The sequence below is a fragment of the Sarcophilus harrisii genome, chromosome 1 (assembly GCF_902635505.1).
Source record: "Sarcophilus harrisii chromosome 1, mSarHar1.11, whole genome shotgun sequence".
Taxonomy (NCBI): Eukaryota; Metazoa; Chordata; class Mammalia; order Dasyuromorphia; family Dasyuridae; genus Sarcophilus; species Sarcophilus harrisii.
This window is the reverse complement of record NC_045426.1, coordinates 550,908,042-550,980,130: the sequence shown is the minus strand read 5'-3', so window position 1 is coordinate 550,980,130 and position 72,089 is coordinate 550,908,042. Positions and strand designations below refer to the sequence as shown.

Below are 72,089 nucleotides of genomic sequence, written 5' to 3'. Positions count from 1 at the left end.
AATAATGGGGTGTCTACTTGTCAAGACAAACCCAGAAACTATATGAACACAAGTACAAAATAGTTTTTACACAAATCAAGCCAGATCTAAATAACTGGAAAATTATCAATTGCTCATGGGTAAGGCAAGCTAATATAATAAAAATGACAGTTTTATCTAAATTAGTCTACTTGTTCAGTGCTATACCAATCAAACTCCCAAAAACTATTTTGTAGAGCTAGAAAAAGCAATAACAAAATTTATCTGGAACAACAAAAGATTAAGAATATTAAGGGAATTAATAAAAAAAAATACAAAGATCAGTGGCTTAACATTACCAGACTTAAAACTCTATTATAAAGCAGTAGTCATCAAAGCTATATGGTGCTGGCTAAGAAATAGTGGTGGATCAGTGGAATAGATTATATACATATGACACAATGATTATAGTAATCTAGTGTTAAACCCCCAAACTCTAAGTTCACAAAAATTTCTGGAAAAACTGAAAAATAATATGTCAGAAAAAACTAGGTCTACATCTCGCATCTCGTACCAAAATAAGGTAAAATGTGCACATGATTTAGGTATAAGGGGTGAATTAGGAGCAAATTATGAGAGCAAGGAGTATCATCAGATCTTTGGAGAAGCGTGAAATTTATGGTCAATGAAGAACTAGAGAACACCATGAAATACAAAATGTACAACTTTGGACAGAATGGACAAATTTAAAATAATGCAAGTCATTTCCCAATTGATAAATGATCAAAGGATATGAACAAATTTTCAGATAAAGAAATTATGATTGATTTGAGAAATGAAAATTAAAATAACTCTGAGGTACTATCTCACACCTCTCAAATTGGATAAGATGACAAGAAAAGATAATGATAAATGTTGCAGGGGATGCAGGAAAACTGGGACACTAATGCATTGTTGGTGGAATTGTGAAGTAATCCAATCAATCTGAAGAGCAATTTGGAACTATGGTCAAAGGGATATACTCTTTGATTCAGCAGTACTGGGTCTGTATCCCAAATAAATAAATAAATAAGAGGGGAAATGACCCACATGTGCAAAAATGTAGCAGTTCTTTTTGTGGTGACAAAGAACTGGAAAATCAGTAGATATCCATTAAATGGGGAATGGCTAAATAAGTTATAGTATATGAAAATAATGGAATATTATTGTTCTATAAAAAATGAACAGCCTGATTTTGGAAAGGCTTGTAAAGATTTATATGAACTAATGTAGAGCAAAACAAGCAGAACCAGGAAAATATTCTACACAGTAACAACAAGAGTGGGAGATTGTCATCTATAATGGACTTGCTTCTACTGAGCAGTTCAGTGATATAAGGCAATCCCAAAAAACTTTGGATGGAGAATGCCAATTCCGGCTTTTTTTTTTTTTTTTTTTTTTTTTTACTAATTCCAACTCTAATATTCCATTGGTCTATGTAGGGGTAGGATTCTCCTCTTTATATTAATGGTAAACTAAATATTCTCATTGCTAGTTTTAGTTTCCCCATTGATTCATTATGATCATTTTAGAGTTTTATAATGCTTCTTTTAAATTTAAAACAAACATACATTTATTTCGTAAATTTTGTAAAATTTTGAGTTGCAAATTCTCTCTTTCCTTCTAGACTTTCCCCCATCCATTGAGAAGTTAAGAAAAATTATATCCATTGTAATATGAAATCATGCAAAACATACTTACATATTAACATGTTGCCAAAAAAAGAAAAATAGTGAAAAAAATGTACTTCAATTTCCACTTAGAGTTCATCAGTTCTCTCTCTATTAATGCCTTTTAACCTTCTACACAGAACTTTTAGATCTATCTAATCTTAAACTGGAGAAGTAATATACAGTGACAGAAAGAGGACCGGGCTTAAAATAGGAAGAGATCCTGGGTTCAAATTCTGTCTTCAACTTTAATAGTTGTTTATTAATTTCTAAAATGAAAATAATTATATCTGTAGCACTTAAATCAAATGGTTATTGTGAGGATCAAATGACATAACATATGAAAAATGCATGGCCAACCTTAATGTGCTATTTGAAATTATCAGGATAATGATATCTATTATCCTTACACTTTCTAATAATTCTATTGATTCTAGAGTCACACATCTATTAAGGGTCTTGAGGTCAGATCTGAACTTAGAAAGATAAGCCTTCCTGACTCCAGATCCAAAACTCTATTCTCCCTGATTATTTTTTTTTAATGTGCTTTGTAAAACTTTAAGCTACAGCTAACTATTATAATTTAAAGGCTTCCCAAGTGCTTTATATATATATTATTGCCTAGAGTTTGGAAGGCAGAGTCACTAGAAACCTTAAATATAGGAGTGAATATTACAACACAAAGGCATTTCAGATGGAACAATCCAGTCTTCATACCTAGGTCAACTGGCATTTTTTTTTTTCTTTTGACCGTTTTAAAATGTGCATCACAGATAATGAGTGTGATGCACCCTCTGCTGGACATGTAATATAACTTCATTCAAAGAAACGAATTTAGTGTTTTTCTGCATGACAATAAAGTTTGAGAGGAGAGCAGTGGGAAACACCAGGAAATTTTGAGACATTGCTGAGGAGACCACATCGGAACAGTTCTCTATCAACAAGCTTTCTGGCTATCTTTTTAAAAATTATATTTTATCATTTTTCTTAAATAAAGATCTATCTTCTCTCTTTTCCATCTCTCTTCCTCCTCCCCCCCCCCCCCCAACTGAAAAGGCAAGAAAAACAAAACTCCTCTTAAATTTGTATAGTCAAATAAAACTAATTCCCACATCGGTCATGTCCAAGAAATTACATCTCAATTTGCAAGCTGAGTCTATCACCTCTTTGTCAGGAGCTGGGTAACCCTGTTTCAACATAAGTTTTCTGGAAATTGTGTTTGATCATTGTGATTATCAGAGTTTCTAAATTTTAAAAGTTGAATGTCTTTACAATCTTGCTGTAATTGTATACATTTTTCTTCTTTCTGCTTATTTTATTTGACATCATTTCATACAAGTTTTTCAAGATTTCTCTGAAATCATCCCCTTTGTCATTTCTTACAGTACAATAATAGTACATTGCATTTACATACCAAAATTCTCTGAGGAGTACCACTTTCCCATGTTTTTGCTTCCACAAACAGAGCTACTATAAATATTTTTGTACGTGTATGTATGTGCATATATATATTATTTTTCTCTTTCTTTGATCTCCTTGGGGAAAAGATATAAAGCATGTACAATTTAATAGTTTTGGAGTTATGATTCCAAATGCTTTTCAGAATGGCTGGAGCAGTTCACAGTTCCACCAATCATGCATTAATATAATCATTTTTTCTATAGTCCCTTTAGCATTTGTCATTTTTCTTTTTTGTAAGTTTTGTAAGATGTCTGTTTGCCTAGACTCTTGCAAAAAAGTTAGCAATATTGAACCTTTCCTGGGTGCTTTTTTACCACTCCAATTTGAGAAATTACATATAATGTTAGAGCTATTAAGGATCTTAGGCATCTTCTAGTTTAGCACCTTCTTATGAAGAACCTGGTATCTAAAGAAATGAGTTGAATTATTCAAGCTGATAGAGATAAATAATGGAATAAAATTATCAATACTACCCAGCTACTGCCTTACTTACTTACAATACTACCCTTATTACTGCCCAAACACACACAGACACAGACATATAGAGTCACAACAGAAAGAATATCATAAAAGAAAACATTTTAGAATAGTCATTATATGAAAAAACTTAAGAATAAAGAGAATATCCCACTTTCTTTTCCTCACTTTTGTCTACTACTGTTCTCCCACTTCCAAACCTACATATTAAATTGTGTGTGCCTGGGATTTTCTTAAACTTGTGACAGAATCCTGTTCCTTAAATTCCCTAAGTCTATCTGCTACATTCCAACAGCCTGTAATACTATTTAAGTATTAATATTTGAACCTGCTTTATGAAACCACACTTGGGGAAAGATGTCTTTTAGCAAATGCTGGGAGAGCATTGTTGGGGTGTTGGGGAGAGTATTCTTAATCAGCTACAGGTCCGACTAAAGAATTTCTCAGGTGCTTTCCAATTCTGAGATATCTGAGATTTCTGAGAAATTACTACTATGCTCCTAATATATACCATGCTAGGGAATCCTCTAATCTGATTTTGTTTAGAGCAATATGGGAAACTGAGGCTCAAATGAGATTCTAGGTGAAAAACTTTTTTGGCCTACCATGACGACTACAAAATCAATCTATATGCCCAACACGGTGCACTAAATACCTAAACTTTCCATCCAAATATTTCTTCACTCTGTCACTTTATTTAATTGATGTTCTCTAGAGAACACCATATCCTTTGCCTCATTCCCCTGTACTAAAAGCAGGAGGAATAGTGGGCTCTTCTTGCTTTCTTCTCTCTCTTATAGGTCATACTTCTATTATTTCTCCTTGGATGAACTTTTCTGAAATCCGTGCTGCCTGCTTCTATCTACTGACTTTGACCTCAATTCTTCAAACACTTTAAAACTAATGTTGTTATTTATTCCACTGTAGTCTCAAACATGTTTTAAATTTTACTGTCTCTAAGAATTAATAAAAATATTAAAAAACTTGTAATAAACTCATTTCACCAATGACAGCAGCTGACACATTTGGAGTCAAAACATCATTGTGCTGGATATCCTGGAAGTATGACTAGCACTGAAGAAACTAGGATGGCAAAACCAGACTAAATCCAATATAGCAGGGATTGGATTAATATACCCCATGTGGTACGTGCCTGGTGCTGGGCCAAGCTAACCTAGCACCTTCTGGTGATAGGTGTTCTAGCTCAGTATTGAAAAACATGCACTTTGGGATGTTGAAAAATTTCCTTTACTGGTCCCTACTCTGCATCTGCTACTATTCTAGCAAGGTTTTTATTCATTTCAATACTTCTATCATGATAATGTATTTCAAAACTTTGTCATCCACTTCTTAAAAAACAAAAAAGATTGTTGCATATCTAAAATTTTCAACAAAACCAATAGTGCTTACTTGAGCAATAAACATCAATAGCACAATGTTCAAAACTGTATGCTCTTGATACATTGCAAATAAAATGTAAGCAAATATATAAATGGATATCAATACAACAACAAATTCAAATTTTGAACAATATCAATAATACTTTTTCCCCTGCACCAAAAAAGGCAACTTTTCAAACAGAGTGTAGTTAATAAAATTCTTGTTTATGTCCATAAGCATCTCATTTTAACATTTCAATAATATAGTACATCAATGAATAGAATAAAGCATAACATTTTGTATAAAAATATTTTATATGGCAATGCATTGATAGTGAGGGAGGAAGGAGGCAAGGATTGTCCCTATGAGACTGAGCCAAAATAAAATTGAACATAAAATTGAAAAAGTAGATCCTAAAATCAAAACTATAAAAATTAAAATAGTAACCAGAAAGCATAAAATAAATATGTCTAGGAAATGAAAACCAAAAATGAAAAATATATTTTTTAAAATAATCTAGAATAATAACCTTGTCAAAATAGAAAGAAAAAAATAAAATAAAAAGTCCAGAAAGATGTGGTAAAGAGACATAACAAAGTTAAAAGTAAAAGACTAAGACAAAATTTAAATATCAAAATTTAAAAAAAGATCAGTGAATAGGCACTGAAATATTCAAAGTAGTATAGCTGAGTTATAAAGGCAGAAGAAAAATGAATGCAACAAGTTTCTTCCAACCAGAGGCAATAAAAACTAGGCTAAAAATCAGCTCAAAATTCCAAAATATCTTTAACAATTCCAGTTGTAAGAGGATTAAAATAACTTTTCAAAAATGAACAAACCAAAAACTTACCAAAAGGAGAGAAAATAACAGAAACAATTGGAATAACACTTCTAAAAATTATCTATCATCCTATGAGTATCCTATCACTACTATCATGGGGACTGATAAAAGGATTTATTTCATCTTCTCAAAGTTAAAGTCCTTCAGTCATAAACTAGAGCATATTTGGCACAAAGTTGTTAGGGGAGCCTACACATTCTTCATGAGATAGTTAAACATGGTTGTATCTCCATGCATAATCCATGAAATATTCTATACTTCAAACCTTCCATTACACAAGGATATGGAGAAGAGATCTGTCCTAGAGGTAAAATGCTTTGTAGGGCATTGAAGGATAAATTCTTAAAGTATCTGGAAATAAGGAAGATGCCAAAAATGTGGCAGACATCTTAGGCTTTATTTCCATTTTTAAAAGATAATCAAGAGGCCAGAAATAACTATGAATACATATCTCCACTTTTTTCATCTTTACGAAATTTTAATGAGAGTAATCTATATGTCCATTAAATACATTGCTCTCTGGTATGACTGTTCCTTCTAAGGTTCCTTTACTATATTATTAACTATATCCAACCTCCAAGTATGAATACACCCAGAGATTGTTTTTGAGCCCTCTTCTCCTTTCTTGGTTATCTCATAAAGATTCATGGATTATCTAATTATCTAACACAAATTCTCGTCACAAAACTTCAGCTGCTCCCTCATTTATGCTCAATATTTCATTTACTCTACCCTTAGTATCTCTCTATCTTATTTTCCACAGTAACTTCTAAATCTTTTTTCTTTCCTCAAACCATGATATCTTTCCATATTCCATACTCACATACTCACAGCAAAAAATCTATATGAATCCTTCAGAACGTCTTCCTCATTTTCACTACAGTTATCCCTTCCATATTGTGATGTCATGGTTTTAATATATCGCAGGTCAGCATAAGAAATTAAATGGGAATTTTGGGGGAGTTTTGTGGAAGTTGCAGATAACAGATGAAGGCTGGTAGATGACACAGAAAAACTTTAGAAACTCAAAAGTGCATAAAAATATATAGAATATTAATATAATATCAACATATTTTATCTATTGATATCATAACAATTAAGACTTCTTCTCTGGTACAAAGGGGGGGGTCAAAATTTTTTATGTAGACTTTCCAGATCACAGGAGTGCTGAGTCCTATGGAATGTGGGAGGGCCATCTATATACTGTATACTTGAAAACAAGGGGACAACTCTTCTGAAGCCACTTCTGCAATATCTATTTCTATCTGTGAATTGGGTTCCCAAAGACTGAATACTATTCTCACAGTTCTAAAGATAGTTCTGAGGTACTGGGTTTCTAGTAATGTTGCTCATTAGAAGTCCTTTCCCAAGTCTGTCCCCCTTAATAACCAGCCAGCCATTTTCTTTTAGCAAAAATATTCTCTAAGATATAATACATTTAATACATATAAGACAGTTTCTTTTAGTGAAAATATTATCTAAGATATAATAAGAAGAGTAGTCACAAAAATGGTCCCTCTAAAATACACAGTCTTTGATGAGAGAGCAAAAATTTAAAGTACAAAAATAGTAAGGCACACACAGAGAACACATTTAACAAAGGTGTAACTTATAAATCTTGGTTACTGGAAGTCTTTGTCTCCTTTGTAAGAATGCATGTGAAATTCAGTAGCATGCAGAGTTGGCTACACTCTGATAAACTACTTTGGTAGATGGACTAAATCAGATTAAGAGTAGCCAATTGGCTTTAAACCCTTTGGTGAGTTAAGGGGATGTGTATTCCAAATATGTGAAGACTTCTCCTGGAAGAATGAGCAGTCAAGAACAGTTTGTTCTAATGGTTATCAAGGTGCTGAAGCAAGATTGTGGAGCACTTAAAGCAAGACACTGAAGATACTAAGATTATCCACTGCATCCTGGGCTGTCAAAATCAAGCCATTCTCCAATTGATAAATGGTCAAAGGATATGTACAGACAATTCTCAGACGAAGAAATTGAAACTATTTCTAGCCATATGAAAAGATGCTCCAAGTCATTATTAATCAGAGAAATGCAAATTAAGACAACTCTAAGGTACCACTACACACCTCTCAGATTGGCTAGAATGACAGGGAAAAATAATGCGGAATGTTGGAGGGGATGTGGGAAAAATGGGACACTGATACATTGTTGGTGGAATTGTGAACACATCCAGTCATTCTGGAGAGTGATTTGCATACCCTTTGATCCAGCAGTGTTACTACTGGGCTTATATTCCAACGAGATTTTAAAGAAGGGAAAGGGGCCTGTATGTTCAAGAATGTTTGTGGCAGCCCTGTTTGTAGTGGCCAGAAATTGGAAACTGAGTGAATTCCCATCAATTGGAGAATGGCTGAATAAATTGTAGTATATGAATGTTATGGAACATTATTGTTCTGAAAGAAATGACCAGCAGGATGATTTCAGAAAGGCCTGAAGAGAGTTACATGAACTGATGGTGAGTGAAATGAGCAGGACCAGGAGATCGTTATATACTACAACAACAATACTATATGATGATCAATTCTGATGGATGTGGCTCTCTTCAACAATGAGATGAACCAAATCAGTTCCAATAGAGCAGTAATGAACTGAACCAGCTACATCCAGCAAAAGAACTCTGGGAGATGACTGTGAACCACTACATAGAATTCCCAATCCCTCTATTTTCGCCCGCCTGCATTTCAGATTTCCTTCACAGGCTAATAGTACACTATTTCAAAGTCTGATTCTTTTTGTATAGCAAAATAACTGTTTGGATATGTATACATATGTTGTATTTAACTTATACTTCAACATATTTAACATGTATTGGTCAACCTGCCATCTGGGGGAAGGGGTGGGAGGGAAGGAGGGGAAAAGTTGGAACAAAAGGTTTTGCAATTGTCAATGCTGAAAAAATACCCATGCATATATATCTTGTAAATAAAAAGCTATAATATAATAACTCCCCTCCCCCCAAAAAACCATATTTGTGTCATAGAAGGAATTTGGAAGGATTTATTCTTTACCTATTTTTTCAAGCAATTTGTATTGTATTGGAATCAATTGTTCTTTAAATATCTGTTAGAATTTGTTTGTAAATCCATCTGGTAATGGATTTACATCTGTAGTGTTTTCTTTTTTTCTATAATATATGATGGTTCTCTGGGAGCAGGTTTCTTGGGGAGATTTCTGGAGGCAGCCTTAGTTTTGGTTCAGAGTAATAATCATTCCAAATGAAGCCAGGTGTTAAAAGTTCAAATCTTTTATTGTCTCCTCCAATATAGCCCAGTTAGTTTTCTTAGAGGCCTATCTCACTCTTTGGTTCCAAGAGCTTTTGCAGGTCTCCAGCTCCCATTGAATCTTGATTCTGCCCCATTGCAGATTAGCTTCTCAATCTTCTTAACTGACTCTCCCCTCTTGATCTTTTCAACTGAACTCTCCTGACTGAGTTCAGTTGTTTTTATGCTTTTTTAGAGGTGTAAACTCAAAGGTTGAATCCTCCTCTGAGAGTGGGATTATGGGAGGTGTGAATTTGGTTATCTCATACTGAACTCTGAAATCTCCCAAACATGTGAACTAATGTGTGAGCTAATGTGTGAACTTTCAAAGGTGTTAACTTAAGCATTGTTTCTATCAATTCCATTGAGTCATCACCTTGTTTCAAGTTCTGGCTCATAACATACATGCGATCTGATTTTTTTCCTACAGGGAGCTCATTAATGGCTTATTTTCAATTTCTTTTTCTAAAATAGAGTTATTTAAGTATTCTTTTTCTTTTTAATTAATCTAGGGAATTTATGGGTTGGTTAGGGTTTTTTTGGTGTGTTTTTTAAACTATTCATCTATTTCACTTAGATGGTTAAATTTACTGGCATATAGTTGGGCAAAATAGCTCTTAATAATTGTTTTAATTTTATCTTTATTGGATGTACATATTCTCATTTTATATTTGATACTGCCAATTTGTATTTTTTCTTTCTTTTAAAAAATCAAATTAGTAAATGGTTTATTTTTACTCCTATAAAATTGGTCCCTACTTTTATTTATAAGCTCAGTTTTTTGAAATTTCAATGTATTAATTTCTTCATTTATTTTCAGGATTTATATTTTGGTGTTTAACTGGAGATTTTTACTTTGTTTCTAGTTGCTCTTAGTTGCATTCCCAGTTTGTTAATTTGCTCCCCTTTTTTTCTATTGATGTCAGGGTTTAAAGAGAAAAATATTTCCCCAAATACTTATTTGACTGTGTTTTATAAATTATAGGTTTTCCTGTTGTTGCCATGGTCTTTAATGAAATTGTTGATTGCTTCTATGATTTGTTCTTGACCTATTCATTCTTTAGATTTTTGGGTTATTTACTTTCCAACTAATTTTTAATCTATGCTTCAAAGGACTTTTATTGAACATAATTTTTTGTATTATGATCTGAAAAAGATACAATGAATATTTATGGGTTTTTTTGGTTTGTGAGGTTTTTATACTCTAATATGTAATCAATTTTTGTGCATTTGCCATGTACAACTGAGAAAAGGTGTATTCCTTTTTATTGTTGTGTGTCTTACTATTTCAAGTGTGTCTTTTGTAAACAATATATATTAATTCTGCTATCCTATTCTATTCTATGGTTTAGTTCATCTCATTCCCATTCATAGTTATGATTACTGTGTATTTCCTTTCATCTTATTCTCTTCTATATATCCTTCTCTTCTTTTAACTCAAAAGTCTGTTTTACTTTTGATTGCTGCCTCCCTTAATCTTGTTTTACTCTTCCTCATTTCACCTTCTCCCCTTCTCTTATGTGCACTTGTGTTCCAAAATTCACTCTATTTTCTTTTCCATTATTAAAAAACTCTTACATGTATGGTTCTTTTTATGTGAAATAATCTCCCCCATTCTTCTTGTTCCTTATCCCTTCTCCTACTGCATCCCTCTTTCTCACCCTTTCATTTTGTCCTCTGTCTAAGTAAACTCCTAACTGCCCTGATAATTCTTAGGGATTTCAAACCCTATATTACTTTAAGATGGTAGCTGCAAAATCTTCTGTAATTCTTATTGTGTCTGTGATATGTAAATTATTTCTTTCTGGCTACTTGCAATAATATTTCTGGGTGTATTTATATGAGGTTTTCTTTCAGGAAATGGTTAGTATAATCTTTCACTTTTTGCTTTGCCATCTAGTTCCAAGATATCTACAGTTTTTCTTTGTGATTTCTTGAAATATAATGTGCAGGCTGTCTTTTTTTTATCATGACTTTTAAATAATCTGCTAATTCTTAAACTATTTCTCCTTAATTCATTTTTCTAGGTCAGTTGTTTTCCTTAGGATATATTTTATATTTTCTTTTGACTTTTGTTTCTGGATGTCTCATGGAATCACTGGCTTCTAACTGAATAATTCTAATTTTTAAGAAGTTATTCTTTTTTTTTTCAAGAAGTTTTAAATACCTTTTTTGCCATTTGACCAATTCTGATTTAAGGGATTATTCTATTTAGCTTTTTTCCCCCTATTTTTACCAAGTTGGTAATTCTTTCTTCATACTTTTTTGAATTGCTTTCATTTCTTTTCCATTTTTTCCTGTACTCTCATTTTATTTGTTTATTTTATCATTTCAAGGCAATTGGGGTAATGTAATTTGGCCAAGGTCACATAGCTAGTGAGTACTAAGTATCTGAGGTCAAATATGAACTCAGGTCCTCTTGACTCCAGGGCCAATGCTCTATCCACTGTGCGATCTAGCTACCCCACCTCTTATTTAAAAAAAAAAAAAAAAAAAAAAAAAGTAACTTGTTTTGCTCCCTTTAAAAATCTTTTTTCCTAGGAATTTTTGTTAGGCTTGTCTAATATGCACCTTTTTGAGGCTTTGCTTTTAGATATTTTCAAGGCAAGTCTTCAAGTCATCATTTTCTTCTGAGGTTGTGTCTTGAGCTTCCCTGTCAACATAGTGGATTTTTATGGTCAGGTTTTGTCGTTTGCTCATTTTTTCCAGACTACTTTTTGACTTGAGGGTTTGTATGAGAGCTGATTTCTGCTCACCTCTAGGGGATAGGGATGGGCTGCTTTCTTTTATGAACTTTTGCTATTTATAAACTTTGGTGCTTCCAAAATGGTGTGATTTAGGGGAATATCTGGTCATTTCCCTCCTGTTCTGTTGTCTGGTCCTTGCCAGATAGGGTCCTGTTCTATTAAGATTGTGACCACTCCTCTCCACCTTGAAACTGTGACTTGAAATTGGGTTAAGATGACAGAGCTGCCAAATGGCAGCTTGTGCCTTAGGATCTTTTCTGTTTTTGACCAGATGTTCAATTTCCATATTTGTTTCTAGGGCACTACTACTGCCCCACAGCTGGTATCACTTCTGCTCAGCTACACTTTACTCTCAGCCAACCCCCACACTAGTTTCTGCAGACCTCACTTTCTCCCTTCCTAAACTATCTTGGGCCAGAAAAAAGAATGCAATCATGACTTTTTGTTCATTTTCCTGCTAAGAATTTGGTATGACACACTTTTTAAAGTTGTTGTAGAAGGATATGTTGGGAGTGCTTGGCAAAAATGCTGACTTGAGATGCCATCTTGGCTCTGCTTATCCAAGATAGTCTTCTAAGTTACTTTCTAATTTTAGAATTCTATTAGTTTATCAGTATTTGTTTTAATTAATTTGTAATAGTACCATGAGCAAATGGACTCTTAGATGATGTTAATAACAGCTCCTGCATCATACTAATGGATTCAGAGAACCCAAGCAGTAGTTTTAAGCAGATTATTATTATCAGAAATTATGCATGGCACTATGCCAAACTCTATAGATATAGATGCATAATCCCCCTTCCCAATTTTCAGCTTCCTACCCCTAAATTCCAAAGACTGCATGAAAACCAAATAAAATAATTAACAACAAAAGACAGAATATTTAAATTTTCTCACTTTGCCACCTGTCATATTTCTTTTAAATTTTATACATATGGCCCAGTAGCTAATTTAATTTCTTTTATTAGAGACATCATATCATTTTTTCCATCCTCACTGATAATACCTAAATTCAAATCAATCAGAATTCCTTATTTAGTTTTGAACTAAACAAGATTGTGTAGAATTCAGAGGTGGGGAGATGCCTATTTTGTGTGCAGATATTTATGGAGGAAGTAGTATTATGATTGAAGATACAGGAGATAGAAGTCCAATAAATCACAAATATGCCTACATGAAACTTCAATTCCTACAATAAGGATATGTCAACATAACAAAAGGAATAAGATAAAGATGGAACACATTTGTAGATCTGTAAGCAATTCCCCTCTTTTCTATCTGAAACCAACATTTCATCTAGCCTGGAAAGGAAATCACTAACTCATTCATGATTGATCTTTCAACTTGGTAACTTGTTACCTACTAGGAAGATGGAAATTTTGCAAATTTTTTTACCTGAGAATTTTCAAATTATTAAATCTCTATCATTAGCAATCAAAAAAGATTATCTTTTCTTTTGTAACTATTTTAAGCAATTTCCATTTTCTCTTTACTCAAAGAATACAAATTCTCATAATCTCACTCTTATAAAATTTCTTTGTAGAAAGTATATTTTCAGTAAAATGAAATTTTATTTTCTCTCTTTACTTCACTGTAATCTCTTGATTGAGGAATATGCTTAAAAATATATATATATATGTATGCATGTATATATATATATATATATATATATTTAAGATCTCTATAGGAATGAAAGGTACTTGTGAGATTTTTCTTCTATTTCTAACATTTGTCCTACTTGAATTTGTTTTTATTCTAGAGAAACAGCTGGCATAACATTTGTTTTTGTGGATTTTTTAAAAATTATGTACCTGTGTGATGGCAAAAACAAAAAAACAGGAATTGGTAAATGAAGTTTTTTTTTTTTTTTATCTTGAAGTTTTTAAAGACAGGAGAATAATATTAAGAAGTTGAGTTCTATACTTGGATGTTTGCTTCCACAAGAGTCTCTTTCATTAAGTATTATTTTTAGCATGTTGAATGTGACAAGTTATAATATTGGCCTTTTTCTTTTAGAAATACTTTTAATTTTCTTCCTCTTTCCAAATAGGTGAAGACTACTTCCATACTGCACATAGTTCCTTCTCCCTCAACTTCTCTTCTTTCTTTGGAAAAGAAGACTTATTCAAATTCTTTTTTTCCCCTCAGGCCATAGATTTACAATGCCAGAGTATTCTAGCACTACTGATTATGTAAGTCCATCCATGTAGTCTTCAATTTATATAAGGGAGGTAAACCATGAAAACATTTTAAGTTAGTTGTTTAAAAGTTGGAATGAATACATTTCCAACAACAATTCATATTTCCATAGCATTTTGGGGGTTTATAAAATATATTCTTCAAGATAAGTCTATAAGGTAGATAATAAAACATTATGGCAATTTTTCATGAGGAAACTAAAGTATAGACTGTTAATCCCTAATATACATGAATATTTCTGTTAGATACTATAGTCAGGTTCTCTAGATGTTCTTGTTGATAAATGACATTGTTCTAATCACACATGCTACATGGAACCACAAAGGGTTACCCTTTTTTAAAGACCAATATTCTTCCAGTAATGTTATGTGATTATAAAGTTTAAAATACCAGGATCTCAGTATAATTAAAAAGTGTAAATAACTCAAAAGGCAAAGGAAAATATATATGATGGCCATAAACAGGTTGTAATATATTAACAATGATGACTTGCATTCAATAAATTTCACAAAATAGATTGTCATGACTGGAAAAGGAGTTGGGCTAAGTATGTAAGAAGAGCAAAAGATTATAAATAAGTGGACAGATGAATGATGCTCTAATATTCATGAAATTCATTAAGAGAATAAGAGGAAGGTCTCCAAGGAACTGGGTAGATAATCTATCTGGAATTTATTGGAAAAGATGGGCAAGAATTACACAGGTGAAGATGTGAAACTATCTTCACTGAAAGAGGGATGTTTTCATTGATGATAATGCTAAAATATTGAAGCCATTAGCATCACCAAAATGAAAGGGACCTCAAAGGCCCTTGCATCTAATTCACACCAGAGCAACAGCCTCTTATACAACATTCTTAGCAGGCATGTACAGTATTTTCTTTCACACTTTTAGAATGGTGGGACACACTCTATTCTGATGCTGTCACATTACTTTATGTGAAGCTAAAGACCCGGAATGTCTCATTTAAAAAAACTGAGACTTACAGAGACTTTAAGACTTCTATGATGCAGACTGCAAGAGAGGAATATGAGATTGGGAGTAAAAAGAAGTTTGACCAGGATTTGCCTGAAATTAGTGGGACAGTTGAGGCACTCACCATTCAAGGGAAGGGGAGAGTAAGACTGACATTTAAATTCTATAAATATGCTAGGATGTGTTAGCCAAAGAGAAATTTATACTAAATGCCTTAAATGCTTTAGCTTTTTAAGGGAACTCGTAATTAAATCTTTGATGCTGTCAACTCCTAATTTAAATTTGGTAAATGTAGATCTGGCTCTAATACTGCTTTCATGACTTTGAGAAAATCAATTAAGTTTTCATAGCCCCGGGTCTTCCATCAGTAAAATCAGCTTTCTATCCCTTTTATTACTAAAATTCTATTAATGGCATTCATTGAAATCTCAAAGTATTAAATATATATATATATATATATACACTATATAAAATATGTTAACATATTGGCTTATATGGAATAAAGAAGATGGTAAAATAAGTTTGGCAGATGTTGGATTAATAAATGCATCCTTTAGGGTTGGAGCCATCCTTGTGAGTAGTTTATGATGCAGAGACAAATAAAATATAATGAGAGATGCCATGTTTATACAGTGCACCCTTGAAAAGAATGGATAGAGTAGGAAATAGATTTGAAAATTATGCTTGTTTTGATAGCATAGTGTTCTCTGTGCATTAATTAGTTTTAAAAGCTTTTCTAGTGAGCTTATTGTAGTAAATTAGCAAGAATAATACTTAATAATATGTGTTTTTCCACTTACATGCAAGTATATTTGGAAGGGGTTGTATATTATTGGCTAGATAATATATGAGATCACAGGGCTGAAACAATCCTAGAGAAATCACTTGGTCTCTCAGTTACTTCCTCACATGAATATGTCAAAGCCACCTACATTGAAAGGATCTGTACTATTCCAAAGAAAGAAATTCCAAGGTTTTCATTTATAGGGATAGATTTTAAGAAGGGATACCGAGATGTAGATTTGAAGTCCAGAGCAACTCATTTTACTTTCTTGTGCTTCTCTCATTTTCTCAATCAATATAATTAGGGAGTTGGACTAAATGATGTCTAAGATTTCTTTGACCTCTGACAATTTCTAATCCAATGAAAGGATTTTTTTTGGCATCTCATAATCCTTGCTTTTGAGGACAATTATAATTAACTTGAGATGAGATAGTTTTTCATGATGTTGTCTTTAAAATGGTTATGTTAAAAGATTTCTAGACATAAATAAAATGCCATTAATGCATTTATTAAATATAGGACTGTCTTATTTCTAGAGAGAAATGATGAGTTGCCAGAAAGCATTTATTGTTCTGATATCTTCTTTCACGTTCAGATTTTAAGATTTAAGTGCTATTTCTTAGTGTTTTTTAAAAATACTTGTGAACAATTTTAAAAGTGTGAAGCAAGTAAAATCTTGCTGTTTTGGGTTTTTTTAAGTACACAAGTACACCCTCTAGACTATGTGTTTTGAATGAGAATGAGCTATAATGAAAATTTCAAACAAACTGCTAAAAAAAATAATCCTTGACATAAATGAGAAAGCAAATGAAATCTGTCAGAAAATCTTGCTGGGTTTTCTGTACTATATGTAATCCTGAGTTCTTAGTGTCTTCTACCCCAGATCAGTTTGTATTTATTTTATGTATATCCTGTATTTATTGACTGAGAACCTTTGCATTGTTTCTCTTCCCTACCTCAACTCCTATAGAATGTAAAATTTTCAGCCAGGATCATCTATATCCCCACTGCCTAGAATACTATCTGTCACACAGAGGAACTTGGGATGCTTCTTAATTTATTGATACAGTGCTATAAAATCATTAATCATATGGATATAAAGGCACCATGGAGTAATTGTAAAAGGCTTGTCTTGGAGGTAGGAAGATTTTTTCTCTTTCTGACAAATTTTAGCTATTAGACCCTAGGTAAATACCCAAGCAAAGGATTTGACCATTGACTGCTCTAGGAAAGTCTTTTAAAGATTATCAATTAGAGGAAGTATCCATCTATGAAGGGGAGGTGAGGAGGTTGGAGGTGAAAGGAATTTCTCAAAATTTTCCAAATCAGTAATCACAAGTTGAGACCAAAATCCAAATAGATACATGAACATAGATTTACATGAGACTCACAACAATCAGCCAAGCTGAGCTAGCTTTCTAGTCTCCTTTCCTTTCCCTCCAAGATCTGAAGAAGATGGTAATAGGACAATGAGAGATATGGTAGAAAACTCTGCAATAGGAGTTGAGTTAACAGAGTTTCATGTCCTAGTTTTACAATTATTTGAATGAACTCACATAAGTCATTTATTTCACATCTATAGGATTCTGGTTCCTTCTTTTGTAAAACAAGGGAATTAAGACTAAATATCTCTAAGATCCCTTTGCAAACATTTCAGTTTGATCACATGAGATTTTAGAGATGGGAGGGAACTTAAAGTTCATCTGATTTGATTAGCTTATTGTACAAATGAGGGAAACTGAGTCCCAAAGTAAATAGCAGAACTGACATTTGAACTCTTCTCTGCAAACTCCAGATCTAGTGTTATTAAATTTAGTTTCTTTGAGGCTAGATCATCAAGCAACCCCTACATAGAATTATTTCCAATCATTCTTTTTTTTAGGGAATAGCCACTACAAAATTTAAGTTATCAGTTCATAAGAGATATGTCTGCTTAAACTGCTGTTTTCTAACAAAAATATTGTGACATTTTGCTGTATTGATACAATCTGGGTTTCTTCACTTCCCTAACATCTATTTTGATCAACAGAGTGAAGTGTGGAAGTATGATAAACACATTAGAAATAGGAGAGAAGATGAATGATGTGTGTAAATGTAATGTTCCATACACTTGATTATGGGCTAATGTCTAAGAGGATATCTGATGTTCAGTGTTAAATGTAAGCCAAAAAAGTTATACAAACACATACAAATTCAAATACTGCTGTCTTGGATAAGTCACTTCATCTGCTCTGTCCTTAAGTTTCTTCATCTGTAATTTTAGACATTCAATGATTTCTGAGATACCCTCTTTCTTTAACTTCCATGCACCTATGAGAAAGCATAATAGTGAATAAAATCATAGTTTCTATGGTCCAGTGGTTAGAACACGACAATTAAAAGTAAAAAAATCAAATTGAGAAAGACTTACAAATGAAAATATATTATATCATTATATTCCTACCTGTTGGGCACTAAGGTAACATCTAATTACTCTTTTGAGAATCAAAGAATGTTGCAAGTTGGGTAACCTGTAAAGCAAATTTCGATGTAATAACGGTGGGGGAAATGAAAGTATAATTTGTTTATGTGACTGTATGTGTGTGTGTGTGGAGGGGGGTGAACTAGGAAACCAGGGCTGGGGTAAAGATAATAATGAAGAAGTATCTAGGTAAGATGCAAGAAATTTTTAGGAAAAAAGAGAGGCAATTTCTGAATGATTGTGAGAAGGAACGTCTGATCAGAAGGAAGAGGGATGATGTTTTGGGGAACTGAGAGAATAAGCACAGGAGCATAGAACTGGAGTTGAAAAGAACCTCAGAGACAACCTAGTTCAATTCATTTGGATACAGTCCAGAATAGCATCAGGGGTGTGATTTGAATTCGGTTACTCTGTAGCTAGAGGGAGTACTCTTGCTCCTATGTCATGATCAAATGAGATCATATTGTAAAGCTCTTAACATAGTGCCTGGCACAGAGCTGGTACTTTATAAATAACTGCTGTTCCTTCCCTCTCCTTCATATTGCCTTGGTCAGGGTGTCAAAATGATGAATTCCCTTCAGGAGAAAATTAGATTTCCATGAATACCAGAAAGGATAGAACATGAATGAAAGACTTCTAGGATCCTAGATTTAGAAATGGAAGTGACTTTAGAATGTCATGTAGTCCAACCCCATAATGTGACAGATGAAGAAATTAATATTTTTTGGAATTTAAGTTGTATTTTGTTTTCTCAGATTCATGATTCCTGACAACATGAAGGGAATTTTAAAAGCCTCATCAAAAAGAAAGTAATAAAATAGTAATTTCTTTTTTTAATTTTCTAAAAAAAAAATCAGATCATCTAGCTGTTTTCCTTTTCTATGAAATTTGATGCAAGCAATTGTTTCCCATCTTGCAGTGAAGACATGGCAATGGAATATATGCAGATTTCATTGCAGAATTGAAGTGAGAAGACATTATTTCATCACTTGCAATTGATACTTGAATTCATCAGACTGTTACATTGGTAAGAGTAGAAGCCTCTTACTTCAAAAGTAATGATAGTTACTTGTAAGCAAATTCTCAAATATATTATATACTCATGTATCTTTGGAAAACTACAGCAAATAATATTAATATACATATTTAAAATGCTGGTTACTTATGTTAGATACATAACAAAATCCATTCATTGTCGTATCCAACCTGAAAGAAAAAGGAATCACTGGAAATGGTTTTTAAAAATGGGACAAAAAATATATTTGGTCAATGATGCTATTAGGAAGAAAAAAAAGTTAAATATGTAAAAAAATTACTTTATATTTTTTGAGTTGTCTCATGTAAAATAAGAATATGCTAAAAGCCCTCTGTATAAAAGTATATGTTATGGTTGCAAGTAAGTATTTTATGAAATTTTACTCCATTTGATTAATTTGCTTTGTTTGGTAGGGGAGCAGGGAAACCAAGGTCATGTACATAATTGAACAGTTAGAAAATTAGAAAATTCCAGGTTTTCTGTTGAATCATTGTGTTTTAATTATTGTTTGAAATTGTTAATGACTATTTAAAATAAATCTCACCAGTGCTTCCTTGTGTGTGTGGTGTGTGGTACCTTGGACTTAGCCCCAGGTACACTGACCTACAAAAGTGCACTTTTATGTGTCAGCATATTATGTAGTATACAAGTGCGACTGGCACTCCATTCTGTCCTCATGATTTACCCTCTTATTCCAGTTATGAAAAATCAATCCTGGAATACTAACCTGACCTTCCTAATAATTAAGTGATTCTAGCTTGACCTGAAAGTGGTATGGGAGAAAATAACAAGAGAGTCAAATTGGGGGCAGGTTTGTCAAACTCTTCTTAAAGGTATTTTATTCTCTGTTACTATTGCTTAAGACTCTGTAATTCCCTTCTAAAATGAACAAAAACTCCAGAAGTTTGCATATTAGTAAAACTTACTTTAATTTGGAAAAAAAAATTAGAAATGAAGAAAATAAAGCCAAAGTGATAAAAGTAATTTCACCAAACTAGTAAATGTGTTCTGGCTCCAAATCTTGGGATTTTTCCTATGTAGCAAAACATCGTCCAAAGGATGCAATGTAAATGTAGGTTGGAAGAGGACAGGGTCGCTAGAAAGAGCAAATTATGCTTTCTCTGGGACTAGAGGAAGAGATGCAGCAGCAGAGGATACAGTCAGAATCTGTTGGGAGGTAAGAGACTCTGCTATTGTTGCAGGCTGCGGCACTGATACCAAGACAAGCAGGAGAGGATCATGCCTACCGGGAGATCCTAAAGGGCAGCCAGCGCCGGGGCAGGCCCCCACAGGCGCGAATAGCACCCCAGGGATGTTGGCAAATGGGGGGGAGGGGCTGTCCATGCTAGTTTTTTTTTCTCTGCTTTCCATTACATCACCAAATCATCTGAGAATCATAGGATTTAAGGCTAGAGAAGCTCCTTAATAGCTGATGAGGAAACTGTGGCCCCCAGACTTGCGGGGTCACACGAGTACAGTTTGCATCTAGGTCCTCTGAGTACACATCTAAGGCTTTTCCCTAACTCAAAGTCTTACCCTTCATACGTAGAACGGAACAAGATCTTCCAATTCAATTTTCCCGGTTAAGGAAAAGAGGTCTTGGCTAAACGTTTCTGCTGCTCCTTTAGTATAAAAATATACTCCTTTCAGGTAAGGATTCCTATGAAACGCGCACCGACACCTCACCCTCCCACAGACGGCGGGGTGGACAAAGGCCCTCCGCGGCTCCGAGTGTCTGCATTTCCCTCCCGCCTCCCCTCCCCCAAAGAACGTTACGGGACAATCTTTACAAACACCTTTTTTGGGCAGTGCAACTGAAACCCTAATACATTTTCAAGAGGCTCTGGGCTGAACAAGCTTCTTCAAAATGGGAGTTCGCTCACCCCAAACCTCGGCTGCCGCTTCCCACTGCTTCCCCACTCCGCGGCCATTCCCACCCCCACCACCTGCTTCCTGCGAAGGAGGAGGGACAAGTGTCAAAGGCTCAGGGTGTGTGTGTGTATGTGTGTGGGGCGGGGAGGCGGAGTTTGCTTTCAACTCCCAATCAGGGCTGAGATCGAGCCGGTGGCGCTGGTGACGTTGGCCCCGCCCCCCCATCCCGCCTACCTCCACACACACGCTCCGTGGCGCTCGCTTCAGAGAAAGGCGAGCGAGCCGTGGGTGAGAACTGAATGAGCATGCGCAACGGCTTGAGTAAGGCGGGGTTGGCGGCGCGAGAAATCCTTACGCGCGGGCGCGTGCGAGAGGGGGGGTGGGGCGGCAGGGGGCTGTCGCCGGCCCAGGGTGGAGGGGGCGGTTCCTCGAGTGTCAAGGGCCGGCGGGCGGGCAGGGCGGGTGGCAGGTGCCGCCGCCGCCGCCGCGGCCACCAGGTCCACCTTCTGCTTTGCCTCCTCCTCCTCTTCTAGCCTCCTCCTCCACGTCGTCTTCTAGTTACCACGGCGATGCGCGGGATCCTGGCGGCCACCGCACCTGCTTGCTGCCTGTCACCCCGAGCTCCCCGGTCCGAGTCCGGCCTCCTCGTTCCGCAGGGCCCCGCGGCGCGGCGCTGCCTCTGAAGAGCAGCGGCGGCCTCTTGGCCTCTCCCCGGTCCTCCAGGGCCTGCGCGCGGGGGCCCCTTCCCTCCCCCGGCCCACCCGCTGTCCTCAATGTCTCCCCGGCGGGGAGGGGGCTGCCTTGGAGACGCGCTGAGCAGCCCCCCCCGGCGGCCCCTCCGCAGCAGCAGCAGCAGCGGCAGCAGTTACCGCCCCGGCAGCAGCAGCAGCGGCCCCCGCGGCGCCCCGCCCCCGGCCCCCGCGGCGGTGGCGGCGGCCTGGAGGAGCCGACCCCCAGCCGCTGATCCCCGAGCCTCGCAGCCCCCGCCGCCCCGGAGCCGCGGAGAGAGCGGCGGGCGCCCCCCGGGGAAGATGAAGGCGGAGGGGGCAGATAATTCCATGATCAACCTGTCGGTGCAGCAAGTCCTGAGTCTCTGGGCCCATGGGACGGTGCTGAGGAACCTCACGGGTAAAGTCAGCGACCCCTGCCCCCCAGACCGCCTGCCCCCGGGGGAGTCGGGCTGGGCCAATCCAGAGGGTGGGGACGGCCCAAGGCACTCATGTCCCGCCTCTTGGCTGGCTGGTGACCCATCTCCCTCACCCCGTTTGCCGTTTTCCCTTAGGGCTGGGGGTCCTCCCCTGCCCTCTTAAATGACCTTTTAAAAATTCCTCTTCACGATAGAATTCCTTTGTGTTTCATTTTGTGTCTGTAAAAGCTTTCAGAGAGAGGTCCACAGACTTCAACAAACAGACTGCCGTGGGCTTCCCTGAAACAAAAAAGAAGCAGAACTTCTTAGGGTAAAAGGGGATACCCACTCCCACCCCTCATCTCTCACCTCCTTCTCCCCAGTTTCGTGAAAGATTTCCGTTCTTGGAGAATAATTATAATAAGTAATATAAGGATAACTCTAAGTTTGGGGTGCTTTGTATTCATCATCTTATTTGATCAGTCTGAGAAGTAAGTTCTCTTATTATTCTTATTTTAGAATTGAAAAATATTTGACAAATAGACGTTAAGTGAGGGTCACAAAACTGGTAACTATCTGAGGCAGGATTTGAACTCTTGGCTTTCTGACACCTAAGTTTAGCACTTTCTTCATTTCCATCTAGATGTATTATTCTATTTGGTCTTTCCCTTGGAGAGTCTTACTATTATCTCCCGCAGTCCTACTTACTCACCTCTTTGAGGTATCTTAAGAGTGTTTGGTGTCTATTACTCCTGAGAGTTTTTGCTGTATGTAGGAATTATGATTAATGACAGAAGTTCAAAGTAAGTAGATTTTTGTTTTTTTTTTGTTTTTCCCAGAGATCCTTTCTTGGTCATTGGTCATTTGGGGTATAGGAAAGATTTTTAAAAAGGGATCAGATATTTTTTTTTTTCACATCTCCAGTAATATAATGGAACTTAAATTGAGCGTGAAAAGTTGTCCAATGTACCTTGCTCATGATGTAGATGTTTGATTAATTATATTACAATGGAAACAGTGCTGGGCTCAGGATCTAATGAATGTGCACATTATCTCGAAAGGGAAATGATTTAACTGCCTGTGATTTGGTATATAATTTTCTGTAGAATTATATTTTGAGTTCACATCTAAGACAAGGGAGTTTGAACCCATTTTATTTTAAAGCACAATTAAAAAAAATTAGAAACTTTTGCATTTCAACCTAGGAGTGGTGTTTGGAGGGTCTTCCCCTCTCCTCCTTTTGAAATTTTTATATTACCACATCATTGTTCCTTTATGCATCCACAGTTTTTAGAAATTAGTTTGATAATCGAATAATGAAAATAATTATGATAACATTATACATGAGAACTCACTTGGTTTTGTTTTGTGAAGTATTTCATATGCAAGTCATGTTGCTTTTTTGTTAATATGCACATCTTTAAAAGCATATTTTTAATTACAAAAGGAAGAAGTAACCATAACTATATGCATAGCACTGTAAAATGATTTTAAGTTTAAGAAGTTTGTTTGCTCTTTATGGCTACTTAGTATCACCAATTCAAAGAATAAACTTGAAAATATAGGATTTAATTATTGAAAATATCTTAGGTGCATTCTAATTTTTGTAGAACAGTAATCTTCATTAATAGTTCACATTTGTGGAAGGCAAGTATTTATAACTTTTTTAATACAAGAGGAAGCTGAGTTTCATAGAGGTAAAATGCTTTGCCCAAGGCACCAAAATTCAAACTTGGTTCTAGCACTCTAGTGCTGCTTTTTTAAGTTGTGAGTTTGTGTATTCTGGTGAAACTAGGGTATCTATTCTCTGCCATGTCTTTTTTTTTCCAATCCTTGGCTATTTATAGTATAATTACTGTCATGCAAAGCTGAAAAATTAAAAGATTGAAGAGGTTGAGAACCATTGGATTTTATCATGTCGAGTATCGTAATCTTCAGTAATATAAAGTGGTTTTATTTGAAGGCTGATAGACATCAGTTCATGAATCAAATTACAAACACTGGCAACAGTAAATATTCAAACTACTGAATTAAGAAGTTCTAACTTAAAATATTCACTTAGGCTCAGAATGAATGATGGGAAAAGTATTTTATTAAGCACTGGGAATATAAATAGAAAAGCAAGATAGACACTGTACTCAGTGTAGGTATAGTTAGAACTCTAGCTGTAAGTGAGGGAATCAGATTAATACAGCTTTTTACATTGTTACTTGAAATTCTCCCCCTTAAAACATCCAAATAGTCTGGTTAAATTATAATATTCATTGTATAATTGTAATCCTGTAATAATTCTTAGATTTAATCCCTGACACAATAAAAATTATATGCTACTTCAGGTCTCAGGACTCTGAAGAACAACTTTCTAGTTCCTAGTTCATAGGAGACAGTAGCTTTCAAATTGTGGAATGAGGGTTTTTCTTAAATCAATTGTAAATCAAGATACTTTGTTTTTTAAGTAAGGCTTTTAGTTTGATATGTCTTGAGTTACCGTTTAACACCTCTTAAAATTAGGATCTTCAAATAAATATAATTCAGTAGCATTATTTTAAAGGTTACTAACTCTCAAAGGTTATCAGTGAGTTGCTATTTGAGTTAGTGGAACTGTCCACACTAATTAAAATATGGTTCTTGGAAATATATTACCAAAAAATGTCATCAGTTATGTTTTGGAATGATCTATTAAATACTCTGGTTAATATCTGGACACTGTATGTTAATATATAATCTCATCCATCAGTACAGATTGTTGTAACTTATTCATGTGTTCTTACTTTGTTTTGATTTATATTCATGTTCTTGCATGAGAATCTACTCAACAAAATTAGAACATTTCCAGGATATGCCTTGGCTTGTCCATTGGTTCTCTTTCATTCTAACTATGTGACTAATTCAAGTTTTTAGTTCATATATGGCTTTGATGGATGTTTATGTCACTTTGTGTGTGCAAACATGTTTGGTAACATGTTATCATTGCCTTATAAACTAGAGTCTTTTCTTATCAGGCAACTAAGTAGTATAATAGAGTGCTGGACCTGGATTAAAAAAGATTAAATTACAATTCACCTTCAGAATAGCTATGTGACCCTGGGCAAGTCACTTAGCACATATTTCTTTTTTTTCCTCCATTTGAAATCATTTTTTATTTTGTAAAGAATCCTAATATATCCAAATGTTCTGGTTTGAGGATTTTCTTTTTTTATTTTTTAATTAAAGCTTTTTATTTACAAAAGCATATGCTTGGGTAATTTTTCCAACATTGACCCTTGCATAATCTTTTGTTCCAAAATTTCCCCTCCTTCTCCCCACTCCCTCCCCTAGCTAGCAAGTAGTTCAATACATGTTAAATATGTTGAAATACATGTTAGATCCAATTTATGTATACATATTTATACAGTTATCTGTTGCACAAGAAAAATCAGATCAAGAACAAAAAAAAAAAAAAAAAAGGAAAAACTGAGAAAAAAAACAAAATGCAAACAAATAACAACAGAGAAAGTGAGAATGCTATATTGTGTTCCACACTGTTGCCATGATTCTCTCTCCAGGTGTAGATGGCTCTCTTCATCACTGCACAAGTGGAACTGGTTTGAATCATCTCAATGTTGAAGAGAGCCACTTCCATCAGAATTGATCATTGTATAGTCTTGTTGTTGCCATGTATAATGATCTCCTGGTTCTGCTTATTTCATTTAGCATCAGTTCATGTAAGTCTCTCCAAGCCTCTCTGAAATCATTCTGCTGGTTGTTTCTTACAGAACAATAGTATTCCATAGCATTCATATACCATAATTTATTCAACCATTCTCCAGTTGATGGGCATCCACTTAGTTTCCAGCTTCTTGCCACTACAAAAAGGGCTGCCACAAACATTTTTGCACATGTGAGTCCCTTTCCCTCCTTCAAGATCTCTTTGAGAAATACTGCTGGATCAAAGGATATGCACAATTTGATAACTTTTTGAGGATAGTTCCAAATTCTTAGCACTAATTTCTTTAGTTTGCCCATTTGTAAAAAGTGGTTAGAAAATAATAGTTTCTGCCTCCCGATGGTATTGTGGGGATAAAATGAGATAATATTTGTAAACATTTTGAATGTTATCTAAATACTGATTATCTTTTCCATTGCCCTTTGGGTCTCTTGTAATTTTGATTCTTCTGAGATTGTAGTGTTTTATTATTATTAAACATACCTCAAAAAGTAGCTTGAAAGAGATGAATACTGGTGGCAGGGAGCAATTTGGGACTGAAATTTCATCTTCATATTTTTTTAGTTATGTAGTTAATCAGTCAGCTAAAATTGAACCGCAGTTTTTTTCTTGTCAACAGAATGACAAAGTTAATATCCAAAAACATCTGCACTAGATTGTTTTCTGCCTCTTATTCAGTTCTCTGCTGAACTCAATGTTCTTCAAAAATCATTGTAAAGTGATTTTATTTTAAAAGTTTTTCAGTAAGAAAAAAAAATCTATTTTCTCTTCTTCCTATGTCTTCATTGGGGGAAAAAAGAAAAAAAAAACAAAGCAAAACTCCAGTAACAAATGTACATAGTCAGGCAAAAGTAATTCATGTCTTGATTATCCCCCAAAACTGTCTCACTCTGCAACCCAGAGTCTGTCTCTTTTCAACTAGGAGGTAAGTAACAAATTTCATCATTATCCACAATAATGATAGTTAGATCTTGATTACAGTTGGTTAAGTGATTTTTCAGAATATATTTACTGATTGACTAAATCAAGGGTCAGAAAACTAAGTCTAAGGACCAAATCTGAAGAAACCAGTTTTTGTATAGCCCTTGAGCTAAGAACAATTTTTGCATTTTTGAATTCACTAAGCTTTATTTAAAAATATAATAAAAACATTTTTTTAGCTTCCTGGACCTTATAAAAACAAGTATAGTTTCCCACTTCCTGGAGTAAGTCATTTAACTTTCTATTTAAATGCATTTTGTAAGGTAAGTAGTATTATTTTTCACCTCTACTGTTTTTCCAGCGTGTAAAATGGCCATTCTTTTTTTGTGTGAATATGGCGTTAATTAAGGAGATCAAGTCATGTGCCAGGATATGATACAATCAACACAATGCCATTTGCAATCAGAAATATCTGGGGATCTTACCATCCATCTATATGATACACTTTTTTATAGACTATGCTCTGAATATCTTTCATGATAGTGGCAAACACCCTTCATCATGTCTTCCTGTTTTTATGCCTCACTTCATCTTGATAAGATTGTTGAAAAGTTATTTCTGATTGCATTTATCTCATAATGTACCCAATAGTTACAACAGATAGCAAAAATTTACTGTATTATACTTCAGAAAAATTTTTCAATAGAAATTCTGGACAATTCTGGAGCAGCTCAGAAAGCAACTCATCTATAACTTCAGGAATAGTCTTTGAGAATAGCTATGGCTAAATATATATAGTGTTACTGAACCATATTGATTTGAAAAATCATGATTTTAAGATCTGTTAAATTGTAATTTATGGAACATTAAAATAAGTACCTTGCTTTAAATTTAAGATAATTGTGTTTTATAATAGAGGCTTTCAAATTTCTGATTTATTCAGACTGTCTAGCTGAACCAGCCAGTGTGAAAGCTACAGTTTTCAAGTAACAATGGGAAGTATCTTAAAGGTGCCTAGGAGACCTAGAGTCTTTACATAGTTTGATTTAAAAAATCAAGAGATTTTAAGCATAGGGCATCTTGCACTCTTTATATCTTTTTTCTAGTTATATAATTAAAATGTGCTCTATTTAAAAATATGTTTTCTTCTCATGTGTTAAGCATACAGCAGATATGTGTATACAGATCATTCCACAATTATTTTACAGAGATGTTAGAGGATGTAGTTCAGTAGTTCCTCATGTAATTGAAAGAATAACATATTTACTGAGATGCTATCAGGGATCCTTAAAAGTTAGTAGTTAAATTAAACAGTAAATTAAGTAGTAAGAATTTTTAAAGAGCCTGCTATGGACTAGACCCTGTATTAAGCAGTGGTGACTGAAAATGAAGCAAAAGGCAACCCTTGCCCTTAAGGAGCACCAAATGTAATGAAGATGTCACTATTTAATGAGTGAATAGTGGAGAATAGGAAAGGTGCTACAGAACTAGAACTAGGCAAAGTGGTTTTTTTTTTTCTTAAGAAGATGAGTGTGAGGTGCTTGTTTTTGATTTTTAAGAAAATTCTACAATATATTATTAAAGCGCTGATGTGTTAACATCTGGAAAGGGAAATGAATTGCTACATGGCTCAAGAAGAGTCAAATCCAAACTAACACAATTTCCTTTTTTTATTTTTTGACAAAGCTATTAGATTTGTAGGCCAGGAGAATATTGTCATAAACATAGTTTACTTAGATTTGAACAAAGCATTTGACAGTCTTTTTGAGGATAAATTGGAAAGACATGGTCTAGATGATGGCAGAGGTAGATTCAGGGCATGATGAATGACAGTCCCTAAAAATTAATTATTAATAGACCTAATGTTACCCTGCTGGAAGAACTCTACTAGAGTAATGCAGGGGAAGATCTTTGATCCCATATTGTTCCACACAGTGATTTGATTGAAGAAATGGATTGCATCCTTATTAAATTTTCAGGTGTCATAAAGCTGGTAGATGTATTAGTAACAGTGTGAGTGACAAAGTTAGCATTCAAAAAGCATCTGGACAATCTAAAATGATGGTCTAAATTACCAAGTGTGCTAAGAGGTCATTATTTTTGAGAGAAAGCCCTGCATAACAATGATTTCCCATCTGCTACTCGGGAAGCAGATTTTTTAAAGTTAAATTTCTGACTATATATTGATTTCCAATAAATTTAATCTTGGTAGTTTCAGTCCATCTTCTAGATTGCCCAGGTGCTTTTTGGATTTTGGCAGCCTAAAATTTCCAAGAATTTTGGTTGGACATGTATACAAGATACGTTCTTTGAGATGTTATCATCATTTTGTTTTATTAGTTATTTTCTTCTTGGTTTATTCTTGAGCTTCCACAGCATCATAAAAACTGTTTATGATAAGATTCTTTTGTCATTTGTTTGTTTGCTCATGCTCCTAATCTACTTCTTGACTTTGGAGCTTTGTGTTAATTTTGGCTTTTGCACACTTTTAGGGAGAATGTCTGATCTGGGTTTTGGTCCTTTTATCTCCTAATCTGTTTTCACAGTTAAAATTGGATCCTGCAGCCTATTTGTCAGTGTCCTAAAGTGATGTAATAGGGATGAAGTCTGCTAGCTTTTTTTCTAGTTTAAATTCTACAAGTTTTTGATCTAGATTTAAGTCTGTCAGCTTTTCCTTGGTTAGATATTTCAATAATTGCTGCTAGACTCAGCAATTATAGATCCTGCAAGACATTGAAGGTTCAGACTGACAAAACTGCAGACTCCCTTTTTGTCTGAGACTACAACTCTGTTAATTCTGGCTAGAACCAAGTCCTCCTGAGATTAGAGCCACACAGCTTCTGTTTGCTTCTGAACTTGTTCTTTGATCGATACATAGGTAGGGTTCCATAGTGATCTTCTCAGGTGTCCTATTTGCAGATCCCCATCCCCCTCCTCGTCAGTTTAGTCAGCTACTAAGGTTCCAGATTTTCCCGTGCCTACTAGTTTCCTGTACCCTGTGTTTGTTCAAGTACTTCTTGTGATCTTTTAATGTCAAAGTGCACCTCTTCTTGGTGTACATCTTTAGATCTCTTTACATTCCTGGCCAGATCCCATCTTTAATGTCTACAGATCTGGTGTCTGTCTCTTAAAGTCTCCATGTTCTAAAAAATAATGACTGATAATAGTTTTTCCTTGGCTTTCCCAGATAGAAGTTACTCTTGTCTATCTTCTAGTTATTTATGTAGAAAGTTTGGTAGAGGAGCTACCCTGTAGTTCTTTGCCTCTTACTTGACCATATTAACTCTCTCACCCCTTTTCACTCTCTGTAGAAGAGAATTCAACCTCTTCCACTTTTGTCACAAAACTATGCGTAAAAACCTTCTTCATTTTTTAAAAGGCATTTTATTTTGTATGGACAACTATAGATAGGTCTGTTACTGGCAACTTTATAGAACATATATCTACTGCAAAATGATGAGAATTGACTATATCTATAGTGGCAAATGACAAATGTTATACATATGTCATTTAATCCTAAAAACTCTGAGGTAAACGCTACAAGTATAATAGTTGCAAAGCCTAAATGCTACTCTAATATCTGCAAACTATTAAAAGAGCCAGAGGATGATCTCAATGGAAAGAAACTGATAAGAATCATACTGAATGAGGGTGAATGGATGGGCTGTGAGCTCCATCTTTGTAAGTTTCACTGATGGTATAACAGAGGAAAAAAAGAAAGGTAGAGTCAAGATGGCCAAGTAAGGTCTGAAGAATCTTTTTTCATTGGCTAGTTAATAAGTAATATATCATAGTCTTAAAAAGAGGAATTCTTCATTAACAGCTTTTTCATGTGGATTATTTGGTTGAACTGAGTGATTGCATGTTTCATTTAGAAATATTTGTAGTTTTTTAGGACACAATTCTTTCCATAAACAGGAACATGTAGAGAACCTCTTTATCTATAGGTAATTCCTCTTTCATTTAGACATTGCATTGGCCACAGTAACAACTATGAAAAATTGGGACAGTACACTCAAGCCCTATATTTTAGACTCAAGAGAATAGACTTCACAGAATTCCTAATTTTTCCTATCCCTATCTCAAATTACTTTTTGTATAAAAATACTGTCATTTAATTACCTTGTATATATTTCTGTTAACTTTATATTTATGTATGTTTGTGTATATTATATGTACTTATATCTTCTATTAGAATGTAAGTTCATTATAAGTAAAGCTTTTTAGTTGTATCTCCAGAATTTAATGGTGTTTAGTGTATAGTAGTTTACAAAATACTAGTTGGCTAGTTGATTGAACTACATCTTTAAAAAAGAGAGTAACTCTATTAGAAGTTAGGGAAGAATTCGTTCTAGTCAGGGAGAACAACCAGTACCAAGATGTAGACTGAGGAGGTCATTTTAGGTATGGGGTATAGTGTTCCCTGAAGTTGGATAGATTGGAGCCATGTTATATAGAATTTTAAAAGCTAAACAGAGGGATTTATATTTTATCTAAGAGGCAATAAAAAGCTACAGAAGTTGATTAACTAAAGGAGTCACATGGTTAGATCTGAGTATGGAAAATTACTTTGGCAGCATTTTGTAAAATATATTCAAGTGAGAGATTTAAGACAGACCACTTTGGAGGCTGTTACAATAATCTAGGTTAAAGGTGATGAGAACTGGAACTAAAGTGTTAACTGAATTAAGAGCAGGGTTGGGCTGGAAGAAATGTGGAGGTAGAAAAAAAGCAAGATTTGGTAACTGACTAGATATATACGTTGTCAAGATTGAGAAATTGAGGATAATGCTGAGATTATGAACCTGGGAGAGTAGAAGGGTGGTGGTATCTTCAGTTGTAATAGGAAAATTTGGAAGAAGGAGAAGGTTTTTGGGAAAAGATAGTTAAATTTTGGACATACTGATTATGTAGATATGGTATATCTACTTAAAAATATCCAATAGATAGTTGCCAATGTGGGACTAATTTAGAGAGACTGGAGTTGGATATATATTTCTTCATCTTCTTAGTTAAACCCATACTGAAAGGAGGTATAGAGAGGGAAGAGAAGAGGGCCCTATATAGATCTTTGGGGAACACTTATAATTAAATGATGTGATAGGAATGATGGGGGAGACTTGAGAAGGACCAAGATGGGAAGAGAAATAGAAGAGGATGATGTTGCAAAAACTCAATAGAAGAGAAAACATCCAAGAGGGAGAGCATGAACAGCTGTATCAAATGCTGATTTACTGTAGATAGCTTTACAATGATGGTTGAGAAAAGAGTTTGTTTTGAAGAAATCATTGGTAACTTTGGAGAGACCAGTTTCAGTTAAGTGATTAAGTCAAAAGTCAGGTTACAAAGGCTTGAGGAATGATTAAGAGAATAAGTGGAGGTTTCATATATAGATAGCTTTTTCTAGTTAAGTGAGGAGATATAGGATGATAGCTTGAGATAATGCTAGAATCTGGTGAAGATCTTTTTTTAGTATGGGGAAGAGTTGGACATGTTTGAAGGCAGAGGGGGAAACACTAATTCATAAAAAGAGATTAAAGATTTGAAAAGGGAGGATAATTGCATTTGCAATTTGCAGGAGAAAATTGGAGGGTTCAGATAAAGTGCACATATTGATGAATTGGCATTTGCAAGTAAAAGGGCCATCTCTTTGTAAAAGATTAAGAGAAAAGAGGCATGTGAGAGATGAAGCCAGGGAATTTTGTGATAAAGGGAAGGGAATAAGAAAGATCTCAAGTTTCGTGATCTCAGTTTTCTCAATAAAAGAGGCAAATTCCTCAGCTGAGGAGAGTAAAGGCTTCATGAAGGAAAAGTTTTGAAATAGATTGTATAGGGAATGAGATAAAGATCGCTTAAGGGATATTTAAAATTCTGCTTTGTTAAAATCGTAGGTGAGGATGAATAATGTGAATCCATGTAGAAGGTAGGTGGCACACTGGATAGAGAACCTAGCCTGGAATCAAGAAGACTCATCTTCCTGAGTTCAAATTTGACTTCATATACTTAGCTATGTCACTCTGGGCAAGTTGCTAAATTCAGTTTCCTCATCTGTAAAATGAACTGGAGAAGGAAATGGCAAACCACTCTACTACTGTTGTCAAGAAAACTCTTAAAGAGGTCATGAAGAGTTGGACACAGTTGAAACTACTGAATAACATGCAATAACGATGTGAATTAATGTAACCAGTAGGCATTGTTGTGATATTTCCTCCAGTTACAAGGACCCTTGAGTAGTAATAGGGGAAGTAAACAGTAGAAGTAATAATCCAAGGCTGGTGTTTGGCTAGAGATGAGTGGCAAATAGCATAAGAAAGCAAGATGTCCAAGAACAGAAAATATTGTAGAACTGAGATGTCTAATTATTGAGCTGTGCCTGTACTCAAGGCCTTACTTTCATTTCTCATATGGTAATGGTGACTGCCTGTTTCTCATGAGAAATGAATAAACTTTCTCTTTATACCTTGAGAGATCTTTGAGATTTATTGGGTGAGTTGCATACCATACATTTGTATACATATAGTTCACTTTACTTATGGAGGACTTATCAGATTGTTTTTTCCTGAGAGCATCCTGCTTATCATTTTTCATAGAACAATAATATTCCATCAGAGAAACTTGGCTCTTCAAAAAGTGCTTTGCTACTAACAACTCCCTCCTTCAACATTCCTTCTCTTTTATCATCCTCCCCCTTTCCTACATCCCATTCTCCTCTTATTTTCCTGTAGGGTAAGATAGATTTCTATAACCCTATTGAATGTGTTATTTCCTATTTGAGCCAATTGTGATGAGAGTAAGGTAGTTCACTCCTTTTCTCCCTTCCTCTTCCCCTCCCCTCGCCTTCCCTTTCATTGTAAAAGCTTTTTCTTGCCTCTTTTTTTTTTTTTTAAATGGCAGATAATTTGCACTCTTCCACTTCTTCCTTTCCTTTCCCTTTCTCCTAATATATAAAGTCCAGACTAGCTTTCTGGAGAACCTCAGGATCAGTCAGAGTCAGGAGTCCTTGGTCTTTAAGAGGAGAAGTGAAGGAGGCAAGCAAGCTGCCATGCAACTTGATGATTGCTGGACTCTGGAGTCTGAATCCTGAAGTCCTCTCTCCTCAGCATGCTGTGGAAGAGAGGCTCTGACCCTTTCCCTCAGCTCTCCAATCCTTGCCTCTGATTATCTCATCACAACACATTCAGCAAGCACCTATCCTGAGGAAAGCCATCACATCACCATGTTTTTAGAACCATTATCACATCTTGAGTAGGTAATTAGTCTTAAGTGCTCTGCTGTCTTAGATTCAAATATACCTTTTCAGAGTTCCAGCCTTCTACATCACTACATTCCTCTCTCACTCTTTGATTTCATTGTTGTTTTAAAAAAAGATTTTATCTCTTCATATTCAATTCACACCCATGCCTTCTGTCTATATTTACTCTTTTCTAACTGCCATTATAATGAGAATATTCTAATGAGTTACAAGTATCATCCTCACATGTAGGAATGTAAACAGATAAACCTTATTAAGTTCTTTATGATATCACTTTCCTGATTACTTCCTTATGTTTTATAGAAGACAAAATTGAAAAAAATAATTATTCTGTATCAATCACAAAATAGTTTTGTTTATGTATATATGATATATAGTATTGTTTAAAATATTTCACAAACCATCATAGAGTGAACTGCCTTACCTTTCTTTAAATCGTTATAAATTTCTGATAAATAAGCCATAGCTAGGCATAATTGTATGCTCACATTCTCATACAAAACTAGTGTAGTTTGGTGACTTGGAATAGTATCTAAAATTATTCTTTAAACAAAATAACAATAACACACAATGGCATAAAGACAACTTTAAAAGACTTAAGAATTTGTATCAACATAGTCACCAATCACAGTTCCAATAAACTCATGATGAAATCATCTTGCTTACCTTCTGATACAGAAGTGATGGGCTGATTGAATATTGAAACAACATTTTTTGCCAGACATGCCTAGTGCAGGATTTTATTTTGCTTAGCTATACATATTTGTAGCAAGGGTTTTGTTTTTCTTGCTTTCTCAATAGGCCTGGAAGACAGAGAGGGAAGTTTAAGAGGAGGAAGAAAGAAGGCTGATCTTTCTTTGGGGATGAAGAGAAGAAAGAAGATTTAAGAAATTTTCTAGATTCCTAAAGATAGACAGAAAATATATAAAGGTAATCCGAAAGGGGGAAACATTAGCAATTGGAGGGACCAAGTAAGGTGAGATTATTTAAATCTTCAAGGAAGCCAGGGAAATCAGACACTGGGGACAACCACTGCAAAAGGAATCGAGATGAAGTGTCATATTTGAGGTATTGCAAATTAGGCCAGTGTACCAGTAGGCAATCTGTGACAAGAACATTTTCCTTTTCTAAATGTTCCTTTAATAACACAGTCTGGTGTTTTTTTTTGTTTTTTTTTTTGTTTTTTTTTTTTTCAGAAATCAATGTCAAGTTTACTCCCCTAAAGTTTGAATAACCTGTGTTCTTCCTTCTTTGAAGAGTGACATTTGTCCATATGAAGCCTAGGAAGGTGAACTACTACAGCAATGAATCTCAAATATAATGAACAGCCAGGTCAATAGCTATTGGTTTTGGACCTTATTTTTTTGCCTCAGTGTTCTCCAGGAGACAGCATAAAATATATCCTAAGAAAAACTGATTTTATTCTCTCAAAATACAATTATAATCAAGTGCTTATTTATCAAAGGACTCAACATCATATAAATCAATTTCAATAGTATTATAAAAGCAAAATTTTAAACATCTCTGGGATCACTTAAAACTTTTCTAAAAATAAATTATTTACAATTGAGAAATTCAGTAGTATATGATTATACAATTCACCCCAACATACTATATTAAGCAATTTCCATTTCAAAAAAAAAAGAATACTATGCAAAAGGCATAAATAGAATAACGTAGACATAATATAATACAGAAAAATATAAACAAGTGATAAAGACCTGTAAGAATAAAGACCCAAATGATGATAGGATTATATATTTAAAATTGAAAGGGACATAAGAGTCGTCCAATCCAATTCCCTCATTGTACAGATGAGAAAAACAGTCCCAAAGAGTTTAAATGATTAGCCCAAAGTCATACAGGTTGTAGAGGTAAGAAGAAAGCTGGACTTGAGGAAAATAAAACAATAAAAAACGCATTTAGAAAGCTATCTTCAGTTGAAGAAGTGAAACAAAGAATGAGCCCACTGTACTGTTTGTGGCAGATGGTGTAATGTTAACAGATGACAGAGAAAGCAGAACCACACAAATAATATCCTGCTCTCTAATACCTAGAAATATGGTTTTAAAACTTGAAATGATAAAATAAACATAGTTAAGAAATTATGATGGAAAGAACACTGACCGACAATCATGGACTTTATGGGATTCTTGATTTTACTGGTATAAGGACTCTTTCCTTCCAATGCATATTAAAATTCTTCCATACTCTTTTATTTTTTGTGAATTATACTTGAGTCCATGCTTTTCCATAAGCTGTCCACAGAAAAGACAATGTATTATAAAATTTCTTCTGTCTCTTTTGGTATCTAAATGTTATCAATGTAAAAAAAAAAGACTATCCATTTCTAGTCTCTTACTCTTACAGTATGTCCAGCCTATCTCCTTTACTAGTCTTGAATAAGAGATCTTCATAATGCATTTGAAGTGGCAGCAAAGTAGTCTTTGTTATTATCATATCACAATCCATTTGTATCCACTATGCATTTTTCTAATACAATTTTAGTTGCTTTTAATTTTAATTTTCCAAGATTATGATGTTCTGTGATTGGTAGTCACAAGGCATCCATGGGAGAACATTGATATTAAAGAAATGAGCTATTCCAGGAGTGAACTATTAGAGATCATCGAAAGTACCATGCACCTTCCTCAGTGAGAACCAGTTTGATGTCTTCCTAATTATGAACTCTAGGTCAAGCCTATTGTTATCCTTGTTGTTCAAAATACATACATTAATGCACTGTTTTGGCAGACTGTCCCAGAAAGTACCTAGACTTTTGAATTTTCTTCTTTTATTTTTTCAATGAAGATCAACTTTTTCTTCTGTCTTCCAAATCTATTTCCCTCCATCCCTCAGACCTACTGAGAAAGCAGGGTGGAAAAAAACCAAAAAACAAAACCTCTTACAAACATGTATAGCCAAGGAAAATAAAGTCCTGCATTCACCATGTCTGGGGGTGGTGGGGAAAGATGTCTCAATATTTACTCTGAGTCCATCACCTCTCTATCAGGAAGTGTGTTTCATCATGAGTCCTTTGGAATTGTGATTGGTGATTGTATTGATCTGATTTCTAAGTCTTTCAAAGTTGTTTCTCTTTATGATGTTATTATTGTATAAATTGATCTCCTGGTGCTGTTCACGTCACTCTGCATCAGCACATACAAGTCTTTCCAGGTTTCTATGAAATTATCCCCTTTATAATTTCTATTAGTATTCTATTTACTATTTCTATTAGTACAATAGTATTCTATTGTATTCATATACCATAACTTGCTCAAGCCATTCTAATTGATCCCTTCATTAACTACTTTCTTAGTCTTTGCCACTATAAATAGAGCTACTTTAAAATTTTTTTTGTGTTTAACATCTCTTTCTTTGATCTCTTTGGGATATAGATCTGCTAGTGGTATTGTGTGCTCAAAGGGTATAACAGTTTAATAACTTTTGGGGTATAGTTCCCAATTGCTTTACAGAATGGTTAGAACAATTCATAATTCCAGCAATAGTGCATTAATTACTTTCCCATAACACCTCTAGCATTTTTTATTTTTATTTTTTTGGTCAGCTTGTGGTACCATTTTTTAAAAAATTAATTTATATTTATCTAATTATTAATGATTTATATTATTTTTGGTGACTTGATCATTTGCATTTCTTTCTCTGAGACTGTCTATTCATATCCTTCACCACTTATCAATTAAGTAATATATCTAGATATTTACATGTTTTCTCATGTTAGAATGTATGCTCCTTCAGAGTAGGGTCTTTGGGATTTTTTGTTTTTATATATCCAATATTTATCACATGGTAAGCATTAGATATGTGCTTATTAATTTGAGTACATTTGCTTATAGCCTCTACTATAATATATATTAAATATATTACAGGTGAACTCCCTTCTTCAGTTGATTTTCACTTCTTTTTCCTCTTCAAGATTTCTTTCCCACAGCTGCCAAACTGATTTTCCAAAAACCCAAATATGACTCTCAGTATATTTCACATTATTTCTGTTATTCCTTAGCCCAGTCAATTGGCCTTCTTGCTGTTCTTTGTAGATTATACTGCATATTCTTCTCCATGCCTTTTCACCCACCATCCTTCATACTTCTAATATATTCTCTCTTCTCCAATTTCTCTTATAATCCTAGGTGTTCTTCAATAATTAGTTTAAGGTTCAATTTTTACATGAGGCCTTTCTGATCCCTTTTCCCCCAGTATTCTAATCTTCCTAGTCCGACCCTCACCCATCACTTAGCTTCTATTTATACAGATACAGAACTTCCTTAGCTAGATTATAAACTAATTGGGGGGAATGACTTCTCATTTCTCTTTTTGTTTTGAAAAAAAATAGCTCATCATTAGGAAAAACTATTAGCATAGTCAAAAATATAAATAGAACCTTCATGATTATATTTCAAGTTATGTAGAAAAGATTGGTAAAATTGTAACATTTTATGTCATTGTAACATTTATGTCAATCCCCCCCCAAAAAAAAAATCTCATTCATTAAACCAAAAGCATATTTGTAATAGTGGATCACCAGAAATTTTCCAAGTACAAACAGGAGCAAAGCAAGGATGTTCTCTCTTCTTATTCTTTTTGACATAGTTCTAGAAATCATAGTTGTAAAAATTAGGCAAAAAAACAAAAGTAAAGGTATAAGCATTGACAAGAAGACAGAATTATTACTCTTTATAGAGGATGTGATGCTATACTTTGAAAATCTTGTAAGGAAGACTTCTAAAGAAGTCTTCTAAGGAACTAATTGAGATAGAAAAAATGGGAGAGAATTTTATTTTGAATTCCTCTAAAGTATATGAAATGTTTTTGGAAGCTAGCATATCAAGACATAATATTTACAGCTATAAAACATTATTATAGAAACAAAAGAAGGCTTAAATAAAAGAAACTATTCTTGCTTAGATTGGGCCATTATAAAAATAGCAAAACAAATTAAGTTGACTTGCATTTTTAATGTTATGTTAGTCATATTTCCAAAGGAATATATAATGTTGGCGTACATAGACATTAACTCCATGGATCCAGATCAATCAAGCTACATCCTCTAGCAGATCATCACCATTAGGAATACCTTTATCCTCCACTCACGAGAGATCAGCAACCCGCCATCTGAAGACACTAAATCCTTCAGAGCAAACCCACACTCACAAAGTTATACACAATATTAAAATTAATTTAAAAGAACAAGAAAAGTTCTAAGAAAAATTTAACAATGTATGAAGGAGATATTCTCAGACTTCAAATAAAACTGATATTGTTTAAAAACAGAAAAGTAAATCATTGGAACAATGAACAATTGGAACAAGAAAAAGAAAGAAACAAAAATAAAAGCCCATTGTTTCATAAAGTCAGAAATAAACACTAAGAGAAAGATTGACTTTTTGACAAGAACCCATAGAGAAACTAGAAAGTATTTCCAGGGAGGGATGCTTAACTTAGGGTCTATGCACTTATTTTTTGTTTCTTTTGTAATTCTATATATTTTTATTTGAATCATTTAAAAGCAATCTTAAGAAATGGTCCATAAATTTCATTCCACTATCAAAGAGGAACCATAATACCAAAAAGATTTAGATCAAAGGTAAACAACATCTGTCTTAGACCAATCTCTCTCTTTTTTTTTAATATGCTTTGATCTGTATTTATATTCCACCACTTCTTTCACTGAGAATTTATAGAAATTTTCATGCTAAATCCTTCAGCAGTAAGTACAGTAAGCCTGTACTTACAATGACAATACATAATCATATAATCAACCTATAGCTATATGATGAAACCTAATTACCCACCAAACCCATGCTTACCACATAGTAAATCCTAGCTCATGACCACTCACAGTAGCCCTATCAGCACTCCTCCTCACCTCAGTAATAATTATATGATTCTTGAATTATTATATTGTTGAGAATAACCAAGTCATTCACAATTGATGACCTTACAATATTACTATTATTGTGTACAGTGTTCTTCTCATTATGCATATTTCACTTTGCATCAGATTATGTAAATTTCTCCATGTTTTTTAAGAACATCCTGCTCATCATTTCTTTTTTTATACGGTTTTTTATTTATAAGATATATGCATGGGTAATTTTTCAGCATTGACCCTTGTAAAACCTTCTGTTCCAACTTTTCCCCTCCTTCCCTCCACCCCCTCCCCTAGATGGCAGGTAGACCAATATATGTTAAAGTATATGTTAGACACAATATATGTATACATATCCATATAGTTATTTTGCTATACAAGAAAAATTGGACTTAGAAATAAGGTAAAAATAACCTGAGAAGGAAAACAAAAATGCAAGCGGACAAAAACAGAAGGAGTGCAAATGCTATGTTGTGGTTCACACTCATTTCCTAGTTCTTTCATGGGTGTAGCTGGTTCTCTTCACTATTGAACAATTGGAACTGATTTGGTTCATCTCATTGTTGAAGAGAGCCATGTACATCAAGTTGATCATCATATAGTATTATTGTTGAAGTGTATAATGATCTCCTGGTTCTGCTCATTTCATTCAACATCAGTTCATGTAAGTCTCTCCAGGCCTTTTTGAAATCATCCTGCTGGTCATTTCTAAAGAACAATAATTTTCCATATTATTCATATACCACAAAATATTTAGCCATTCTCCAATTGATGGGCATCCATTCAATTTCCAGTTTCTAGCCACTACAAAAAGGGCTGCTACAAACATTTTTGCACATGTGGGTCCCTTTCCCTGCTTTAAGATCTCTTTGGGATATAAGCCCAGTAGTAACATTGCTGGTTAGACAAATCTCTTATTACCTTTACCACATTGAGCTGAAAATGGATTCATAACCTGAATTTAAAAAAAGATTAAAAATCATAATATGATCCTATGACAAGGAATTGAGAGGTCCAATTCTCTCTTTTTTTAAAGCTTTTTATTTTCAACATATGCATAGATAATTTTCAACATTCACCTTTGCAAAACCTTGTGTTGCAATTTTTTTTTCCTTCCCTTCTCTCAACTTACTGCCCTAGATGGTAAGTAATTCAATATGTTAAATGTGCAATTCTTGTATACATACTTCCACAATTATCATGCTGCACAGAAAATCAGATAAAAAAGAAAGAAAAATGAGAGAAAATAAAACACAAGCAAATAACAGTAAAAACATGAGAATACTATGTTGTGATCCACACAGTCCCCACAGTCCTCTCTTTGGGAGCAGATGGCTCTTTTCATCACAAGACCCTTGGAACTGGCCTGAGTCACCTCATTGTTGAAAAGAGACATGTCCATCAGAATTGATCATCATATAATCTTGCTGTGTACATGTTCTTCTGGTTCTACTCACTTCACTTACTATCAGTTCTTGTAAGTCTCAGCCTCTCTGAAATCATCCTACTAATCATTTCTTATAGAACAGAAATATTGCATAAAATTCATATACCACAACTTATTCAGCCATTCTCCAACTGATGGGCATCCACTCAGTTTCCAGTTTCTTGCCACTACAAAAAGGCCTTGCTACAAAGATTTTTGGCACATATAGGTCCTTTTTTCCTTTTTTTGTGATCTCTTTGGAATACAGGCCCAGTAGAGACACTTGGATCAAAGGGCATGCAGTTTGATAGCCCTTTGGGCATAGTTCCAAATTGCTTTCCAAAATGGTTGGATCAGTTCACAACTTCACCAGCAATGTATGTGTCCTGGTTTTCCCATATCCCCTCCAACTTTCATCATTATCTTTTTAATCTTAACCAATTTGAGAGTGGTCTTAATTTTCATTTCTTTGATCAATAATGATTTAGAGAATTTTTTTCATATGATTATAAATGGTTTTAATTTCTTCATCTGAAAATTGTCTGTTCATATCCTTTGACCATTGATCAATTGGAGAATGGCTTGAATTCTTATAAATTTGATTCAATTCTCTACATATTTTAGAAATGAGATCTTTATCGTAACCCTTTAATGTAATTTTTCCCCTAGTTTATTGCTTCCCTTTTATTCTTGTCTGCATTGCTTTTGTTTGTACAAAATCTTTTTAACTTAATGTAATCAAAATTATGCATTTTGATTCTATAATATACTCTAGTTCTTCTTTGGCCATAAATTTCTTCCTTTTCCACAGATCTGAGAGACAGACTATCCTTTGTTCTTCTAATTTGCTTATAAATATCACCCTCTATGTCTAAATCATGAGCTTATTTTGACCTAATCTTGGTAATAGGGTGTTAAATGTGGGCCAATGCCTAGTTTCTGCCACATGAATTTCCAATTTTCCCAACAATTTTTGTCAAATAATGAATTCTCATCCCAGAAGCTGGGGTCTTTGGGTTTATGGAACACTAGATACTATTATCATTGACTGTTCTGTTTTGTGAACCTAACCATTGATTCCATTGATCAACTACTCTATTTCTTAGCCAATACCAAATGGTTTTAATGACTGCTGCTTCATAATATAGTTTTAGAACTGATACAGCTAGACCACCTTCATTACTTACATTTTTTAATTAATTCCCTTGAACTTTTTGACCTTTTGTTCTTTCAGATGAACTTTGTTTTTATTATTTTTAGCTCTGTACAATAATTTCTTGGAAGTTTGATTGGTATGGCGCTGAATAAATAGATTAATTTAAGTAATATTGTCATTATTATTATATTAGCTCGGCCTATCCATGAGTACTTGATAGTTTTCCAATTGATTAGACCTGAGTTTATTTGTGTGGAAAGTGTTTTGTAATTGTGTTCATATAGTTCCTAACTTTGCCTTGGTAGGTAGGCTCCCAAAGATTTTATGTATCTACAGTTATTTTTTATTAAAGCTTTTTATTTTTCAAAACATATGAAAGGACTATTCTTTAACATTAGCTCTTGCAAAACCTTGTGTTCTGATTTTCTCTTCCTTCCCCCATGCCCTCCCCTATATGGCAAGTAGTCCAATATATGTTAAACATAGTAGAAATAGATGTTAAATCCATTATATAAATACATATTTATACAATTATTGTGCTGTACAAGAAAAATCAAATCAGTTTAAAAAAAGCAGCAGAATAAAATGCAAGCAAGCAACAATGAAAAGAGTAAAAATGCTATGTCGTGAACCCCATTCAGTTCTCATGGTTCTCTCTCTGGGTGTAGATGGCTCTCTTCATCACAAGACCATTGGAACTGGCATGAATCACCTCATTGTTGAAGAGAGCCACATCCATCAGAATTGATCATCATATAATGTTGTTGCCGTGTATAATGATCTCCTGCTTCTGCTCATTTCACTTAGCATCAGTGAATGTAAGTTTCTCCAGGCCTCTCTCCTACTGGTCATTTCTTACAGCACAATAATATTCCATAAATTATGATTTATTCAGCCATTCTCCAATTAATGGGCATCATTCAGTTTCCAATTTCTTGCCATTACAAAAAGGGCTGCCACAAACATTTCTGCACAAGGGGGTTTTCCTCCTTCAAGATCCCTTGGACATAATAAGCCCAGTAGAAACACTGCTGGGTTAAAGGGTATGCACAGTTTGATAACTACAGTTATTTTAAATGGAATTTTTCTTTGTATCACTTGCTGCTGGACTTTGTTGTTAACATATAAAAATGTTGATGATTTATGTGGATTTATTTTATATCCTGCAGCTTTGCTGAAGTTGTAAATTGTGTCTAGTAGTTTTTAAAATTTGTTCTCTAGGATTCCCTTAGTCTCCCATCATATCTTCTGCAAAGAGTGATAATTTGGTTTCTTCTTTAACTACTCTAATTCCTTTAATTTGTTTTTCTTCTTATTGCCAAAGCTTACATTTCTAATACAATATTGAATAGTAATGATGATACTGGGCAATCTTATTTCACCTCTGATCTTGGAATGATTTTATTATTAAATAGATGTTATTGATCATTTCAAGGAAAACTCCATTTATTCCTATATTCTCTAGTGTTTTTTTTTTTTTTTATAGGAATTGGTATTGGATTTCAAATGTTTTTTCTACATCTATTGAGATAAACATATGGTTTTTGTTAGTTTGATTATTGATATAGTCAATTATGCTAATAGTTATCTAAATATTGAACCAGCTCTGCATTCCTGGTACAAGTTCTACTTGGTCTTGGTGTATAATTCTTGCGATAACTTATAGTAATCTTTTTAGCTAATATTTTATTTAAGATTTTGGCATCAATATTCACTAGGGAAATTGGTTTCTAATTTCCCTTCTCTATTTTGACCCTACCTGGTTTAGGTCTCAGTCCCATATCTGTGTCATAAAAGGAATTTGGTAGGACTCCTTCTTTCCTAATTTTTTCAAATGGTTTGCATAGCATTCGACTTAATCTTTAAATGTTTGGTAGAATTCACAGGTAAATCCATCTAGCCATGGAGTTTTTTTTCTAAAATGGGATTATTTAAGTAATTTATTTCCTCTCTGTTAATTTGGGAAATCTATATTTTTGTACGTTTTCACATCTGTTTCACTTAGATTATCAGATTTATTGGCATACAGTTGGTAAAATAGCTCCTAATTATTTCTCTGATTTCCTTTTCATTGGTGGAACATTAACCCTTTTAAAAAATTTTTATACTGGTAATTTGGTTTTCTTCTTTAATTTTTTATAATCAAATTAACTAAAGGTTTATTTATTATGTTGGTTTTTTCATAAAACCAATTCTTAGTTCAATAGTTTTCTTACTTTCAATTTTATTAATCTCCCCTTTTATTTTCAGAATTTAAATCTGGTATTTAATTGGGGGGTTTTAATTTGTTCTTTTTTAATTGCATGCCCAATTCATTTATCTTCTCTTTATTTTATGCAAGTAAATGTATAGAGATATGAAACTTCCCCAAGAACTTCTTTGGCTGCATCCCATAAATTTTGGGATGTGGTTTCATTATTGCCATTCTCTTAGATGGAATTATTGATTTTGTCTATAATTTGTTGTTTCACCCACTTATTCTTTAGGATTAGATTATTTAATTTTCAATTATTTTTTTATCTATTTTCCCTGTTTCTTTATTACATATAATTTTTATTGCATCATGATCTGAAAAAGATGCATTTACTATTTCTACCTTTCTGCTTTTGATTTTGAGGTTTTTATGCTCTAATTCATGATCAGTTTTTGTGTAGGTTCCATGTACCACTGAGAAAAAAGTATACATTCCTTTTTGTTTCCATTTAATTTTCTCTAAAGGTTTATCATACCTAACTTTTCTAAAATTCTTAATTTCTTTTTTGTTTATTTTGTGATTCAATTTATCTAGTTCTGAGAGAGCAAGGTTGAGAATTCTCCACTGGTGTAGTTTTGCTGTCTAATTTTTGCAGCTCTCTTAACTTCTTTACGAGTTTGGATGCTATACCACTTGGTGGTACAAGTGATATTACTTTGTTATCTATGGTATCCTTTAACAAAATGTAGTTTTCTTATCTCTTTTAATTAGGTCTAGTTTTGCTTTTGCTTTATCTGAGATCAAAATTGCCACCCTTCCTTTTTTTGCTTGAGCTGAAGTAAAATAAATTCTGCTCCAGCTTTTTTACCTTTGCTCTGTTTGTATCACTCTGTCTTAAATGAATTTCTTGTAAACAACATATTGTAGAAATCTGGCTTTTAATCCAGTCTGCTATCTGCTTCTGTTTTATGAGAGAATTCATTCCATTCATATTCACAGTTTAAATTACTAACTCTGTATTTCCCACCATCTTATTTTACCCAAATTATACTTTTCTCTTTCCTTTTCTCCTTTCTCTCCTCCTCGTATTTTGTCTCTGAATACCACTTCCCTCAAACAATTCTCCTCTTACAGTCCCTTCCCCTTTCTTATTCTTCTCTTCTTTTACTTTTGTTCTTCCTTCTGTTAGTCTTCCCCTTTCCTTTCCTACTTTATTATAGGGTGAGACAAGTTTCTCTGTGAGCTAAATATGGCTGATATTCTTTCTTTGAGCCAAATCTGATGAGAATAAGGTTCACACTATACTCATCCCACTTTCTTCTTTCCCTCAATTGTAATAAGTCCTTTTTGGCTCTTCATGAGATAAAATTTATTCCATTTTTACCTTCTCTTTCCATTTCTAGATTCTTTTTTATATCATCACAATAAAATCTAGTTATATCTACACCCTCTAAGTATACCCATAACAGAGATACAGTTCTCAAGTATTAAATATATTGTCTTCCGTATAGGGAAGTGAACTTTTTAACTTTTAAAAGTAGCAATTTTTTTTCCTTTTTAATTTTTTATGCTTCTCCTGAGTTTTGTATTGAAGATCAGATTTTCAGTCCAGCTCTGGTCTTTTCATCAGAAATAAATGGAATTCACCTGTTTCATTAATGTCCATCTTTCCCCCCTTGCAAGGGGGCTTAAAATTGCTGGATAGTTGATTCTTGGCTGCAATCCAAGTTCCTTTGCCCTTCAGAATATCATATTCTAGGTTCTTCAGTCCTTTAAAGTGGAAGCTGCCTGGTCCTGGGGAATCCTGATTATGGCTCCTCAATATATGAATTATTTCTTTCTTGTGGCTTGCAATATTTTCTCCTTGATCTTATAACTCTAAATATTCCTTAGAGTTTTCATTTTGGGGTCTCTTTCAGGAGGTGATTGATGAATTCTTTCAATAGCTATGTTATCCTCTGGTTCTAAGACATCAGGGTAGTTTTCTTTAGTAATTTCCTGAAAGTCTAGGCTCTTTTTTTTCATCATGCTTTTTAAGAAGTCCAAATAATTCTTAAATTGTCTCTCCTAGATCTATTTTCCTGATCAATTGTTTTTCCAATGAGGTATTTTACATTTTCTTCTTTTTTTTTTTTGGTTTTGTCTTACTGAATCTTGATCTCTCGATGAGAGTCATTTCCATTTGTTCAATTCTAATTTTTAGTGATTTTCTTCAGTTAGCTTTTTTAAAATCTCCTTTTGCATTTGGCCAACTGAAATTTTAAATGAGTTGTTTTGTTCATTAGGGTCCCCCCCCCCCATTTCACAAATTCTGTTTTTCAACAAGTTGGTTTCTTTTTCCATTTCATCAGATGTATTTTGTAAGGAGTTGTAATTTTTATTTTATTTATTTTGAAAGGAGTTTTTTTTTAATTCTTAAAGGAGTTTTCTTCAGATAATTTCTGTGTTTCCTTTTCAAACTCTCCTGCAAAGTTCTCATTCCCCGCCCCCCTCTCTCTTACATGTGCGTGCGCAAGTGACTTGTTCCAGGGTCACACAGCTAGGAAGTGCTAAGTGTCTGGAACCAGATTTGAACTCAGGTACTCCTGACTTCAGGGCTGTTCACTGCACCACCTAGTTGCCCCCATTCTAACTCTCTTTTAAGATCCTTTTTGAATTCTTTCAAGAGAGCCTTTTAGGATGGAGACCAACTTATATCACTCTTTGGGGTTTCTTTGGAGACAATTTGCCTTTAGGATCCTTAGGGTTTGAGGTCTGTTCTTTCTGTATCAACACAAAAAACTATCTAATGTCTGTAATATTCTTTTCTAAAATGTAATGTTCTTTGTTGAGGCTTTCTTGGAGTCTCTGGGAGCAGCCTTTCTTTCAGTTCAGTAATTATTCCAAATGCAGCCAGGAGTTTAATCCAAATCCTTTATTGTCTCTTTCCAAGTCTTGTCTCTTTTCCTGGGGCCCAGTTAGCTTTAATAGAGGTCTATCTCTCTCCTTAGTCCCGAGAGCTCCTGCCACTAGTCCTTTGCCTCTGCCAGCTTCTGTCTGTAGCTCCCTCCAAATGTCTTCAAATCCAAAGGTTTGTACTTCAGCCTCCAACCACAAGAAAGGTGGAAGATGGAATGAATCTGTTTCAGCCTCAGAAAGCTTCTAGTGTGCTTGTCCTTTCTGGCCCAGACAGCTCCTCCTTATATGTTCCATACTGAGTATACATCAATCATTATCTCACTAGGAAACCATTATTTGTTGTAGGATTAAATCGTTGCTAAACTAGATTTAACCACTGTCTCCTCAGTTCCATTTACTTAGCACCTTGTTTCAAGTTCTGGCCCATAACAAATGTCAGAGCTCTTTTTGCTTTTTTGGTCATTTTTAAAAGATTGAGGTCTGCTTTCAAGCTTCCTCTATAGACTACAGGGGCTGTAGGAGCTGCTGCTGGCTTCCTTCCTGTGCTGGGTGGGCATGGCCAATTCCCACCTTATTGTGGGGTTCAGGGGTTCACTATTTGTATTTGCATTGGATGTCTCACAGCCAGTCTGCTGGTCTGCTGATCCACTGACTTCTGAACCAGGACAGAGTATCCGATACTGCTGTATTTTGTTTAAGAGCCTCCTGGTAGATTCCTTGACTCAGAGGCCATACTGCCCTGGATCCCTGTGCTCGTTTGTCTCTCCCTTCCCCATGCCTATTGAAACAGACCTTTCCTGAAGTTCTTCCAAAATATCTTCTGTTGGTAATTTGTTATACATATATTTGTGGGTTGTGTCACTCCAAAACCTGTTCAGAGGCTTGATCTGATGTTGCTCTGAGGGGTACCAGGAAGAGTTCAGATAAAGACTTGTCTACTCTCTGCCATCTTGGCTTTGCCCCCTCCCAATTCTCTTGTTTTGCAGAATAGAGAAACTGATTTGCAAGTCAAATCGTTGTGACTTGTTAATTGTTATATTGTATACAGGTGATAATAGGTAGTAGGGCTAAAATTTGAATCTAGGTCTTCCAATTCCATTTCTCTGACTTAAAAAAAAATACTTCCTACCTTTCCTGACTGTGGTTACTTTTTTTTTTTTTTAAAGCATGAATACAATTAATGAAGACAATAAAAACAATCTGTGCAGTTAAGAAAATAGTTACATTATCACCTATAAAATCATGAAATTCAAAGTAATTAGGGATTTAACACAAATATTTAATAATAATAATGACAGGTAACAGTTAAGCACTTTGCACTTTTTTGTGAACAAAACAGAATTGCTATAGCTCAAATGAAATGTGAGATGTGCAAAGTTAGAGCCATCTGCACTGCAAATATTCATGTGGACTATTTGTGCCTGACTTGTAGTAGTGCCTTCAAAGCTTGGATTGGTCTGATCAGCCACAGTTGGACAGTGTACACTGTACCTTTACCATAACCTAGTGAGATTACTTTGATCCTTTTTGTTCAGAAAGGACAACCACCAAGCACCTTTAAAGTTATGATATCATTTGATCCTCAGAAAAACCTTGGGAAGTAGGCACCATGTTATTCCCATTTTATAGATGAGGAAACTGAGGCAAACAAAGAATTCATGCCTAGCTTCAATATAGTTAGCAAATGTCTGAAATCAAATTTTAATTCAGATCTTCCTGATTGTCAGAATATAAGATCAAAAAGCTGTTCCTCTGATAAAGGGTTCCAGGAATATGAACAAATATCTTTCAAAAGAAATTCATATTATATTTGGGCATTTGAAAACATACTACAACTCATTAAGATAAATGTAGTTAAAATCACTCTTAGTGAGTGTATGTACTTAAAACCATGCATAATGTGTGATGAAGACTAGTTGAAGTTACTTTGGAATGAAAAATTATTAAGGGGAACTTGATAGACCTTTTAATAAACCTTTGAAGGCATGGCTGCTGATGTAATTTTTGTTGTGAGAATTTAATACCTTGGGAGTTGGCAAATGATAAAAATTAGACCTTGATTTATTGCATGCTTTTGATTTTCTGAACCAGTGGTATCAAATTCAAATAAAAACAGATCACTAAGTCCATGGATAAATCACATATCCCTATTATATATATATATATATATATATAGTTGCATATACTAAAGATGCTGCTCTAGCAATAGGAAGTAAAACCTGCAATTGGTAGAAATAGATCAAGTGCCAAAAACTTATTAAAATGATAAATCTAAAACATTTAACAAAATCTTGCACAATTCTTACAGTAGTGAAAAGATATAGGAGCAGGATGCCATTGATAAGGCAATCATTCTTAAACTCTAAATGATAGTGATCATTCACAATTTTATAGTGCTTTATAATTTGCTAAAATACTTTCCTCACAACATTCCTTTTAGGGAAATAGCATAAATATTATTCTCATTTTACAGATGAGGAAAGAAGGTCCCAGAGAAGATGTGGCTTGTCCATGATCACATGAATAGTAAATGGACTGCAGCCAAATCCAGATCTTTTGACTCATGTCTAGTACTTTTGCCACTATTGACTTTTTTTTTCCTTGAGAGAAACAGGTTGAAGACAGTGTCAGGAGTTATTTGAAATAAATCATGTGAGTAAATACATCCATAATGACTTTTAAAGGGAAATTTATGGTTTCATCCAACCTTTTTTTTTTTTTTAAGGGGCATTTGAGGCAAGGGCAAGAAGGGCATTTTCAAACAAATCTCCTTTGGTATTTTGTTACTTAATGGTACTTTGAGTGATTTTCTCATTTTTTGTTGTCTTAGGTTCCTTAAAATTTTAGATCATTGAACTGAATCAAATTAACTGGCTTTAATTTTAACTCATTTAATCTCTTCATCTTTTTGTTGTATATCATCATTTGGCTTAAAAAATCAAATACATTTTTCATGTTTGTTCAGCAATGTAATGTTATTGTAAGAATTACACACATAGGAAAGACCTTCATAATCTGAAAACTGTCTTTATAATATATCAAATACTGAAGTTTTCTTTCCCCTCATTCCTTGAAAAGGCATTCTTTCATAAAACCCCTATTTTACTTGAATATTTTGATAAAAGTTTAATTAAACATTGACATCATTACCAGCTTAATTTGCTTAACAATGATATTTAAATTAATTCCAGTGCATTCAGTATCATAAATTTTGTTAATCACTCCTTTCAAGGACTCATCAAAATTCTTTATCATTATTTACTTTTCCTTTTATAAGGTCATAGGTTTTGTGTACTTAGCTTTGGTTCTGCTTTTGATTTTTGGTATTGTTTCATGAATGTCACTCCAGATTTTTTGTTTTATCCTTCCTATTTGATTGTCTTTTGTTACAGTACATTAATCCATTGTGTTAATGTTCCATAGTTTATTGTTTCCCTGTTGTTAGAATTTAGGGCCTTTCTAGTTTTTCTAAACCATAAAAAAATTATATTGAAAATCTTTGAACAAATAATTTCTGAATCCGTGAATACTGCCAAATTGCTCTCTGAAAAGATGCTGCAAGTTTGTGATTCCATTAGAAATGTACAGGTGTACCTGTTTCCATTACTATCCCTACTAGATTCAGGTTTTGTTCCTTTTAATTATTTTTGTCAGTTTTATGAGTGTAAAGTAGTATTACAGAGTTTTTTAAATTTGTATGTCTTTCATTATTAATGAAGTTGACCTTTTCCCAAATGGTTATTGGTGTATCTTTTTAAAGTTTCATATTTATGCCACTTTTTCATTTGGCATTTGTATTGCAAATTAATTTGTGGAATTATGAAATGGGGCAGGTACACTTGTTTTTCTGGTACTTTCTGGGAAAGATCATGAGCATTCATGCTTCATTCATGTTTTAATAAAGCACAGAGAAGGGTGTAGGCTGAATAGCACAAAAAATAGAGATAAGTCACTCCCTAGCTGTGTGACCCTGGGCAAGTCACTTAACCCCAATTGTCTCAGCAAAACAAAACAAAAACACAAAAACAAAGTAGAGATAAGTGCCACAAAAGTGGGGAGTACTGAAGCAGATAGTGAATATAGAGAGATAGAATTGTGGAGTGAGGCAAGGCATTGTGGGGAAGAGAATGAGAAAGGGGGAAGTCACTTGGGTTGGGAGCACTGGAACAACATGGCCCCTTAGGAAATGGTAGAATGCTCAAGGGAAAGGAATTTGGGGTCTCATTTTTTAGGGTTTTGGTAGAGTGCAGAGTTGACTCATGTTACCTTGGGCTTAGTTCATTAACATAAATACATAATCTCTAAATTATCAGCAGTCTTTGAGTACTGTTTGTCTTATGGAAGATATCTGGAGTTTATCCAAAGTTTATATCTCATAGGACCAAAAAAAGTCCTAATAATAAGGTATATAGTCTAGGATGTAATTTGGGGGAATTTAGAATTTTTGGGGAAATCTTTCCCCAATTATTATTTTCTTAGGTTTACCAAACATTAATCTTTCGATTCATTTGGTTGGATGAAGGACATTTCTATTTTGTTAATCTATTTCTTTGATAATTACTACTCTGTAATTCATTTTAAAGTATATATTTTAAATTCTCATAAACTTTTCTTTTCAGTATGTCTTATGTTATTCTTATGAATTTGCTTTTCCATATAATGTTTATTAAAATTGTTTTCTAGTTTATGAAAAAAATTCTCTGTTTTTTTGATTGACATCATAGTAAATATGGACTTGATTGACTATCCTTCCCAGTTTATTTTGGTTATTATAGGTTTATACTTATTCGTATATGAATCTTTTATGTTCCTAAGTAGGTCAATTTCCAAATTTTGTCACATCATTTCTCTTATTGTAAAAAAAAAAAAGAAAATAATTTTAAAATTTTATTTTTACAATAATAGAAATTAATAAATAAGCATGCATATAGTAATAACCTAAATGTGTGTATATATATATATATATATATGTATATATACATATATATCACTTTAAAGTTTTAAAAGCACTTTACATATATTTTTGCTTTCAGGTTCATTTTGTGTCTTGCAATTGTGCTTCAGATACCTGTTTTATATCAAAAATTCAGCAAAATTAATAGTGCTTTGATTTTTCTTTTCAGAGATGTGGTACTGGATTTTTCTGTGGGCTCTCTTCTCTTCTCTCTTTGTCCATGGTGCTGCAGGAGTGTTGATGTTTGTCATGCTACAGAGACATAGGCAGGGAAGAGTCATCTCGGTCATTGTGGTCAGCATCGGATTTTTGGCTTCTATAACAGGAGCAATGATAACCAGTAAGTTGGTTTGTATAAAAATACAATTTAACACTACAGTTTTTCAAAAAATTTGAAAAGAGTATAATGTTCAATTATAATATCCTTCTAATAGTATAACTTTTTTAAACAAAAATTTTATTTTTTAGCTATATTTTATAGCTATTGTTAACATCCCAATAAATTTTTCATTGTAGAGGAAATAGGAGCATTGAGCTGGGACTATAGAAGATTCATTTGTTCTTCCTCAAAATCTGAAATTTTGAAGAAAACTCAATAAATAGTTATGCTTCTGGGAGAAATGTTAGATCTAAAATTCAAAGATTTGTGCCACTTGTAGTAGCTAAGATTGAATCACTTGTTTATGTGAGGGATGCAAATGCATATAAAATTCTTCTTCAAATTTTTGTCTTAAAAATTAAAGTTTCACGGGAGAGAGAAATTAGCTTGCTGAACTGTAGGGACTATTAAAAAAGCCTTTATTTTATGTCATTTGTTCATTTCAAATATTTATTTAATATCTTTTCATTGCAACACATTATATTAAGTAATATCAAGGGTGAAAAAATAATAAAAGATACAATTCCCACCCTAAAGAAATTAAAAGAAAGGAAGTGGATATGTACAAAAAACTACAGTGTTAGAATATGATTATAACTGTATGCCGAAATCGTTGAGGGCAGTAAGGGTATATCCTACTGGGGGCAATCAGGAAAAGCTTCATTAATTTGAGATGTACCCAGAAGGATGAGTTCCACAAGTGGAAATGGAGGAGTAATGCCCCTCTAGGCAAGGGAAACAGCATCTTCATTGCCTCAGAAGCAGAAAAACATATTTGAGAATGGTGGAGTTAAGTCAGTGTATGGTATATTTCAGCATAGGCAGAGTAGTCAAAGTTTGGGGCTAAATTTATTGTTTAGGGTTCTTGAGTGTCACACTAAAGAGTTGAGACTTAATTTAATAAATAGTGGAGAATCGTGTTCATATATTTTAAACTTGTGTAAAACTAAACTTTGTTAGTTTTATTATATCACTTCACCACAGAATCCTAAATTCTCTAAGCTATCTGTTAGACGCTTCATTGAGGTTTTAAAAACATGCTGAATTTTATAGTTTTTACTGAATTATTTTTGAGTTTGTACTAATACTTGAACCTCTTCTAGACAGTGAGACACCTTTAATAAACAAATCTTTGGAAAAGTGAAAACTACTCAAATAAATCCTTGTTCTCCAAAGCCCAATTTCTTAAACTGATTTGTAATCCCATATGGGGTCTCATAACTGAATGTGGGAATTGTGAAATTATGATTTATTATTAACAAAGGTTTAATTTGTATGCTCATTTTATATACACCTATATATACCTGTTGTCATGAAAAAATTTGTCAAGCAAAAAGGGCATGGGAGTGGAAAAAAATTAAGAAATCCTGGTCTAAAGGAGCCTCATCTTGTTTTTGTTTTGAAGAGGCTAGAAATAAGCTTTTACCAGTTGCTCTAAGTCTTTGTTGGTTTTAAAAAAAAAATAAACAATGTATTGTTTTCAGACTTCAGTTTAAACTGAATTTGATACTTAGGAAATTTTAATATAGTAATCATTCTTCATATATGTTATTTGGAGAAATGAAATGTTTTGTCTTAGCATATAGGCCTAAGTCAGTGATAGGACTAGCAACAACCTAGGAAATTTGATTTAGTTTTTGGCTATTAAGTTTAATAATTCAAGGATGATAATTTTAATAATTCCAGTAACAGTAACAATTTAATATGTGTAAATTAATGCTAGCATATGGATGATATTAATGTGATGCTTTAAATACATTCAATCACTTGAGCCTCATAACAACACTGTCAGGTAGTATAATTACAATTATAATCATTTTACAGATGACGAAATGGACTCATAAAGGTTTGCTAATTTTACTGTGTCACATAATTAGTAATTGTTTTTTGTTTTGTTTTGTTTTGTTTTATGTATTTACTTTTTCTCCAGTTACATTCAGAACAATTTTTTTACATTTGTTTTTAAAATGTTTGAGTTCTATGTTATCTCCCTTATCCACTGACAACTAAGAAACCATATGTGGAGTTATGCAAAACATTTCCATAAAAGTCAAGTTGTGAAAGAAAACATATATCTGCTGCCCTAGTAAAAATAAAAACCCTCTAGAAAAATTAAGTTAAAAGAAAGAGTGATAGAGAAATAGAGAATGCTTTGATCTGTATTCAGACACAATTAGTTCCTTCTATGGATGGGATTTTTCATCATAAGTCCTTCAGAGTAGTTGTGGATAATTATACTTTTGAAAATGGCAAAGTCATTCCAGAACTTTGTTATCACTTTGTGTGTAGTACATTTCACTTTACTTGGGTTCATGGAGGACTTTCCAGTTTGGTTTGTTTGTTTTTTTCTTCTGAGAACATCCTGCTCGTCATTTCCCATAGAATAATAATATTCCATCACTACCATAGTCCATCAAGCCATTCCCCATTTTATGGGTATCACCTCAATTTCCAATTTATTTTGACCTGAGAAGAGAGCTGCTATGTATACTATTTGTACTTATAAATATTTTTTTTTGTTTTTTCCAGAATCTCTTTTGATACTTATGACTAGTAGTGGTGGTAAAGTCAAAGGATATGTATGAATTTATATTAATTGGGGAATGGCTCTTATTCTTTATAAATTTGGCTTAGTTCCCTGTTTGAGAAATGAGGTTTTATCAGAGAAACTTGCTTCGAAAATTTTTTTTTAAATTACTATTGCCAACTGTATTTCCCTCCCATTTATTCTCTGTCTCTTTTCACCCTGTCCTTTCTCAAAAGTGCTGACTATTCTCTTCCCCAATATGCCCTCTCTTTTATCAACCTCCCCCCATTCCATATCCCCTTCTTCTCCTCCTATTTTCTTGCAGGGTAAGATAGATTTCTACACCCCTATTGAGTATGTATGTTTCCTTTTTGAGCCATTTCTGATGAGAGTTCACTCCTTCTCTTCTCCCACTCTTCTCCTCCACTATAAAAACTTTTTTTCCTCTTTTTTATGATAGATAATTTGCATCATTCCACTTCTGCCTTTCCTACTCTTCCAGTACATTTTCTTTCTCACCCCTTAATTTCATAATTTAAAAAATATTATCACTTTATATTTAACTCACACCTGTACCCTCTGTCTGTATATATTTCTTTTAACTGCCTTAATAATGAGAAAGTTCTGATGAGCTATAAGTATTATCCTTCTATGTAGGAATGTAGACATAAACCTTATTAAGTCCCTTATGATGTCACTGTCCTGATTACCTCCTTATGCTTCTCCAGAGTCCCATATATTTGAAAATCAAATTTTCCATTTAGCTTTGGTCTTTTCATCAAAAATGCTTGAAAATCCTCCATTTCATTGAATTATGGTCTTTGCCTCTGAAGGATTACTCAGTTTTGCTGGGTAGGTGATTTTTGGTTCTAATACTAGCTCCATTACTTTCTGGAATATCTTATATTAAATCCTCCAGTCTTTTAACATAGTAGCCGCTAAATCTTGTGTGATCCTGACTGTGGCTCCATTATACTTGACTTATTAATTTCTGGGGGCTTATAGTATTTTCTCCTTGATCTGGGAGTGCCAGAATTTAGCCATAATATTCCTGAGAATTTTTATTTTGGAATCTTTTTCAGGAGATGATCAGTGGATTTTTTTCAATCTCTATTTTTCCCTTTGGTTCTAGAATATTAGGACAGTTTTCCTTGATGATTTCTTGAAAGATGATGTTCAGGCTCTTTTTTTGATCATTACTTAGACCAATAATTTTTAATTACCTCTTTTGGATCTATGTTGGATTTAGGTAGTTGCTTTTCCAATGAGATACTTCACATTTCTATTTTTTTCATTTTTTGGTTTGCTTTATTGTATCTTGATTTCTTTTCTTTTTCTTTTCTTTTTTTTTTTTTTTTTGCTTTATTGTATCTTGATTTCTTATGAAGTCATTAGCTTCCATTTGCTCGATTCTATTTTTTAAGGAATTATTTTCTTAGTGAGCTTTTGTACCTCCTTTCCCAATTGATCAATTTTGTTTTTTAAGACATTCTTTTCCTCATTAGTTTTTTGTATTTCTTTCTGCATCTCTTTCAATTTTTTCCTTATTTTTCTCTCTCTCATTTGATTTTCAAAATCTCTTTTGAGATCTTCCATGACCTGAGCCCAATTCTTATTTTTCTTGAAGGTTTTGTATGTAAGAGCTTTGACTTTGTTATTATCTTCTGAGTTTGTGTTTTGATCTTCCTTGTCATCAAAATAACTTTAGGTGGTCAGAAACTTTTTCTGTTGTCTGTTCATTTTCCTAGCCTATTGCTTGGTTTTTTTTTTTTTTTTTTTTTTTTTTTTTTTTTTTTTTTTTGTTTTTTAACTTTTTGTTAAAGTAGGGCTCTGTTTTCAGGATGGAGGATGCACTATCCCATACTTCAAGGTATGCTGCTGTTTTCAGAGATCCTTCTAGGGGACCTGACTATAAGCGCTCTTTTCTGCCTTGGAACTGTTAGGAGTTTCTGGGCCCCATGGTAGCTGTAGGATCTTAGCTCTAGTGTGTTAAAGTACTACCGGGGTTGGGGCTGGGACTGTGCTGATATGGCCTGTGTTGGGATTGCACACCAGACTTCTATCTTGGTGCCACAGACCCTCTCTGCTGACCTTCTGAGTCCTCCCTGGTATTCCCAGACTGAGAGGTCCAGAAACCTCTTCAGCATTGCCACTGATTCAGAGGTTGAACTGGGACTAGACTCAGGACTCCCATCCTGGCGTCACAGACCTTTTCTGCTAAATTTCTAAGTTGCCTTTGGATGGAAAATGTTATACTCCATCTTTTTGGGTGTTACAGACGCTCTATAATTTGTTTAGTGTCATTATTTAAAGACATTTGGAGGAGAGCTTGGGCAAATTCCTGCCTTTACCCTGGCATCTTGGCTCTGCCTTGGTCATTTGATTCTTAATTCAGTAAATTGGTATAGTTCTTCTTGTGTATGAAACTCTTTGAGTACATTACTTCAGTGGGCCTTAGAACACTTTTCAAGAATTAGAATCCCCATTTTTTTCATTGAGCAAACTTAGGATCAGATGGCTTTTCTTGTTGAAGGTCATACATATGCATCAAGTAAATCACAGAGCAGGTATTTGAACCAAAACCTATCTGACTCAAAATCCAGTGCTCTCACTATGACACTAATGTGATTAATGGAATGGATGTTATCATAGGGTATATAAATTATTTACTTTTAAAGAAATATATGATATGAAAAATTATAATAGTTAAAGCTTATTCATCTCTGAATTAAAGTGAGCTTGAGGCACTTTGTTAGATGAATTCAAAGTTTAGCAAATCCACTTAACTAAAAAGTTTACTAATCCAAACCCCGCAGCAAATTGTTATTCGTTTTACTATTTCTCTTCCTCCAGTGTACCTCTCTCAAGGAACCACTTAAGTTCAGAGATCTATTGCCAGAACTTTGATCATCAGATAGACTTTTTTTTTTTTGACAGAAAAATTCATGAAGACTTTATAAAGGCATTGATATCAGTAGAGGGATTATCCCAAGTCAATTAAATCATAGGTTCTTTTAAAGTAAATGAATTTTAAAATGATTTGAACATTGTCTTTTATAATGCAGCATTCATTTAGAGTTGTTTTTTTTTTTTTTTTTTTTTTGTAATGGCAATCCAAAACTACTACATCAACTGTTGTTAAAGAGATAGTGTAGTTTAGTTTAAAAAGCACTAAACCCTGGGAGTCAATACCGGAATTCAGATCTGCTGGCCACTTTGTAACTCTGTGACTATGGGAATATTAATTAGAGTCATTGGGCCTCAGTTATAAAATTAGCGTGCTATACTATATTGTCTCCAGTCCTTTCCAATTAGTTTTATAAATATAGATCTTGAAGTCTAGGAAAAAAATTGTCTCTTGAACCTTAGGGTCCAAACATTAGAAACTTTTGCTAGTTATTTACCATTTAAATTCTACAAAATTGCAAACTAATGTCTTGTTCCATGAATAAATAAAATTTAGTTATAATTGGATCTGCAGATATCATTATTTAATAAATTAACATATCATTTTACTTCTCTCCTTTGTCTTATAGGTGCAGCAGTCGCTGGCATTTATAGAGTAGCAGGGAAAAACATGGCTCCTTTGGAAGCGTTGGTATTAGGGGTTGGACAAACTGTACTGACATTAATCATCTCTTTTTCAAGGATCCTTGCAACACTTTGAACTTTTTAATTGTTATAAGGAAATGCACATGCGGATTCCCATGAAGTAGTTCCAGTGGCAAGTGGATAAGAAATTGTTTAAGAATGTGAACTTCCCGTCTAGAGGCCTTGAGCTGTGGGAAAAGACTGCCCTCTCGTGTCCAAATTGTGGCACTACTTACTGCATCGCACCTTATGTGCCTCTGTCCCAGGCAAGGTGCAGCTGTTCCACTGGATGTGAAGGAAGCTACAAGAAAACAGCACCTTGTTTAGCTGCCAATCAGGGTAACATGGGTGATGATCATTATTCTTAACAGTGTTGTGATAAAGTACAGGGACATTTCTGAAGAACTGATATGTGCCAAACTTGAATTCTTTTTTTTTTTTTTTTTTTTTAACATTAATGATGTGGATGATTTTCAAATGTAGAAGTAGGATTGCTGTGAACACATTTCACATGAATTCAGGTAAAATAGTAAGATTAACTTCTCTAATGCTAACTCCCAGTAAGAATGCTGAATACCCATTCAGTGTGGGTACATGTTACTTGATTTTTAATGTTGACCATTACAGAAATGTAGGGATCTAGTGTAATTGTGTAGGAATAATTGTGATTTGCTTTACTTTATGTGGAAAAATATTTCATGGAAAGCTCTAAACCACTTTGAAGACTTATAAAGTAGATCTGTATGATATGGTTTTCATTAAGTGAAATAAACTCTTTTACTGGTTTTCCCTCACAAAAAAATATATATATATATATATACATACATGTATCCTATCCATTTATATTCAGAAGTCGGAGACTGTTAGTCAGACATGGATTACAGTTTGTGTATGCACAAAAAAATAGAATTTGAACTATTTCTTAAAATTTTGTAAAAAAAATCTGAAATGCATGTTGCATACTTTAACCCTTCTAAAGAAAGTATTTGCTATGTATCTCATAGGAAAGCTTTTCTTTCCTAATATGCAGTGGGATTACACTATTTGTTACAGTTAAATCTTGATTTTTGACAATATTTCAAAAGTTTTACTTTCAGAAGCATAAACTGTAAAATGTGGCCTAAATTAGGCAGTGAGGAAGAAAAAAAGACCTCATTGTAGATGAGTAAAACTATAGATATGTGTGTATGTGTGGGGAGAATCATGTTTGGACTATATGATAGCATTATAATTCTGCTGAATACAATATCTGAAATATAGTTCATCAGTGCTACGATTGGAAATTGTATGATTTCTGTCTGCTTAATCCATTATTGAATTGAGCTTGTACTTTCAGTATAATTGTCAGGTGTTTTAAGATTTGTTTTTTCAAGTTCAAGGATTAAGGTGTTATGCATGTGAAACATGCCTTTAGTATAACACAAAGGGCTTTAGAATTTGTTATTGTTTATAGAGGGTTAGAAAATAAGGAAAAATGGGAAGATGACAGAATCTAAATCTGCCTCCTACTGAAATATTCTGTACCATTTATACTTTGTAGATGATTGATAATTTGTACTAATGGGAAGAGAGGTAAATTACAGAAGATACAAAAAAAGTAGACAATCTTCCAAATTATTTATGCACTGCAGGCTAGCCATAATGTAGTTCAAATTGGTGTTAAGCTTACTTACTTACAAACTTTATATAACACTGAAAAAAATGTTCTTCATTCTATCCCTCTTCAAAGTCCAAGTCATCAGAAATCTGAACAGAAGGAAAATTAAAATAGAAATTTAACACTTTATGTGAACATAAGAGCTGTTGGGGTCTTAACCCTGTAGTTTAGGAATGTGTAGAAATGGAACATATGAGTCTGACCTATAAATAGAAATATTTAAGCATAATAGTAAATGTAAATTTATTTTAATAGATTATTAGAGATATAAAAGAATTTATTGATCATCTAGACAAACCCCAGTTATTACAGATGAAAAAATAGTGATTTGTTCTTGGTTGTAATTACCATTAGTGATAAAGCCAGAACTAACCCAGGTCTCTGGACTCCCAATCCAGTGTCCTCTACTGCCTCCTCTTATATTCTCTTAATTATCGAGATATGTTCTTTTAGGCACACTAACCTAAAATAATTTTTCTAAGTCCATAAGAAGGATTTTTCTTCTATTTAATATAGTATATATTTTCTTTATTTGTTATTCTAAACATTAATGAAAATTGGTCCCTGTTTTTGATAGATATCACCAGTCACATTTTGAAGGTTTTTTTTATAAACATAATACTGAAAATTAACTTCTTTTAATGCATTTTCATTTTTAATTTAAAGGTGATCACATTAAAATATGTTCATTAAGGGCATATGCTCTAGAATATAAAATTTAACCTAGTTGAATTCATGAAACAGACCAAAGAGGTTTTCAAATTCCTGTTTTTATTGTAGTATAAATATATAATTGGATATGTTCAGTAATAGTGTATAGGAATATTGTGGTCATCTCATTATCAAGATGTTTTAGGTATGCTTTTTCCCCCATTTTGGTTATGTTTATTTTATTATATCATCAGTTGTGATTTCTACTGTGATTTTGTGAAGCTTATGTTTTAATTTTTTTTTGTTTTTTAAAGTAAATGATCAGTGTAAGTTTGTCAATTATTCTAATAGTCAATTTCTCTGTGATGACAGTTTTTAGCTTAGTTTGTCTCCCATAGAGATTCTAATGTGTTATATAATAACAGTTAAAGCTGCTATAATTGAAACGTCATTTAAAAATTGTTTCTTAAACAAAGGAACATGTTCTAGTGGATTATTTGACTAGTGAATCAGTTGAGTTAAATCTTTCACAGTTGCTTGAATTTAGTTTGTAATTTCAAAACATTTCCTTGATTAACAATGGCAAGATGTTTTCATGATAGAGCAAAAATGTCATTAATTTGCTTGGTCACATCTTCATTATCTTATAGTTTATACCTTTTTAAAATGACTGTGTTTCCCTTTTCCCCACACCTCAGAAATCCTTCAATATAAATTGTACTTCTTGCACTTTTCACCCCCTGTTTTACAAATGTTTGGGAAATCTTGTTTACTAATAAGAGGATTTCCTATCTAAGCAGTTGATGAATACTGAGTATTAAATCAGTCTTTTTTCTGGCCCATAGAACTCATTATATAAACTGCAAATTGTTTGGTTTATTATTGTCCATTAGGATGGATGACCAAATTAACTTTGAATAGTTTTAAATAACTGCTTATGAAGTTTTTTTTTTAATTTCCAATGATAAAAGGCCAAAAGGGTTTTGTAATATTCTTTTTGTATTCTTTATGGCAGATACAATTTTAATTCATTATTTTTTCTTTATTCCAGTAACGTATTCTTCTTATGTCTAGAACATATAAAGAAAGGGATAGGTTATTCTATTTTAAAGTCAAAATCTACTTTTTCCGAGTTTTCTTCATGATTTAAAGTGAGGATTAAGGAAGTTAAATAGAGTTGTGAGGATAAAATGAGATGATTTATATAAAGCACTTTTTTACCAAAAAAAAAGGTACATAACTAATAGTCATAATTGTTACTTTAAAATTTGAAAAGAAAAGAAATAAGATGACTTATTAACCACTACATTCTTTTTTAAAAGAATAAATCAAGTGAAAATATAACAAGCTAGTTCCGAGTTCAAAAAAGATATGGATGCCAACTTGGAATCCCACTTCTTTTTGTGTCCAAATTAGAATTTTTTCAGCTTATTCAGTATGAAATATAATTCCATATTTTCATTTTAAGTGAATAAGCTAATAATTAATGGTCATTCATAATTTCTAAGAAATACCATTTGGGTTTGTTGCAACTATTCCAGATTTATTCACTCACTTCTTTTTTTTCTTTTTGGCATATTCCTCCCACAAGCTTCTTGAGAAGAATCTGTTTATTTATTGGCATCTTTCCATTGTAACTTTTAACACCCCTTTGAAGGACCCATCATTATAAGCAAACACTTCGGTAGAACACCCTCTTCTTTTTTTTCCAGTATAGACAAATAGGGAAATAAGGATTTGGCTGGAGTGAAAAGATGGCAGAACTAATTAATCCTCAGTCCTATCATCCCTCCAGGTTATTTTATCATATTATCTCTGTTGCCCTCCTTCCTTCTCATTGAAGGTACTGGGTTTTGTAAAAGCACCTTAGTATATACTGCCAATTATGAAATCATGAGCAGTGAATTGGAAAGACAGTGGTTACCTTCCTTTACTGAATTAAAGGTACTTCAGTCCCTAACTTTGACACTTGAAAGGAAATATTTTTTTTTGTACATACAATGTAAATTAAAAAAAAAAAAGTCCTAAAAATAAACACAATTTTGCAAATTTCTTTTACTTTGCTTTTTTGACAAATTTTATTTAAAGCAGTATTTTGCCCTAAGCACAAAGAAATGATGAAAAAATGTTGAGAGAACTATATCACAAATAACTGTAATATTTAATTACTATTTAACTGTGGGTGAATAAATCCATGTTTTACTGTAAGGGAGTAAGAATTTTAGACTGAATGAAAATTAATGACAGTAGCAGTGAATCAGACCTCAAGCTTGTTCACAGAATTTCTGTCCCCCCCCCCAAATTCGTAACTCCCTCAAAATTTTAGAGCGAAATTGGAAAGAAATTATGTGAGTAAATAAACTACTATGAAGATTTTAAAATATTTTGTACTATTTTACAGTAAAACAAATCATGTTATTGTTTTTCATTATGTTACACACATGCTCCTAATATATTGTATATCAGCAGTTAAATTTTATTCAGCCTTTTTAGTAAGTCAGTACTAAAGATTTGGACTGAGGTTATAGTCTTATAAAATTTAATCAAAATATGATCTAGGAGAGATCATAGATTATCTAGTCCTACCTTCTAAGGATCTCAAATGTTACATTTCTCTTTGATGATCTCTATTTGTAGAGAATACGATATTTTTATTATTGTCAAGATTGAATAGTGAGACTGATTAAATTACTTGATCTATTATCAACTTGCTATTGGGGAATGATATTTAGTTTGTCTTATGTTTCCACTATACCTTAGATATACCAACAAATTTTATATTAACTTAGTGGAAACACTAAAGTCGATTTAATGACTATAATTTTCTTTTGCTTTGAAATTAAGGAAGTCATTTTACCATTTATATAAGTTTACACAGGTTCAACTTTTGTATCCTTTGAGGATATTATGAGAGTCAATTTTGTTACTATTTTAAAGTCCTTTACCTGGAAATTTTGTTTTAATTTAATTATATATAATTCAGTGTACCATGTATTTGCACCCTGATTAAGAAGAATATATTCTAAATAGTCTTATGGCTATGTATTTATTGTTTTTAGGGCAAAACAAATATTGTGGGGAAGTCAGTTTTGTGAACCATTTATATATATGTATGTATACATATATATATATATATATATATATATATATATATATATATATATATATAAACCTTTTACATATTAACCCAGTACATTCTTGATGTCAAAATGACTGCATCCTTTTCAGGAAATATGTACATAAGTAAAATAAAAAATATGATGCTTAAGATCAAGCTATTGCTTGTAATTTACAATTATCCAGATTCCTTAATTGTTCAGCCCTTTATTTCATTATTTTACGTTTTAATTTCCTAATTATTATTCTATATTGGTCATTTCTTTCTAATCAAATTATGGCTTGACTTCAGTCATTGGACCTACAACAATGTTAGCTTGAAAACACTACCGTTAAATAGTAGCATTTTCATTTTGTGTGTAAATGAAATTGTTTGTAGTCATTGTCATGTGTCTTTGGAATGAAATATTTTCGAAATATCTTTGTAAAAATCAAAATATATCGACTTCCCTGAATTAAAAAAAAGATTTTCCTTTTAAGTTGTAAGTTTTTTGAATGATGCTTTTACTTATCTTTGATAAAAGTGCTATTTTAAGAAAGTAATTGTTGGAAAAAAATTTTTAGAACTGGATTTTTTGTATTTCATGGATTTACCATGTAGAATTAAAAATAACTCTCTCCATTATTAATCGCTGTGTAAACATGCATGTAGTCATCATTTAACATTATTTAAGTGTTTGGATTTGTATACATATTCATTTAGTAACTTGGTTGAATTCAGATTATTGTAACAGTAAATCTAGTTTCAGATTTAATCATTCTAGAAAAAAAAATTAAACCTTAAATAATTTCAGTAAAAATCAGTATATTTAAATTGCAACAGTGTAGAGTATTGATAGGATCAGTAAAAGGCTCACTTTAAAATTGTGTTAATTCTGAGGTCACTTAAGAATCATTTAGCAAATTATTGTTCTGTTTTCAGTGCTAAATGGTGTCTTAATGCCTTCTAAGAGTTAAGACATATTTGCAAAGTGAATTTACTGGATTCAGGACCAAAAAGGGATAATAGGACTTGCTTGAGTTACTTGTGCTTTAAGATAGGATGATGAGGTGTGATATCAAGAAATTAAATCAAATTTGTAGAGAATAAAATCCTTGACAATATGATTCTTATACTACTACTAATCTGATTTGGAGGTTATTAGTTATCTCTGCCATTGTCCATTATGTAAAGTAGTTGAGAAATACTTTCTTTGAATTTTTGTTTTTGTTTTTGTGTGTGTGTTTTTTGTTTATTTGTTTGTTTTTTGGTCTTTGTGCTTTCCTTTACCAGGCTGATGTGTAATGGGGAAGAATGTAGCCGAGAAAATCAAATGTAGATTCTTATTTTATTCTTATTGCCAATGAGAGAATTTAGCGTGGCAGTGTTAGTTTTATATTGAACTCCTGGGGCAGACATTTTATGTAACCTGTAGAAATAATTTTATCATCAGGGATTTATTTTGTTATAAAGATTTTTAATGTACTGTGAAGCTTAAAAATAGGGACAATAAAAGCTAGGAAGTAATTCAATGCTGTAAAAATAAATACATCTTTAGAAATACCCTATATTATGTGAAAATGGTTTTCCCCTACAGTTAAGAATATAACCTACACTATGAGTGTATGTATACTGCATGTTTACATATACAGTTTAAATTAATTTGAACGATGGCAAAAATTTATGTTTATAATACATAACTGAAGTTGTAAATATTGTATACTATTGATTTTTAATTTTATAAAAACAATTTTTTAATTTCCCTATTCATGTATAAACCTCATTATGTATATAGTGTAATTTCTTGGACAATAAAAGTTTTGCAGTGAATTTTATGTATTTTAATTTCAGTAAACATGTTAGTATGGTCTTAGATGTTCATTTTAAGTTCCTTGCACTCCCATTTTCTTCAAAGGGCAGCAATAAACATATGCAAATTATTTTGGTTATAGAAAGTTGGTCTGCAAAGACAGGTTACAGGTTCCTCTTTATTGCTTTAAAGCAAAGATGCACAATTTGTATCACCCAGTGTCTGAACATAAGACTGTTTCTGGGATCCATATATGGTACTTGTCATTTGTATATACAGGGTTAATTCTTTAATAACATGGACAAACAACTGTTATAAATGAATCCAGCAGTTAAATGTCATTACAGATTTATGGATTAAAACTTTGTAATATACAGTATTTTAATAAATTTTGGGTATTCAATTTCATGCACTTATAAATAAACCTGTCTTTAAAAGCCTTATTTAGTGCTTCTATTTTCATGATGGTAATGTGAGCGAAGGGAGCAAAACTTTACTTGGTAATAATGCATTGGAGCTTCATTTTTCTGTCCCTGCTATTTTCTGAGTTATATATATTTTGACTGGGTTGGTGATAAGAGAAGGAGAAGTAGGGGTAGTAATGATATATATTGGCTTCAAGTAAAATTATAAAGTAGTCCAAACTGATGTTTACCTAAGATTTTATTAAACATACTACACAATTAAAGATTTCTATAGCAGCGGAGGCTTTGCTACCTTGTGGTTGTTTAGTCTGTTCCAGTTGTGTCCAGCTCTTCATGATACCATTAGGGGTTTTCTTAGCAAAGATACTGGAGTGATTTGCCATTTTCTTCACATTTTACTTATGAGGAAACAAGGTTGAGTAACTTCCCCAATATCTCAATTAATTAGTATCTAAGGTCATATTTTAATTCAGGACTCCATACAGCATTCCATCCACTGTGTTACCTAGCTACTCTACATTGTTAACTAGCCCTAAAAGTAAAATGGTTATGTTACACCCCCCCCCCAATAACTGAGTGTCAGATAAGGAATGTAAAATCAGTTCAATAGTTTCTCATGTAAAAAATGTTTGTATGTTGAAATATTTATGTTAATATACCAATATAATTCCTGGGCATAGATTATAGCTCAGTATAAGACTAGTGAAATAGACTACGATTTGAGATATTTTTATTTACAAACATTCTGGAAATGCTTTTTTCCTTCATATATGCATATAAGTTTTATATCTATATGTGTGTTTTTTAAAGTAGGCTTTCAAGATGTAGAATATATTTTAGGTATCTAGAATTGGAAAGAATATTAGAAGTCACTGATATTTTGTCAGAGATTAAACAGCTCTTTTACTTGACCAAGTAATAGATAAAGCCAAGAGTACAACCTATTTCTCCCGACCAGTTAAGTGCTAATTTCCTCTAGGAAATGATACTGTTTCTTCTTATCTCAGATTCAGAATTTATAGAAAACTCTGATAGAACATGAAGCCTTTATTAGATAATTTTAGATTAAATTGAATTTTTTTAAAAATTGAAAAAAGTATTGAATATTGCCATCTAAAGGATTGAAATAGTTTTTAAGTTTTACTTGGAGTCCTGTTTCTTCTTTGTTCCTCCTAAAAGAAATGAAAACAGCAAATCAGTCATCACATGGAATTCACTACACATGGTAAGAATGTGGAAGAGTGGCTTAGTTAAGTACATAACCAATGACAATACAGTTTGGTGTGTAGAAAAGAAGATTGATAGGATAGTATTGACAGTCAAAAATGAAAAGATGGGGGAAAACCAAAAGATAGGAGGAGAAGACAGAAGTTGAAGAAAGCAAAAAGGAAGGGTGAGTATTGACAGAAAAAGTAGACGTAGAAGGCATTAAAATAAAAAATAAAGGTCAGAGGATCATAGATTTCGAACTGGAAGAAGTGTTAGAAACATTGAAAGGAATGGATCTGAAGTTATTTTATAATTGTAAAATGTATTCTCCAAGTCACAAAGCTAAAGTTCATTGGAATGAAATGGAACTTAGAGACTAGTTAATTTCATCATTTCCTTCTTACAGATGAAACATTTTTAGAGTAGGGTAGGGTTTGTCCTGAGCCTCATAGGTATATAGAATCAGAATTTGAAATCAGCCCCTCTAATTGTCATGTGTTCTTTCCATTATACCATGTTGCTGTAAGGGAAAAAAGAGATGACAAGGTAATGAATATATAATTGCATGTTTTCTAGGTTGCTTTTGATACTAGATACTGACATTATTACACACACTTGAAACTTAGGCTTTATTCAATTGAAGGAAGGTCTCCAGCGCTCTCAAGCATATTTCATAGAATCTAATAATTGGGATTTTAAAGGCTATTTGTCCAAGTGCTATCTGACTAAGAACCCCTTAAAATATTCTCAGAAAGTGCTTGTTTAACCTTTGATTTAAAACAAGTCATAAGAATTCACTGTTTTCTGAGGCAACCATTACATTTTGGAGTCTGGTAATTATATTTGTTGTTGTGTTGTTTAATCATGTCTTACCCTTCATGACTCTGTGGACTATGATACTCCAAAATTGTCTGTGGAATTTTCTTGGCAAAGATACTAGAATGGTTTACAATTTCCTTAAGCCAGAGGTTAAGTGACTTGCCCATATATATGTAGATAATAAGTGTCTGAGGCTTGATTTGAACTTGGGTTTTTCAGATTCCAGGCCCAACATTGTCCACTGAGCCACATAGCTACCTCTGAAATAACACAGTGAATCTAAATTTCCTTCCTCTAGAACTTATCCTCACTGCTTCTCATAGAATTATTTGCAAATGCATTTTGGTAGTGTACAGATTGGGGATGAATGGGAAAACATGGATGTCAACAAGAGGTACATTAAGTTCTTACCAGGCACTGAAATGTACCTTTAAGAAGCATGTATATTTTACTTTTCTCTCAGTATATTTTATCAGTAGATTCTGCTGGTGTGTCTAACCCACTGAAAGTGTACTTGATGCATATACAATTAAAAGATACTCCCGCTAAAAAATTGATGACCTGCTGAAAATTACATCCAGGTTTACTTCTTATGATTTAATCACCCAGAAATTTGGGATAGCTTCTTCCTTGGTGGGATAAATTACAAGTGGAAACATTTCAGCCGTGCAATTAGCAAACATTTAAGTTGCTATGTGTAGGCACTGGGTAAACAAAGACAAAAATGAAAATCGCAAGATTTTCCATGGGGAAGCATTCAGATGACACAAACAAATAGAGCATAATTTTGAGAGAGAGACTAGATGAAGATTGATGATGGTTGAGCTGAATTTTGAAGGAAACTAGGAATTTTAAGAAGTAGAGGTAAGGAGGGGAGTACATTCTAGGTAAAGAAGTTAGCTAGTTTAAAGAGATAGAATCTAAGTTAGCATGAATACTTTGTTTTAATGATTTGGGGAGCAGGGATGTTAGTGAAAATAGCAGTGGACTTGGAATCAGGAAAACCTGGGTTAACATCCCATTTCTTGACACTATTGTGATCATGGGTAAGTTACTTTCCTTTTGTACCTTAGTTTTCTCATCAGTAGAATGACTACATTAAATAGATACCCACCTTTACAAGGTCATTGTGAATGGAAATAATGCATGAAAAAATTAAAATGCCATGTTAATGTCATTATTACTACTGTGAGGGACAAATCTTTCTGCATTTTCTCTTAATCCTGAGAACAGATGAAAAAGAATTCTTTGTGACTTAAGAAAATATTTTATTTCTCTACATTGACAAATCTTGAAAGGAAAGTATCATATCAATAATTTTTCTCTCTGAATTGTTCCTAATTCAATATATGGTTAAAAGATGTGAACCACATTCAAAGTAAGAATTGTAGACTATCAACCACATAAAAAATACAACCACCATGTAAAAATGATTTCAATTAACCTTAAGGTATTAATTTATATCCATAAAATTAGCAAAAAAAATGGTGTTAAAAGAAATTAGATGTACCAAACTGGTCATACATTTTTACCCAGCAAAGAAAATTTGAAACAGGATGCTTTTTTAAATTGGTCTTAAAATGTTCTTTTTTATGAATCTAGTAATCCTACTGCTGAGTTTATATCCCAGAGAAGGTCAGCACCTTAAAGGTCCTATATTTATGACAGCATAATTTGTATTAGCAAAAAGAGAGAATTATTGGCCTAAAGACTGAGATGTAACTGAACAAACTGGTGTGAATATAATGGAATATTATTGCACCATAATAAATAATTGAGGAATTCATTTAATTATGGGGAAAACTTGTATGACTTGATGCAGAGTAAAGAAAACTATAATGTCATGCAAAGTAAAGACAACAAAATGAAGGTGTATTACACTGATTCTAGAAGATTAAGATAAAAATGCACTTACTCTTTATTAAATTATGCATACATATATAATATATATATATATATATATATGTTATAAGAGTGAAAATTTATGTGTTATTTGATTGCATAGATAGTTTTACTTGTTATGGCAAAGAACTGTGGAAAGGTGGTTTATTAAAAAGTGATGTGTCAAAACAAAATAATTCCTTGATTAATTAAAAAATAATAAAATAGCCTTTCCTTTGTCCCTTCCCTTTTTCATCTTTCTCACCCAGAGGTTTAAGTCTTAATTTTCACTGAGTTTGGGAACAAACATGCAACCTTGCCCATAAAATTAGTAATTGTTTAGGACTGACTTACAAGTTCCATTTAAAGCATGGTATTAATTACTGATAAGATCAACTTTCCAATTCTCTTTAAGATAGAATGGAGGGATACTGAATTCATTACTTACTTCAGGTTAGACAGTAACTAATGTATGAATTTTTACCCCTGTATGAAGTTCTATAGTCCAGACTGACATTATGTAATTAGGTTCTCTATCATCTAGCATTACTAAGACAAAGCAGATTAATATAGATTCAAGTTCCCCCTAAAATTAGGCTTTATCTTTTTTTAAATCTGTGGATTAATAATTTATATAATGAAAAAATACAACTTTCATCATCATCATCTTATAAAAATGCATCAATAATTTAAAATTGTGTGAGAAAAGTCATCAAACTTTATATATATTTGATCTACTCATCACACTTGGATTACATATCCCAAAGATATCCAAGACCTAAAGAAAGCCCATTTGTATATCAAAATAGTCATCCTAGCTGTTTTTGTAGCAGGAAAAAGAACTGGAAGCAAAGTAGGTGTTATTTAGGGAATTAGGCAATGACTAAACAAATTATTATAAGAATATTCTGGATTCTTATACTATAAGAAATAATAAATAAAATGAATTCAGAGAAGCCTGAAAAGATTTGTATGAATTGATGCAGAGATCAGAAGATATACAATAGCTGCTATATTTAAATCACTAAAAGGCATTGTAACTCTCCTACTAAATGTTGTGAACACTATACCAAACAACTGCTACTGTAACATAATTCCTTCTACTAAGTAGACAGTTGTGGGTCTACATATGTTCAATGTGATATATAAACTGTTAGAAGTGGTCACTGTGTGTTGGTTTTGCCCAAGTAATTTTTTTTTTTTTTTCTTCAGGGGAGGACTGAAGAAGGGAGAGAGGAAAGGTGTTTAAGGTGTGTAAGGAGAAGTGACAAATGAAAACAGGAGACATTAATAAAGCTTTAAAAATGCTTTTAATATGTATTAGCTATTGATTAGAGAA

General features: G+C 33.4%; 1 protein-coding gene and 1 long non-coding RNA gene across 3 annotated transcripts; one reads left to right on the top strand and one right to left on the bottom strand.

Moving 5' to 3' along the window:
* Positions 1-16,500: 16,500 nt before the first annotated feature.
* On the bottom strand, positions 16,501-21,405 carry LOC100922015. 2 transcript variants are annotated; one of them, XR_004231020.1, is made up of 3 exons: positions 21,193-21,405; positions 20,846-20,931; positions 16,501-18,122 (listed from the first exon to the last, which is right to left on the bottom strand). It is a non-coding gene; the product is annotated as an uncharacterized LOC100922015 (long non-coding RNA). The 2 variants fall into 2 exon arrangements; XR_004231021.1 differs by lacking the exon at positions 16,501-18,122 and adding an exon at positions 19,555-20,476.
* Positions 21,406-21,437: 32 nt separating this feature from the next.
* Positions 21,438-66,859, top strand: TMEM170B (transmembrane protein 170B). The gene is made up of 4 exons (XM_031946848.1): positions 21,438-21,502; positions 21,715-22,309; positions 52,874-53,044; positions 59,147-66,859. The coding sequence occupies exons 2-4, from the start codon at positions 21,955-21,957 to the stop codon at positions 59,275-59,277; spliced, it is 657 nt and encodes a 218-aa protein (XP_031802708.1). The 5' UTR covers positions 21,438-21,502; positions 21,715-21,954; the 3' UTR covers positions 59,278-66,859.
* The last annotated feature ends 5,230 nt before the right edge of the window (positions 66,860-72,089 follow it).

Coding starts and splice junctions, on each gene's coding strand:
- TMEM170B (XM_031946848.1), top strand. CDS start 21,955: ATGTCTCCCCGGCGGGGAGGGGGCTGCCTTGGAGACGCGCTGAGCAGC. Junction 22,310..52,873: donor GGTGCTGAGGAACCTCACGG/GTAAAGTCAGCG, acceptor TTTTCTTTTCAG/AGATGTGGTACTGGATTTTT. Junction 53,045..59,146: donor AACAGGAGCAATGATAACCA/GTAAGTTGGTTT, acceptor TTTGTCTTATAG/GTGCAGCAGTCGCTGGCATT.